General features: G+C 37.3%; 3 protein-coding genes across 3 annotated transcripts in view; all 3 read right to left on the bottom strand.

Moving 5' to 3' along the window:
• Window positions 1-27,901: 27,901 nt before the first annotated feature.
• LOC117411553 (potassium voltage-gated channel subfamily S member 3-like) lies at window positions 27,902-30,918 on the bottom strand. The gene is made up of 2 exons (XM_034019194.3): window positions 30,766-30,918; window positions 27,902-29,749 (listed from the first exon to the last, which is right to left on the bottom strand). Exon 2 carries the CDS (start codon window positions 29,712-29,714, stop codon window positions 28,206-28,208), a length of 1,509 nt encoding a protein of 502 aa, XP_033875085.1. The 5' UTR covers window positions 29,715-29,749; window positions 30,766-30,918; the 3' UTR covers window positions 27,902-28,205.
• A 9,669-nt stretch (window positions 30,919-40,587) lies between these two features.
• msgn1 (mesogenin 1) lies at window positions 40,588-41,258 on the bottom strand. The gene has a single exon (XM_034018003.3). The coding sequence runs from the start codon at window positions 41,092-41,094 to the stop codon at window positions 40,588-40,590; it is 507 nt and encodes a 168-aa protein (XP_033873894.3). The 5' UTR covers window positions 41,095-41,258.
• A 14,326-nt stretch (window positions 41,259-55,584) lies between these two features.
• The window catches only part of LOC117410568 (ammonium transporter Rh type A-like), a 19,572-nt gene continuing 3,067 nt past the window's right edge, over window positions 55,585-72,089 (bottom strand). Inside the window, exons 2-10 of the mRNA XM_034017194.3 lie at window positions 69,856-70,039; window positions 69,536-69,686; window positions 69,038-69,185; window positions 64,148-64,314; window positions 63,488-63,625; window positions 62,411-62,532; window positions 60,009-60,082; window positions 59,680-59,753; window positions 55,585-57,937 (exon numbers count right to left, since the gene is read on the bottom strand). Coding sequence (XP_033873085.1) covers window positions 57,863-57,937; window positions 59,680-59,753; window positions 60,009-60,082; window positions 62,411-62,532; window positions 63,488-63,625; window positions 64,148-64,314; window positions 69,038-69,185; window positions 69,536-69,686; window positions 69,856-70,039 — 1,133 coding nt within the window. The 3' untranslated portion in view covers window positions 55,585-57,862. The remainder of the gene's footprint in view (window positions 57,938-59,679; window positions 59,754-60,008; window positions 60,083-62,410; window positions 62,533-63,487; window positions 63,626-64,147; window positions 64,315-69,037; window positions 69,186-69,535; window positions 69,687-69,855; window positions 70,040-72,089) is intronic.

Consider the following 72,089-nt stretch of genomic DNA (forward strand, 5'->3'; position numbering starts at 1 on the left):
CCTCCCCCTCTCTATTTAGTGATAATGTCAGTTGATCAATAAATCCATCATAGGCAAACACCAATGTAACTAATACATTCAAAGGTTGGTTGTATTTAATTATGCCCCCTTTTTCACATTCATGCATCATTGTTGCGCCATTGTAAGTAATTGAAAGTTTAACACCTATGACAATCAAAGACCAAATTCATTCATCCACTCTTTCATATAATTGCTTGTTCATTCACGCTGTGCATTATGCAAACATTTATATTCACTACCAGTGTTACATAACTGTGACTGTGATATGAGCTTCTCATTTATTTAAATTTTAGAATAAAACATTTTATGTTGTTATTTTGTATGTTTAGACCAACGCTATAAAACTATATAAAACTCTAATCTATATATAAAACTCTAAATATATATAATAATATATATATATATATATATATATATATATATATATATATATATATATATATATATACATATATATATATACATATATATATATATACAGGCTAACTTCACTATAACGAACCCTTCTTATAACGAACACCCGTTTTTAACAATCCCAACTGCAAGAACCGATTTTTTTCAATGCAAATTAGCCCTATTAGAACTATCACGTACAGGATCGACCTGGATACAACGATCTCAGTACTGACTGACACTGAACTTTCTCCAGAGTCAAGTGTGTTATTCTCTCAGTGAAAACAAAGACCATGGTTGACTAATTCAAAGATGACCTATTGTAGTTCGAGTCATGCATGACAAATGCAATCGTTGCCTGTCCATCATCTTCACACAAACTGCAACCAGGCAACGGGCGTGAGGAGCAATCTACACTGGATAGGTTTTTCAAGAGAAAGGACATGTAATTACTGTATTCAGCATGTAAGTGTACATTCTTTCCTTTTTCATTTCTTTACTTTTTTCTTTAAAACATACCTGTAGCAGGGTGATTGCCCTGCACTGGGGGAAATTAGTGTTGGTGTAATTTATATGTGGAAATGGGTTTGTTTTGTGTGCTTTTTGGAGTTGTTATCTTTGATCAAATGATTGTTTACAGACTGCTACATGGTAATTATGAAGGTCGTATGAAGCAGCAGGAGTCCTCGTATGAATAACGGCTCATCAGTAGGTTAGTTTAGGGGATAGTGATCCCAAAAGTAATGTACAGTGAGGGTTACGTAGTGTAGCCGGTTCCTGGAGCGGGACGCCTAGTTTATAAGGCTAGCCCTGCAGGTGTCTGCTCTGAGCACACTGGGCATCTCACCAGCAAGGTTCGCTGTAACATGATGAGGAGAAGCAGTCCCTGCCGGTTTTGCCTCCGTAACCCAGAGGAGCGCAAGAGCCAATGCGACACTGCCTTCTAAATCCCCAGCAAAGTCCGCAGACTATGCACAGCCAAGACGCAAACCTTCACTGAATGAGGTGAGCCACTCAGCAATTCTCCTGTTAGCTGTATTAACATTATTACTAGCCCCATTTTTATTGTGCTGGTTGAGTAAATACAGTAGTAGGAAGCAGCAGCAACCTTTCATCTATAGTCGGAGGGGGGCTGAAGGAGCCTCAGGCATAGGCGCCAACTTTTTGTTTCTGCCAGTGGTTGCTGGTTTGTGGAGATGGGGGTTACAGCCTCTGATTAAATAACTATGAATGACTACAATAATGAATGTACTCACATACACACGGCCTTCACTAAAGTCCCCACTGTAGCCCTCTGGATGGAATTGTCAGCAATCTTATTTACATCTAGATCTCTGGTAAGGTCTTGGTGAACATGAAGGACAACATGATCCAGCCTTGTCTGTCCCATTGATGACCAAAGATCTTAAGTCTTCTGAGGCTGGAGAATGAGCGTTCTGCAACAGGATGAAACGGAAGCAGTCAGATTCTTAAAAGCAGTATTCAGGTAGCATATTCTGCAGGTATTAATTTCCTTTAGCATTTTGTCTCGCTCAACCCAGGTCAAAGCATGTCAACCCACATCCTGAGGTGGGTCGCTGGGACCTGGGTAGAAGTGCCAGTGTGAAAGGAGCTCAAGATTCAACTGATACTGACAGTTGGGCAAGTACACATTTGTCTGAATCTCTGATTAATAATTAATCAGAAAGTGAATACAATGACATGTAACTCTTAATTTATACCCTTGTCATCATAACGATCTGTTTAACCATATTTAATAGCCATTCATAACCATGTGTGAAATTAAAACGGAAAAGCCTGATATGATCTGTAATAAATTAAACCACAGTGAACACTTACGGTATTTCAATGATTTATAGTTGACACTTCATTTAAAAGACATTTTATCATTTAATAATCGAAATGCTAAATTGTAAATACTCATTTCACCGAGCTGCAAATGAGAGACTAGAGGTCAAAAAACTTAATTTGCTGCTTGCTCAAAACAAATTTAAAAGAGGTTAGAACTGCAAGCAGTCAATCAAACCTGAAGCTATTGAAAGCTTGTTGAAACTGTAGCTATGAAGGATGGTGTAAAGCAAATGAACTTGTTTGTGTATTGGGTGTCTCAGTAACGTATTGCATATGTTAACAAAACAGAATTTGTTTTGATGGTACATGATGTAGATTTCCTATTACTATTAATGGTATTTGAGGCATTAACCTTAAGCTCAACCTTTAGCTGCTGTGATTAAATTGCATAAATACAGTAACAGCAACAACACTAATTACATTTCAGTTGTCAGCCAAAAGTCTACTACAGTTTAAGATCAGTTACAGCGTTTTAAAGGGGATTTAAAAAGTAGCATCTGGTACATACCGCATTTTGACAGGTAAGTTGTTATCTAAGCATAACGGTACATTCAGACCATGTCTAGACACACTATACTGTAAAGCAGTGGTACTCAACTCTGGATCTAATCCAGTCCAGGTGTTTACCCCAAGCCGGTTCTAATGCAGTTAATTAAAGATGTTATTAGGCCATTAACTAATTCAGTACCAGGTTGGAATAAAGACCAGGACTGGAATAGATCTCGAGGGCCAGAGTTGAGTATCACTGCTGTAAAGTATCACATTTTGCCGAGTACCAGAAAATGAAAGCCGCCCACATCTCAGGCTGTCAACCAAGCCCTTCTCATTTTTTTCTTTTTTTTTAATAGGAACACTCCCTCACTAGATACTTTGTAAATAATCTATGTCATCTGTACATTACACCTATAATATGAAAAAAAACTCACACATTAGTAGTACACACTGAAAATGCATTACATACTGAGTAAACTTTTAAGACTTATGCCATTTGGTACAAGTCTACACATGTCCTTATGTCTGTAGGCTTATTTTATTCCAATGGATGCTACTTTTTTACAAAGTCATAAATATGTACACATAAGCCAGGGTACAGATGCATAAATGTGGATTATGCTAGTCTAACCAGTCTAATACAAGTTAGTCTGAATCATCCCGTTTTTAATTAACTCAGTATCTTAAAAAAATATATATACAGTAATACGCCTCAATATAGTATTGTGTAACAATTAGTTAAATAGCAGTAAATTATAATGATAGAATATGTTAGAATGAGTTTGAGAAAATAAATTGACACTTTTTAAAAATAATCTTGTCTTTCTGCAGACAGCAGTTTGATTTTGTAATACTGTTACTCATGGTTAATATTCTATACTGACATCTGTCTATCTCCTGTACATCTCAAAACCCAATCTTCTTACATTAGTAAATAAACCTTTGAGTGTAACATTCAAAGTCAGCTTGCCTCTGACAAAAAAAAAAGATCAATAATAATTGTAGGATTTAAAAAGCCGTCTTTTCAGTTTAGCATTACACTTGAACATGAATTCAGTGTCTGTGGTTTGTGCATTAAATTTCTTTGCTCGTTAGAGAGGGATGTGGAGAGGCAATTGGTGAAGCAAATGGACTATATATTTTGAGGAAAGCCAATGGGCCTTGAAATTGATTTTTTTTAAAAAACTGTTTGTCAGATACTGTATTTTTGATGACATATTCTCTATTTCACTGATAATGAAATTGGTAATTACCATAAACATGTGACAGAGATTATCTGTGATAAACTGGTCCTTCTAACTGAATATGTTTGTGATTGTTGCTGAAAGATTTGTTCTTTTCCTCCTCTACATGCATGTATTTGATCTGTTGCTCAAATTAAAGCTCATGCTTCATGGTACAATGTGTTTTATTAACATGGTTTTAATTACATGGTTGGTGGTTATCATTAAGCTTGCTACTATTTTGATTTTGATTTTTTTTCCAAATCGATGATTAATAGACGTTTATTTCAGAAAAAAAAATTACCGTTTATTTTTCAATTCAAGCAGAGAATGTGTGAAATCGACCTTTATGCTATAAAAAAACAGATATTTTATGCCATTGAGAAACGTCTCAGTTATCGAAACCTGTTTATCATATTCAACATGCAATAAAACATGGATTTATTATTTGGAGTCTGAGCTCCGCCCCTCTCCTGCTTCAGCACAGATGAACTTGAAGGCAAGGCAGATGGGCCTGCTTCATCCTGCTGTGGAGAATTCAGCAGTCAGTCAGGGTATTGTGCACAATACTCATTAAGTGTTTCCTCTTGCGTCCCATTTTCAAATCAAACTAGTAACTGTCATGTATACCTATACAACCTCCACACCTCACCCTCTCTTAACTGGAGTCCCCCAAGGCTCAGTCTTGGGTCCTCTCCTGTTCTCTCTCTACACCCGCTCCCTGGGCCCCCTCATCGCATCCTATGGTTTCTCATACCATTTCTATGCTGATGATGCTCAGATTTTCCTCTCCTTCCCCACCTCTGACTCCACCATCTCCTCCCGTATCTCTACCTGTCTGTCTGCTATTTCCTCCTGGATGCACTCGCATCACCTCAAACTCAACCTCTCTAAATCTGACCTCCTTTTCTTTCCCTCCTCCTCCCCCTCCTCTGATCTCTCTATCTCTGTTCCTCTGGAATCTACCACACTCTCTCCCTCTTCCTCCGCTAAGAACCTTGGAGTCACCCTGGACCCCTGCCTCTCTTATTCCCAGCACATCTCCACTCTGGCACGCACTTGCCGATTCTTCCTGAGCAACATCCGAAGAATCCGACCCTTCCTCACCAACTACGCTACCCAGCTCCTGGTCCAGGCCCTGGTACTCTCCCGCCTAGACTACTGCAACTCCCTCCTGGCTGGCCTCCCTGCGTCCGCCACCCGTCCGCTCCAGCTCATCCAGAACTCTGCTGCCCACCTGGTGTTCTCTCTGCCTCGCTACGCCCACGCTACTCCACTACTCCGCTCACTCCACTGGCTCCCGATCACCGCTCGCATCCACTTCAAGACTCTTGTACTAGCCTACAGATGCTTTGACCAGACTGCACCCAGCTACCTCCAGACCCTCATCTCTCCCTACACCCCCACTCGACTCTCCGCTCCGCCTGCACTAGGAGACTGGCTCTACCTCCGCTACGCTCCCCTGCCTCCAGAGCCCGCTCCTTCTCCACCCTTGCTCCGCAGTGGTGGAATGACCTTCCTACAGATGTCAGGACTGCCCAGTCCCTGACCACATTCCGGTGCCTCCTTAAGACTCACCTCTTCAAACAGCACCTGTAGAACTCCTCTGTTTGTATCCTGGGACACTATCACCCTTCATTTAAATGTGCTTTATTTTGCTCTTATCTGCCCCCTATTTTACTGCATTTAATCCTGTACTTCAGAATACTGTAATCTGCCAAGTGTTTAACCTGTAGTATTTTGTATTTAATCATATCCTGATGTAACTATCACTATTATTTGCTGTATTATTGAATTGTGGTTTGTATAATAATAATAATAATAATATAGCAGAAGCTTACCTACACCTTAACCCACTAATTTCAAAGTAGGCGCTTTGAATGACAGTCGCTGTAGCTGGCAAATGAAAGTGCACAGTCGGTGCAGGTCTTGATGATTGACAGTCATTTAAATGAATGAGAGCATTCTAGCACTGCTTGACTTAACGAAGCTTAAGCTTACATAGGGTGCAAAATAATTGTCTGGCCGCAATGTAATTTGAATTTAGCATCCACAATTATTAGCACTGCGCCTATACTTACATCACCCCCTAAATCTCTATATAATGCTTTTAAAAAGATAGCTGTGAGATTAAAATAAAGGGGGTAATATTTGGTATATTCTTTTAAAGGATTCTTTTTCTTTTTACTTGAAATTGTAAGAGGTCGTCAAATAGATTATTTTGTTTTAAGAGATATGTTTCTGCAGAAAATCTCAAACAATGTTGGTGAGGATTCATGTAGAAAACAGGGTTCTGTCACTTTGTCGTTACCTGAATTGAAAGGGAATTAATTTACTGCACTTTGGAACCATATCACTGAAGTAAAGTTAAGAGCCACTACATGAGAGATTCAAATTCAGTGAGTGGTGGTGATATTTGGCTTCAAAGCAAGAGTTTGGAGTTTTTTAATGGTCAAGGTGAACTAGGCCCAGATTGAAAACTGAATGATCACTATTTATTTCTTAGCAGATGCCCTTATCCAGAGCGACTTAGAATTATTACAAGATATCACCTTATTTTTACATACAATTACATTATTATTTTTTTCTGAACTATTTTTACATACAATTACCCATTTATACAGTTGGGTTTTTACTGGAGCAATCTAGGTAAAGTACCTTGCTCAAGGGTACAGCAGCAGTGTCCCCCACCAGGGAGTCCAGAGCCCTAACCACTACTCCACATTGCTGCCCTATAGGGTTATTTATGACTTTAAACGCAGAGTACCTCTGGCATGGGCTGCTGAAATGTGGATGTTTTTCTACAAATCAAAGTGCCTTTACTTAAACATCAAAGTGATGAAGAGTTCTGGTACTAGAACTACTTTCCTTACAACATGTGGTGGGGTACTTCTTCACATATGGTGTCAATAAGTGAGATACAGCGCCTCCACGTACGCAGGCCAGGGAAGTACTGTGGGTGAATTATTTTTTTAAAGAAATCTTTTTTTGTGTGTGTATGTGTTTTGGGGAGGAGAAAATGGACAAAAGACTGGATGTCTGCCTCATCTGCCTTAAAAGGGGAGAGTTGTGTTTTGCCTATGTCGAGGTCAGGCACATATCGACCAACTATTCCCCCCCCACCATGGCAGGAGGTGGAACTGGATGCCCGAACAGGACTGAGTGAGGCACCATGCAGCCGAAGAGAAAAAATGGACTGGGGAAAAGGACTGGTGAAGATGGAGAGAAAGAAAGAAAATGGGGCCGGATGAGAGCGTGGAGGAGCAGCAACGTCGGTTGGAGGCAGAAGGGGCTCCTGAGCAATGAGACTTTGGGCACATTTATGGATAGTGCCTATGGGCAAACCTCCTCTTCAAAGAGGCCTACTTTGGCCAAGAGGTGGAGTCTTGTGAAGAATGGCTCCGCCTCAAAGCTCTCCAGCCAACGAAGGCAGATTCCTCCACATTTGCAGTGTTTCCCCTCCTAGATTAAGACCTTAAGCTGGTGCTTTATCTGCGGGAAGCGGGGGAACTTTCCAGTCAACTGCCTCTTCCCAGAGGTAGAGGAGGGAGAGGGGAGGAGCGGCCATTCTCGGAAGAAAGCATAAAAGCTGGAGCAAGCTCCAACGCCCCCAATGGGGAAGCCCGAGCATCCAGCACCCACGAGGAGGAATCACAAGAGTCCAAGCCTGCACCGCCCAGGTTTGCCCCTGCCGGAGGAGCCAGCCTGTTTGCTGTCAGCATTGCCACTGCCAGTGTTGCCACAGCTGGCTACAAGTCCAGAGGAGGCAGCATTTCTGCTGCCGAAGTGTGCCGCACCATTGTCAGCCTTTACACTGCCAGCGTTGTTACTGGAGGAGGGCCTCCCACCATTACCGCCCATGAACGCATTAGTACCGCCGCTTATGTGCCAGGACCAGACCAAGACTTTTGGGCCTTTAAGTGGGGAGGTGACTGTTAAGGCCATGTGTGCTACACACAAGGGGGGAGATGTGTGGTGGGGTACACCCGCCCCTGTGCGTATTTTGTATTTGTTGTATTTAAATGTATGCATTTGTGCACTGTTTTAGGTTGGCAGGGAAGGGTTAATTGCTTTCCCTGCCAAATCAATTCACGTGTAGAATGTGCCTGAGCCTGATTGAATGATTAACAAGCAATCGAGCTCAAGCACAGCTGCATAAGAGAGACAGGAACCATCAGTCTATGTGGAGTGTTCAGGGAGAAAGAACGCAAGGGAGACGTGAGTGAAAAGAAATACAAACAATTGCTACTTGTGCTGGATTTGGACCAGCACGATACTTGTTTGTTCACAGTGTTTTTTATTGTGTGTTTGTTTTGGTCAGCGTGCCGTTTTCTTTTATAAAGTGTTTGTTTTGTGTTTAAACCTTTTATTTATAAATTAACGCAGATCAGTGCTTCATCCAGCAGTACTAAGACTGTGTATTTCTCCCTGGTCTGACGTCACCACCAAGCTATCTGTGACACCGCACACTTTTATGACTCATTGTGATCCAGCACTCTTTGATATCAGTCTCATTGATTACAACCAACATCAATGCCATCGAATTAACACGCACCACATTACATCAAAACTGTCATTTACCACACACCATACCAGAAAAGCTCGCTCTACTAGTAAGTGGTTGAAATGCATTGAATTACTATCTTTGCAGTCCACCCAGATAACAGAACTTGCTGTTTTAGTTCAGTTGAGAAGACGCCTATTGTGGGGATCTCAAGGTCCCTGGTTCGAGAAGACCAAACTCACTCAAGTTACTTACCTGGTACAACAAAATATGACTTCTGACATGCTTTGAGAAAATGCTAATACTAATGACTTTCTAATTGAAAACACTACAGTATTTACAAAACATTAAATGTTTGTTTTACTATGTTTTTATTACATATATAACCCATACCACAGATACTGATCCTGCATCCAGCTACCAACTTTTGTGTTTTTGTGTGTGGTGTGTGGTGTGTGGTGTATGGTGGGGGGTAGATGCAATGTAGTTAACTAATGCTGACCCAGTGCATACATGTATTAACAAGAGAGAAGCCTTCATCCACACTTTCTTTATTCTCTGTTTATGCTTCATGTATGATCAATTAACCGTTTTAACTGGTTTGTACTTCATGTAAGCTGCTTACACACACACACACACTGCAGTTGGCTCGACAATCGTATTTACAAATGGCACTCACTGCAGTTGTTTGTTGTACACACACACCTTTCATTACTGAAGTGAGTGCACTCCCTGTTTAAACAAACCACTGAACTCTGGCCATCATTACATGCCGATTGGCTGTGTTTTTGTTTATGCTTTTGGAAGAAAGTACTGTACGTAATCGATTGAGAGCTCGTCAAGCACAGCTCTGCTCTTTTCTGCAAAACCAGCAGAGATGCCGTTTAGTTTTTTCTGCACTGCTAAATACAGTGGCGACGATTTGCAGTAGCATGACGGTAGATTGAAACATTTGGGCAATCTTTCGACCAGAAGGCTGGTGGAAACGACTTGAGTGGTTTCCAAATAACTGGATTAAAAATGTACGCATGTCTAAGGAGTCGTATATGTGTCTGTCATTTCCTGGAGTGCCAAAACACACAGATAAGACGTTCGGTATCGGTAGAAAAAACGAGCTGCGGTCGAACTGTGGCGTTCGGGAATACGAATTGTCCCATGTTTTATTTAAGTTGCAAAACCAAAAATGCAAAAAAACATTTTTTTTTAAAATTTAAAACAAAATATTATACAATTGTACTTTGATTAAATAAAAAGAAAGTATATTTATATGTATGCACTATTTACCCTTGTTATGAATTTACTATTCATTAATATTACAAAATCAACTTGTCTCATCAGGCACCTATATATATATTTTTAGCCATGTTTATCACACGGAAATGTCTGATAACAGTTACATCATTAGTTGCGCAGAAATCCACTGAGCACCAACTGTGGTTGTGTTAGTGCGGTTGTTCTACACACACACACACAGTGCGCATTAACTAACCAAACTGAATTAATAACCGCATTCGATACTTGCTCTGAAGAGGATAAACTAGTGCGGTAAATGTAAATGTACCATAGTGAACTTTTTGGGAGGGATATGAGTATGCTTCTTAACTGTTTTAGGCCCTTGGTTTTGTTAAATCTTCATTGAAGATTAAGCAGGGCTTCCCCTACCACTTCCCCAATGGCTCGCATATCATTCATACATTAGGAAACTTTATATTTCATATTTAAAAAAAAAAAACTCATTTGGCTTTTGATCCCACTAGAAGGGAACATGTTACAGTATACTAGGCGTGGCACAACTGATGTATTTTGGACCTCTCCAGAGCCATTGATTAGGTCAAATGAAAGAATTTTTCATTCCAGGCTCCCGGATCTATGGGGGTCTGACAAGTTGGACAGTCGTTTATTATATCTGTGGCAAAGGGTGATTCTTCTAAACTAATTTCATAACAAATAATACATTGTATTTAGGTTCCCTACAGGTACTGTATACTCCAAAATAATAACATTATAGAAATGTTTCCTCCTTAAGTAGCTAGACATGATTTATGATTATTTATTTAACAATATTATACAACAGAACTCCAATGTGATTCATCGTCATCTTCACAAAAATGCACCATCATCAGTATTGGCAGCAGGAACAATGCTGGGCAGCAAAAACAAGGCGAAGCAAAACGCTACATTTATACATATTAAATCTTACAGCACGCATTTGTAGTGGTAAACAGATTGCCTTACTGAAAATAGATTTTTAATTTCACTTAATATACTTTGCATAAACATAATAGATACTATGCATTACAGGCCAATTATTTACTGCTGTAGTGAGACGATATTAAAGTAATTAATTTTAATCCAGTCTAAACTTATTCAATTTAAGTTGCTCATTAATGGCTTTTGGCTCTCCTAACTTTAAAAGCTAGGAAAAAAGTCTGTTATCAAAACTGTAAATTAATTGACACTGGAGGTTATAAATCAGTATTAATAGCTTGGGGTTTGGTCATCATATTTATACAAATGCTTAGGATTCCTGTACAGAAACTTTAACTATCAGACAAGACTGACAGCAGCTTAGAAAGTCATCACTCTCTCTTCACAGTCACTATTTATGTGAGGATCAGAATTGGCAGCACCAGGGCCGTAGCCAGCAATGAAAAAATCACTGAGGCACTTTAGTATTTCCTACATAAAATTACATAATATTCACAACCTGGGTCCTATTTTTTATTGCATAGAATTCTTAGAATTTGCATAAAATATGTCTGCTAACTGCAGTTTACAAGTGTCTTATACTAGCAGTTTAGAATTTGAAAATTAGGAGTTCGCTAAACTGCGGGCTACCAAGGTAATTTATTATTCCTTATTATTTGGCTGATATATACTTCTTTTTAATCAACATTATTACTTTGCCTCACCTAAAAATGTCGCGAATAATCCTTGGTTGTTTCGAAGCCATTCGAACACGTTTAACTAACGGCTTTGGTGCTATGGTGTTGCTGTAGTCTACAGTAACAGTAAAATATTTTGAAGAGCACGAGGCTATCAGCGGGACTTTTAATGCAGGCACATAACGCGGGATGAAATGTGTTTTAATTTGCGGCAAAGCAACGTATAAAAGAGTTTAAATAAATCATTATCAGTATGATTTTAACCGAGGCCCTTGCTGGCTACGGCCTTGATGAGTATTTTAAAATGTAATTCTTACCTGAATTCATGTATATTTTGTGTGTCCACTGACCACACTGACGCGGATGTGGTTTTTCTCAAAGGATGACTGACACCTCACAACTGCAGGGCATAGTTCCTTGCACTTGAACCCAGCACCCGACTGCATGGTTAACGTGCATATACTGTTTATATATGCACGTTAACCATTTCAACAGTTTCAAATTATACAGTGCCTTGCGAAAGTATTCGGCCCCCTTGAACTTTGCGACCTTTTGCCACATTTCAGGCTTCAAACATAAAGATATGAAACTGTAATTTTTTGTGAAGAATCAACAACAAGTGGGACACAATCATGAAGTGGAACGAAATTTATTGGATATTTCAAACTTTTTTAACAAATAAAAAACTGAAAAATTGGGCGTGCAAAATTATTCAGCCCCTTTACTTTCAGTGCAGCAAACTCTCTCCAGAAGTTCAGTGAGGATCTCTGAATGATCCAATGTTGACCTAAATGACTAATGATGATAAATAGAATCCACCTGTGTGTAATCAAGTCTCCGTATAAATGCACCTGCACTGTGATAGTCTCAGAGGTCCGTTTAAAGCGCAGAGAGCATCATGAACAACAAGGAACACACCAGGCAGGTCCGAGATACTGTTGTGGAGAAGTTTAAAGCCGGATTTGGATACAAAAAGATTTCCCAAGCTTTAAACATCCCAAGGAGCACTGTGCAAGCGATAATATTGAAATGGAAGGAGTATCAGAACCCTGCAAATCTACCAAGACCTGGCCGTCCCTCTAAACTTTCAGCTCATACAAGGAGAAGACTGATCAGAGATGCAGCCAAGAGGCCCATGATCACTCTGGATGAACTGCAGAGATCTACAGCTGAGGTGGGAGACTCTGTCCATAGGACAACAATCAGTCGTATACTGCACAAATCTGGCCTTTATGGAAGAGTGGCAAGAAGAAAGCCATTTCTTAAAGATATCCATAAAAAGTGTCGTTTACAGTTTGCCACAAGCCACCTGGGAGACACACCAAACATGTGGAAGAAGGTGCTCTGGTCAGATGAAACCAAAATCGAACTTTTTGGCAACAATGCAAAACGTTATGTTTGGCGTAAAAGCAACACAGCTCATCACCCTGAACACACCATCCCCACTGTCAAACATGGTGGTGGCAGCATCATGGTTTGGGCCTGCTTTTCTTCAGCAGGGACAGGGAAGATGGTTAAAATTGATGGGAAGATGGATGGAGCCAAATACAGGACCATTCTGGAAGAAAACCTGATGGAGTCTGCAAAAGACCTGAGACTGGGACAGAGATTTGTCTTCCAACAAGACAATGATCCAAAACATAAAGCAAAATCTACAATGGAATGGTTCACAAATAAACATATCCAGGTGTTAGAATGGCCAAGTCAAAGTCCAGACCTGAATCCAATCGAGAATCTGTGGAAAGAACTGAAAACTGCTGTTCTCAAATGCTCTCCATCCAACCTCACTGAGCTCGAGCTGTTTTGCAAGGAGGAATGGGCAAAAATTTCAGTCTCTCGATGTGCAAAACTGATAGAGACATACCCCAAGCGACTTACAGCTGTAATCGCAGCAAAAGGTGGCGCTACAAAGTATTAACTTAAGGGGGCTGAATAATTTTGCACGCCCAATTTTTCAGTTTTTTATTTGTTAAAAAAGTTTGAAATATCCAATAAATTTCGTTCCACTTCATGATTGTGTCCCACTTGTTGTTGATTCTTCACAAAAAATTACAGTTTCATATCTTTATGTTTGAAGCCTGAAATGTGGCAAAAGGTCGCAAAGTTCAAGGGGGCCGAATACTTTCGCAAGGCACTGTATATATATATATATATATATATATATATATATACATATATATATATATATATAATAAATGAATTAGCATTTAAGATAGGTCTGTATATTGGACGTAGACAGACACCCTGAAGGACCTTATTGCATTTATAATCCAGGTCAAAAAGTGGATTTAAAAAAAAAAGCAGAAATCATGTTTGAGGCAATTTTTTTTAAAATTAAATATCCTTACTCCAATAAAGGAAACAAAAGTAGTTCCATTTATAAGGTTGAACTAAACACTAAGTTAAGCTGAGTAAATTAATTTAATTGAAACATGAAAAGTAAGTACATATTTTTTTTTCGTATGTGTTGAATTGTACATTGCCATTGAAAAAATCCACCAGGAGGTGGAGTTGATCCGGCTCTGAATTCATTTTTTTTCTCTCCGTGCAAGACGATGTTCTTTCAGCAGAACGGAGGGACGGGAGAATAAAAAAAAATCAATGCCGTCTCGGATTTCAATAATTTAAGGTCTGTGTCGGAGACGGGTGGTTAATGTGCAGACGTGTCTTGTGTGTTTCTGTAGCGTTTACAAACTGCTAAAAAATACATTATTTTAAGTGACGAAGTTGGGGTGAGTGTGTATATTGACAGATTCCCCGGTTTTGTTTTCATTTAAACAGATGTTTATTCCAGCTCGGAGGCTAATGTAGCTTGAAATGTTATATTCAAGCTACATTAGTATGATAAGATGTACATTTTTCACAGTTGAGATGTATTTTAATTTGTTTCTGTTTAGCCAGTCCTGAAAGACGGCAATTGCCCACTTTGTCATTTTTTTCCGTTTTGCTGTCTTCCAGTTCATTTAGCTGTTCATCTAATTCGGCATGTCTATTTAATACTTTTGGGATGTTTTGGGGTGGTTCAGTATCTTTAGAGACATCCATATTTTCAGGTAGTTGGTCACTCAGTTTTATAGCTGTAACTTTGTAACTGTAAACAAGATGGCTGCTGGTACTGTCAATTCTATGAGTCAGCACCGAGATTTCTAATATGTGATAAGGCTCAAACTGTCCATATCCTTCCAATATACGGACAGCTGGAACCTTGCTCGACAAATCATATTGCTTGTTTCGCGTTCCATTGTCAGCCCTGGATTATAAATAATATTATAACCACATTCTACTTGCGAGAGCCTTGCACTGTCACTGCGGGATTCAGTCAGGTATTTCTTATTAGTATTATTACACTCTGTAACACAATTTTTGTTCCTGGGTAGTAAGTGTTATTTCCTAATTGCTTATGCCTCAAAAGTATAGAAAATAGCTATTATTCCCCACAAACTTTGCTTTTGTGACCAGGACAGTGATATTTTGAAATTTACATATTTCCAATGAGAAAACGGGCGAATTTGTGTCTTTTCGTTCACATAGTCAGAAAAAAACAACATATGAATCCAAATTAACATGTATTTATACTAAAGTAATACAAAAATGACTACAAAAGATTTAGAAGTGAGTAGTTTTTTGAGATTTACGATTATACTGTAAATCACTTTCACAAATCAGTCCCCAAATGTAGTCTCCCATCATGTTCTCGTTATACTGTCCTTGGTAGCGGCGTTCAAAGTCCAGTATATCCTGGTGGAAACGCTCGCTTTGCTCCTCCGAGTACGCTCCCATGTTCTCCTTGAATTTATCAAGATGAGCATCAAGGATATGGACTTTGAGGGACATCCTACAGCCCATTGTGCCGTAGTTCTTCACCAGAGTCTCAACCAGCTCCACATAGTTTTCGGCCTTGTGATTGCCCAGGAAGCCCCGAACCACTGCGACAAAGCTGTTCCAAGCCGCTTTCTCCTTACTAGTGAGCTTCTTGGGGAATTCATTGCACTCCAGGATCTTCTTTATCTGTGGTCCGACAAAGACACCGGCCTTGAACTTTGCCTCAGACAGCTTAGGGAAGTCTTGAAGGTACTTGAAGGCTGCCGACTCCTTATCTAGAGCTCTGACAAATTGTTTCATAAGGCCCAATTTGTTGTGCAGTGGTGGCATCAGCACCTTCCGGGGGTCCACCAGTGGCTCCCACTTGACGTTGTTCCTCCCCACAGAGAACTCGGTCCGCTGTGGCCAGTCCCGCCTGTGGTAGTGCGCCTTGGTGTCCCTGCTGTCCCAAAGGCAAAGATAGCAGGGAAACTTGGTAAAACCGCCTTGGAGACCCATCAGGAATGCCACCATTTTGAAGTCTCCTATGACCTCCCAGCCGTACTCATCATACTTCAAGACGTCCAGCAAGGTCTTGATGCTGTTGTAATCCTCTTTGAGATGCACCGAGTAAGCCAGGGGAAGAGACTGGTACTTGTTACCATTATGGAGCAGCACGGCTTTGAGGCTCCTGGATGAGCTATCAATGAAGAGGCGCCACTCATTCTGGTTACAGGCGATTCCGATTGCCTCAAACAGACTGGTCACATTGTGGCAGAAGCAGAGCCCATCTTGATGAGTGAAGAAGCTGGAAAAAGGTTGGTGACGCTTCCTCTGATCTGCGACTTGCACACTTTCATCCAACAAGTTCCACTGCTTGAGCCTTGACGTCAAAAGCTCGGCATTGGACTTGGTGAGACCAAGATCTCTAATCAAGTCGTTGAGGTCTTTTTGGTTGGGGTAGTATGGGTTTCTCTCCTCAGCTCCACCTATGAAATTGTCATCTGGGTCTACAACGTCTTCCTCGCTCTCTGACTTGCTGCTCTCTTCTAAAGACGGCTGCTTTCTCTCCGGAGGAGTGGGTACGGGGTGCTTATGGCAGTGTGGCACCGGGGCAATGGATGAAGGAAGGTCCGGATACGTGATAGCAGGTGTATTCTTGCCCGTCCGACGTCTGGAAGGGTCCACCATGCAGAAGTAGCAGTTGCTTGAGTGGTCAGTGGGTCCCTGCCAAATTCTTGGGATAGCGAACTTCATGGCTCTCTTTTCCCCTCTGTACCATCCTACAAAAATACATTTATTTCACCCATGACTAATGTGTAAGAGATTCTCGCAACATTTTTCATATATGATATATTTTTTCAATAACATTGAAAATTGTAAAACATTTTAAAATTAAAAACTTTTACAATTTAAAAAATTTTAACAAATTTTATAACTTAAATTCCGAGCAACAATTGTCCATCTTACCTTCCAGAGTTTTTTTGCAGTACTCGCAGGTGAAATGAGGTGCCCAGGGTTTGTCTTGATCCCCGACAGGCATGCCGAAATGTGCCTTGTAGGCCTCACACATCTTAGCAGATGCTTCCACAGAGTACTTTTTCGCTCTTGTCTTGATAAATTGGCCGCAGACATAGCAAAATGCGTCTGCCGGATGCTTGCAGCCTCTTGAAGCCATCTCAGAAAAATGCAGATATGTATCCACTTAGGCAGCTGGAACTAAACTGAACTGGTGGGCTTAAGGCCCCTGTATTTATACTACTATTTATATTACTGGAAAGTTCTAGAAGTTATTCCAAGTTTACTCAGCACTGAATCTATCTGGAATGTTCTGGAAAATAGGTAAATTTCAAAATATCACTGTCCTGGTCACAAAAGCAAAGTTTGTGGGGAATAATAGCCATTCTCTATACTTTTGAGGCATAAGCAATTAGGAAATAACACTTACTACCCAGGAACAAAAATAAAATAAAAATTTGTTACACGGTGTTATTATTAGGCTTCCAAGCCCATGGCTGGGAAGCCTGTTGTTGTTAAGATTATTATTATTCCTTCCGCCAACAAAACCTTAAGTTGCATAAAATGAAAGCCGTTACACGAAAACTCTTGAAATTTCACAGAGTTGTAGACTCCAATAGGAACTAATGTCCACAGCTGAATGAATGTAATTGGTCACATGGTTTGGCAGCCATATTGGATTTTATAACACATTTTGGACAATTTACAAACATCTTGTCGGAAACCACGTATCGCAGAGTTCTGAAACTTGGTATACATGGTTAGGGATTGTCCAAGGTGCACTGTGCTCGAAATGACCTTTGACCTCTCCTTAAGGTCAAATGTAAAACTAGCTCCGTAACTCCTTATAGGAACCCATATATGCTTTATTAAAAAATGACTTTAATTGTTACCTTTGATGTCTCCTTAAGGTATAATGTGTTGTTACTATTAATGTCAAGTTTGTAAAAAAAAAAAAAAAAAAAAAAAAAAGCCTATGTAAGTGATGTCTACATCTGACTAAATGCTTAAATTCCCTGGAAGCCATAAAGTTGCTTGCAACTTCTAGTTGTTGTTGTTGTTGTTGTTGTTGTTGTTGTTGTTGTTGTTATAAGAATAATATGTTGTGGGAAATGGTGCACACAATACTTGTGGAGTTTATTTTGGCCGAACTCGGATTGATGTTCAGGTCAACTGGATGAGCAGAAGCATCGGGATGCAATATATCACAACGAGCAAGTAAGAAAAAATTGTGAGGTTCTTAAACGCTTGATTGATTCTGTCATTTACCTTGGCAAGCAAGAACTGGTATTCAGAGGGCACAATGAAGGTACCAATTGCTCAAATAGAGGTAATTATGTAGAATTACTTCCTGTGATTTCTGACTACGGCAACATTTTAATCAATCGCTTGTCAATAGCCACAGTATTCTCTGGAACCTCTAACAAGATTCAGAATGACATAATCTCTGCTGTGTCTCAGCTTCTGCTAGATGCAGAAGTACAGCAAACCAAGTATGTAGCTGTAATGGTAGATTAAGACGACGGAAACACAGTTTGGCTTTCTTCTGTTTTCAGGTATGTGACTGACAGTGGCCCAAAAGAACGGTTGTTCTGTGAAAATGTGTTACATTTACTAAAATAAAATTATTAAGAAAAATGATTTTAAAAAAGACCAAATTCCCACTGGGCTTATTTTTTTTTTTTTTTTTAGATTCTATTGATTTTTTAGCATTACTATGCAGGACAGCCGCTATAAGATCATTACCTTTATTAAAAATGTGCACGGATTAATCTACCGATTTTAATTAACTAATGCCCATTAATTAACCCAGGGGTTTTCAACTGGGGATACCCGCACCCCTGGGGGTACTTCTAAGGGTGATAGGGGGTACGCAGGATGACTCAGAAATGCACAAATAAAAATCAAAGAATTAAATATTCTCTAAACAACTGTGTATAATTATTTAACCTTTGTTTAGCAGCTCAAAGTGAACCACAGAGGAAAAATAAAAACCCACACAGAATCTATCACGTCCACATTTTCCACCTGTAAGCATGTGTGATTTCGATTGCGTGGATTTCCACTCTGATATATAGGTGAAGCAGGGGCTTGTGCCTGGAGAGCAGTTTGTGCTGGTCATGGTCTTTGCTGTTTTCAGAAATGTTTCTGCATTTTTTAGAAGTACAAATGCTTGAATAAACATAATTCAGTATTGCCAACTCTCGCGAATTCATTGTGAGACGCATGATTTAAAGTAATCAGAGGGGTTACATTTGAGAGAGAATTCGTAAAAGTTCTTAGGATTGCATGTAGTTTCCTTTTAGCAAACTAAAAATGACTAGGTAATTTATTAAATCACATTTTCTTAAAACTCAAGTCACAGCCGTGCATATAACAGACATCAATGGACTGGTTAGGATATGGGGGGGGGGGGCTCATCTCTGAAGTCTGGGTCAACAGGTTTTAAAAGTTCTGCTTGATGTATATTCAGCTTTTTCCATTATTATTCATTTCTTAAACACTGACAGAAAGTAAACATAATTGTATACAATTATCAATTTCCATGGATGTCTTTTCTTTAAAATATTGATCTGTTTGACTCCGGTGGGATAGCCTGTGAAGCCCCAGGATAGTACTCGGCTTTGCCTCGTGAGTCACAGTGCATCTGAGACAACACTGCACACACTGTCAGGCCTAAATCAGAATATTGATTGAAATTTGAAACAGTTTTGAATAGAATTACCATATATTCACATTCCTTTGTGTAATGAATGATGAAAAGACTATACTAAACTCTTAAAAGTGACTCCCACCAGTGCTTTCATGGCCATTCTATTTTTTAATCACTCTTGTGCATTGGAAGAAGCATTGATGGTGATCTTCATTCATATTGCTTTTTTTATATATATATATGTTGAACCTGTCCATTGTACGAATGGGTTTCTGAATGATGTATTAATTAAATAAGACCGTTTCCACAGAATGGATTGTGAGGATTTGGAGGGAGCCATGAAGGACATTAAATACACATTCAATTCAGTATATAGCCGAGTAATTTCAATGGCAAGATATGTCTAAAAACATTGTCACTCCTGCTATCATTTTGAAGACAAATGGTTTTGCCAGTAAAAACGTACCGCGGCTGAAGGTTTTTTTTTTTGCATATTTTTTCGCATTACTTCTGGCATGTACTGTATAATACAAAGGTCAGCCCGTCTAACAGCCACAGCAAGCAATTGCACTCCAATAATGGATTCAGATGCATGCAATTTAAAAGTAGTTCTAATGGCTGTTGTGGTTCTGGTGGTTGTAACCAATTAAAACATATTTTGTTTTGCAAAAAGTTATATTTTTGATCTACAGTAAAATGTATTTGCATTTGTCTGTTAAACAAAATGTAGTTGCACAGTTTTAGCAGAAAGGTCATTTGAGGGTCTGTTTGAAGTATTCAGCTGGCAGGAGAGATCTGACAATGCCGTGAAGCTTTGTCACTTAATCAATCAAGAGAGATGCTGTTCATTCATCAAGATCTACTTTTTACCTTGATCTATTTTTACAAGAAAACCAAGGGTACTTTTTTTTTTTAATTTGGCTGTGCTGTGAAAAGTTGGTAGCCAGTACAGTACGTGCTATAAACATCTTATCATGGAAAATAAATAAATAAATAAATACTGACCATTTTAATGATACCTGGATTTACCAGTAATATAAGTGACTGAATACTGGTGCCTGCTTATAGAGGATAGCATTTAAGGTATCTTTCCATATCGACCTCATACAATAACAGAAGTAACTGAAATTTAAACAGGAACTGCAGTACCATTAGATCTTTTCTTTAACAATTACTACTAAATGTATACATATAAAAAGGCACTGTGGCAAGACAACCTTGAAGTTTTTCTTCACTGAGCAAAGGGTCATTAAGGGTTTATCGAGCAGTTTACTTTCATGAACAGTTTGGAGTGTTCTTTTTTCAATAACTTAAGTTAAATAATGTTAATACCAGATTTATGCAAAAATGTAAAGTGTGACCTACAAATGTTTGCCTTGCACGGGTGTAGGTATGACCACCTTCACTATATCCCTGAAAGCGGTTATACTAATGAAAGGTAAGAAAAGTCTGGCAGCATTGCTATTAAAAACATTTATTGTATATTACAAGAAGTCCTGTTTTATTACATGTTGCACCATCATAAACTAGTCTTGAGTAATCAGATTTGAAACATTTATGCTTTTTTTCAATGAGGTCTCTTTTAGACCATACAGCTTATGCTATTCAGTTATTATGTTCTCTTCTAAATGCTTTAGAGTAAAACATTCATCGAAGCCAGATTGCAGAAGAAATAACAATGTTTAAATTGCTAACATGGTTACTGGTGGCTAAAATTGCCATAGATGGTAAAACAGAAAGGTGGTAGTAATTACTCTGGTCTAATGTAAAATGTTCCCATTACCTCATTGCATTTTAAGAAGAAGCAAATATCGAAAATGTGAAACAATGTAGCAATTGGTAGATATCTAGTCAGTGCAAAACCGTATTCCACCTGAAACATACACCTGAAAAAGTGACCATATCAGCATCCTTGTGCAGTGTCTTTGAAATACATCCTCCTGCTTGTTCTACAAGCTTTAGGACAGCATTGTGACATTTCAGTGCTCATGCCAAACCTGGATTTCAGTGAAACAGCCCCTTGCCCTTAAATCGTGGTCCAATAAAACGCCCTGGTTTTTCTCACAAGATGGATCAATCCATGTTTTTTGCAGTTGCTGCCAAAGCTGGTGTGGCAGAGCGAGAGCTCTTCCTGTAAATATTGTTGTGTTTGTGTGTGTGTTTTGGTGGTGGTTGGCAAGGATGGGGTTAATTCCTGTCCCTGCCAAAAACATGAGAATGTGGCTGCTCCTTAATTGAACAATTGGTGATAATTGGGGGCAGCCACATCCTATAATAGGAGAGCTCAGGGCTTCATTTGGAGAGACTACCAGTGAGCTGGAGCCAGAGCAGAAAGGCATAATGTTTGTTATCCATGTAGTCGCAGTAGTCGTAGTAGTGGATGGGGGTTTGATTGGGAAACTGCTAAGCTGTCTGGTATAGCTTAGACTTGCAACAGTTTAGTTAGCACTCTGGGAAGGAGGTTTTTGGTTTTGTTTATTTTGTTTTGGAGTTTAAAATAAACATACAGGCCTGCCCTGTTGAAAACCTACCTGTGCTTGTGTGGTGTACTGTTCTTTTACACAAAAGACAAGTGAAGAAGGTCATGCATGTGGCAAGCGCACCCTGGGTTTGTCACAGCTGGTCTATAGTGAAAGCTTTGGTTTTGCATTCCAGTCAATCTAATCACATAAACTTAGTATTGGTAAGTCACAGGGAAGTCAGTAGTGTGAATTCAATTAAATGAAATTGCCTTTATTTGTTGTAAACTCAAACCCATCTGACGTGTGTTAATTACTGAGTCACTGTGCAGGGAGACAGACTTCATCTGCAGCACTGTTTCTTGATTCCTCCACTTATTATTATTGGATATGCACAAGGTGTACTTTATATTGACTCGTAGTGATATAAATATGTTATAAAATCCTATGATTTCAGTTGAATTTTTTCTTGAGATATCAACAAAATATTGTGATGGTGTGGGGTGTTTGTCATGAATTTTCATTGAGTCTGCCAAGCACATGTTGTCCCTCCCTGCACCCCGTACAGTCATCCTTTTAAGACCAATATGTTAATATTAGCTTTAATTTTCATACAATAGAATCAGGTCTCCTGTAGAGCAGGGGTGTCAATCTCAGTTCCTGGAGGGCCGCAGTGTCTTCTGGCTTTCGTTCCACCCGAGCTCTCAATTACTTAATTGGTCTAATGATTTGATTAACTGGACACATTTAACACTTCTCTTCAGGCCTCAAAATGTTTCATAGGTAGTGTACCTTGAATCAAGTGCATTTTTAAAACCATCAAGTGTAAAATACCTTGAAAAATATTAAACAGGTCAAATTCAACAAATAATTAGATCAAGTATGTTAATTGAGAGCTTAAGTTGGAATGAAAACCAGAAGACCCTCAAGGACTGTTGTTTGACACCCCTGCCTTAGAGCAAAGCCATAGATCAGACATAGCTCCCAATTGCTTTTTTGCTCTTTCCATCAACTTTAACTATGATCTACTGCCAGGTCTTTGAGTCCTGGGGGAATGCAATGTCTCCTTGTTACTGATGTAAGTAAATCAATCAAATTCCTATAGCACTGATGCACTGTTTTCTACTAAATAGTGAAGCTTTAAGGTACATAATCCAGTTTATATCTTCAAATACAACTGTTCACCCATTTTTCATTTGAATCCAGTGTCCATTTTCTGCCAATGGTTGCATCACAACTAGTGATATTGTTGCTTTCAGACAAGTGGCACTAAAAGTCACAACAATACAGCCATTTTATTGTATTTGTTTATTGTATTGTAATTGTGTAGATATTTGTATATCAGCTATTTTACATTTTGTGTGAGAGTTGGTTTGGCAGTAAAGGATAGGAGAATAGAAGCATAAAAAATGAAGTGTTATTTTTTCCCCCTCTAATTAGGTATGGAAATGCAATGTACAGGTTTCATCCACACCAATATCACAAATCTGCTGCAATTATGTCCTGATATGCTTTAATCCAGTTGATACAAATTTGTTTCTTGATTATTAAGTCCTACACTGTCAAATTGAAGAGAACTGTGTTGGGTCTTATGATGTGAACAACAGTCCCTTTAGTTTTAGCCAAGATGGACAAATGCATTTCACTTATTAACAAAGCTACACTTCAAACATGTCTCGCATGGTGATCAATGAGATTTGTTTGACCCCTGTCTTTTCATTGAGAGGTTTTTGTGTACTTGAAATGACACATTTTCAAGGTGCCAGTGCCTGCATTGTTTCACGAACATAACGAAGCAAAACAGAGCTTCCGGACACACCAGAGACCCAGTTTTAGACAACAATCCATGAACAGGGGATCTGTACTTTCAGTCACTCTGTCCTGGGTTACAGAATGGAAAAAGAGACTCATGGTCCCTGGCTCACTCCCTTCAGCACAGACAGGTTACTTTTACTTTTTGCTTTCGGTGCCAGTCATATTGTAATGTCCCTATATTGTTCTGACACTTGCTCCATCAGATCCTCCGCAGCTTATTAAAATATACTTGGTACTGCATGGACAATTAGGAATTGTTGGTGGTTGATTTCTCTAAAATCAACGACAAAAGACATTACATTTACAAAACAAAATGTCATTTAATGGCTTTTAAATTGTTTCTAACAGATTTATTATTTTTCATATTATCTTTTTTTTCTAGTTTCAGGAAATAAAAATGGTGCAATTTACACTTTGTAGTAAAAAGTTGAAAAAATGTATATCTTGAGTCCAAAAACAATTCCACTCAATGACCATTTCCCAAATCTACCTCAAATTATAGGAATGTGTATTTGGCAGCAGTTTGGCTGCCATTTCACTGTTCTAAGGGAAAGGGCTAATTGTTTCACCCTAATTTACAAACCAATTTGGAAAACTGATCCATTTCTGAGTGCCATCACTCGAGTGGCAAGCACTCTGTGCTGTGAATGCTAAATGTCATTTCTGGAAGCTTTCCAAATCCTCTTGATAAAAGCATTGCAGCCCTTGTTAAAACTGAGACAGTCAGCTGTTTTATGGTAATTGCAATGAAAATCATCCCTAAATGTGTCCAAAAGAAAGTTCTAGTAAGGTGTTTTTTTTGTTGTTTGTTTGTTTGTTGTTTTTAGATTTTTTAAAAACTAGATATTGGTGTTTTTGTGAACAAAGCATCCCAGAGTACATGTCAGGGGAATTGCACCATTGACATTGGTTTGTAAACATGTAATATGTATACATGAAAATATGAGTAGTGATTATACAGTGAAAAAAGTGTTTATGATGTACGTATCGTCAATATCAAGGTCAGTGACACAGTTACCCAGCAAGGTTTATATAAACTTCCATATATGAGGTCAGTACTTCACATGGTCTTGACAGACAAAAATTACTGCCATATGACTAATCTTTATTGGACAAAAACATTTTATTTGAACCAGAGAACCACAAAATGTGTTGTGTTATGAAAGTTATCTTACATAACACTGAAGGGTTATCTGTTACACTAAGCATAATTCACATATGGACTGGTTACAAATAAATACTAGAGCTTTTTTATTAGCTGCGGCACTTGTACTGTTAACCTTGATTTTACGTTATTTACATATGCTTATCTGTACCTTTTACTACACTGTGCTTTTACCATGGTACACCACAGTTAACTTGTTTAATGTGCAGGTTTTTGTTTTTATACAAAAGATTGGTAAAGCAATACAGAGATGAGGGATCCACAAGTTAACAAATGTTCATTTTTTTGTTTATGGCTAGTTATATAATATATAGTGACTTATTTGTAAACTACAGTAGTAACAAAGGGCCATCCAAAACTGTTCAGCAAACTTCAGAAGCCAACTCTGAGATTACCAACTCCAAATAGATCATTGAAATGTTGTTGCATCTGTTTAAAGGCACTTCTAAAGATGTTACTAATGTTTAGCAAGGGAGACTGGTTTTATAGTTTACCTTTTATATTCTTTTTTTTTTTTAATAGGTTGATATACATTATCTAACCATTAAGAACAATTAACCCCATTTGTTAACATGTTAGTAAGCTAGTTGTTAAAATTCAAAATGAATAACATTGTTTAAACCAACACATACAAAGGGGAGGGGACTGTAAATTGAAGACAGCACTTTAAACTGTCTTAAAAGTTACAGTTACAACCTTTTATTCTGATAAGGATAAAGACAAATGTTCATCCTATTACGGTCTTCAGTGACAGACATGTATATCCTTTATTGAATCAATCGGGAAACAAAACATTCCGACACAGGAATAAGTTAAAAACCAAATTTCAGCATTATCTCACAAATACTGTAAATACCGCTGATGCGGTTAAGGTTAAAGAGGGTATTATGCTAATCTGGGGAACTTGTTTGCAATACTACATTATGTATTATCAATGGAGTTCAGTGCTGTTTGCCATTGAATGTTATTCTGGCCAAGTTCCCAATAACTGTTGCAACTGAGACACAAAGCCAGAGACCCACCCAGTGCATTTATTGCAGTCAACATTGATGAGGTTGCGGAGACAGTCATTAGCATCAGAGTGCTTACAGGCTCATTAATGCATCCATGTACTGCTTTCTACTTCTTTGTCCCTCAAGACAGCCTTATTCACAAAACATAAGTGTGCCATAAAATGCAATGCAGTCTGTGCATTCATTTAATTTTCATAAACACAATGTAAGCTGACTACACTGTAGCTATAATTCAACAGCCTGCAGTTACGTCACATTGTTTCTACACTAGTCAAAAACAGGAGTGTTTCAGATAGATTACTGTTTAGATGCCTTCAAACCCTCGTTGAAGCTGTTTTCTGAGACTACAGCATTGATACTGGATCTACAAGTATTTCACTGATGATTCGGCTCTACTCACAACATTTTTAAAACACCATTGTTTGTTCTGTGATGGATGGCGCCTTTAAAATTAATCTCATTATTGGTAGTCTGTTAAGATTTTAATACTACATCTTCTGATTGACTTGTAATTGTTCCAGGATGGAATGGTGTAGCCTGAGCTCTCCATCGTGTATCGATTCGGCAGACATTTTCAGTTTGTTGATTCATTAAAATAATTACTGGAAGATAACAAGAGAAATGTTTTAGGTTTCACTGATACAAAACTATGCTGCATCATTCCACACAGCAGCAACACAATGTAGCCCAGCATCAGGTTTTCATGTTGGCTAGAACAAAAATTCAAAAGCTACAATAAATTGCTTTATGGTAACGGCACTTCAGCATCTCATACATTGGAATTTCACTCCTGTGCATCAAAACAACCTTCGGTCATCTTTACATGCAAAAAAAAAAAAATCATGTGCAAAATGGAATCAGCATCTGTCTCATTTTGAGGACAAATGACAAGTGAAAATAAACCAATTTCTGTACTTGCTTATTCAGACTGCCACTATTGCAATATTAATGGAAGCAATCAGCCTCCAGATGTGTCTGTCAGAAGTACTGGTACTACTTTTACAAGTCATTGTTCATTAATACAGTATATAATGATAAAAGTGCAGCAAAGAATGTTAAAGCCTTGTGTAGCAGTAACTACAACTATCCCATTAAATTCAAGTAACCAGCAAAGTGAGTGTAATGTTCAGGTGTGGTTTAGTACCTGTGCTTCAACAATGTGTCAAGTGAAAATAAACCCTTGGCATCTAACTGATCTACAGGAAAATCCCTAATCTTCTGAGCCATGGTTAAACCATGGTAAAACACATCATATAAATATTACATGGTAAGCATGGCAAACTGCAATGTTTGTGGCAATAGTAAATGAATTAAATGTTAAGGTTACCAGCTATAAACACATTCGAATAATCCATGATATTGTGCATAGTGCTGATTCCAGAAACCTGCAGTACTGCATGTTGCTCTGCAGAGCTCCCACTTTGAACATTATATATATATATATATATATATATATATATATATATATATATATATATATATATATATATATATATATGAGTATAGTGTGTGTGTGTGTGTGTGTGTGTATATATATATATATATATATATATATATATATATATATATATATATATATATATAAATAAATAAATGTATACAGTCACCTCCAAAATTATTGGCACACTTGATAAAGTATAAACCTAACAGATAGTGTGGATTATGGTGGGGTATCGCTGTGGGTTGAGACTATTTAGGAAGCATTTTTTACTCACAATGAAATGCTGTTTGCTGTTTCGAAATTGTTCAGAAAATGCACTGGTCTGTTTAAATATTACATTTCTGTTATAATCCCTTTATGTGTGAGTGATTGATCCATCTTGACCAAAAGAGGTTTATTTCCCTTCCATTTTAATAGCTTGACAGTGATTAACTGATTTGCTTTTTGCCAAGATAGATTCTTAGCTGTGGGGATAGAATTCTAGGAGAAATATACAATTGAAACTGGACAGGGCTACTCTCAGACACTTAAAAAGCAACAATCATTATATACTTTACTGTGCTTTAGTAGAATGCAGTTCCCCTTTAAGTGATTTATTTATAAATAAAGAAGCATCATTTCAAGATATTGTACAGCAAACTTTATTCAATCAATATTTTCCGTACTTTCTCCTTCTGTTAAAACATGCATGCATTCATCTTTCTCCCGATGACAAGTGAAAAATGTACTTGCATGCCACTGGAATTTTTTTTGTCTTATTCTATAAACCACATATCTTTGAAACAGGCAGTATATAAATATTCCATTTTATTAAACAAATTATGGATAATAAAGAAAATCAAGAGGCATGTGCAATATTATTGATGATATCTGGAAGTAATTTTGGGCGACATCAGTCAATAATAAAGCCCTGAGAAATGTAAAGTGCTTTAATTAAGGTTTTCTTAGAGTGCAAAATAAATACAACAAGCTTATTTTGCCGTACCATTTTCCAATGCAGTGGTATTACAAACATTGTTAGTCTCTTTGATGCTAGATGCATTTGTGTCGTCGTGATCACTGGCTACACTGCTTGCAGAAGAAATGCTAGTAATAAATGAATGCATCTTGCGGGCATATAAGTCTCTTACATTAAAGTATGGAAGATCAGGGTCTGGATCCTTAATTTCTGAATTGCACTGGTCCACGTCCATTTCCTTCTGCCTCTGATAGTATTTGGAAAACTTGTTAAAAATAATAGTGATCGGCAGGGCGACTACTAATATTCCACAAATAATGCATACACTGCCGATTAACTTTCCAAGTAATGTTACTGGATATGTGTCGCCATAACCCACTGTAGTCATGCTGATGGTTGCCCACCACCAACTAATAGGTATGTTTTTTAGTTCTGACTCATCTTCCTCTTTCTCCACAGCATGGACAAGCACTGAAAAGATGGATATCCCAACAGACAAAAACAAAATCAATAATCCTACCTCATGATAACTATGTCGCAAAGTAGCACCTAGAGAGCGGAGTCCTACAGAATGTCTAGCAAGCTTAAGAATGCGGAATATCCTCATGAGGCGCAAGATCTGAACCACTTTCCCCACATTCTCCAAATTCTCGCTCTCTTCATCCACAGTGTCAATGGCCAAGGTGGCATAAAATGGAATAATTGACACAAAGTCTATAGTGTTCAAAGGGTTACTAAAAAATTTCCTTCGACAAGGGGCCACAGTAAGCCTCACCATAAATTCTATGGAGAAGAAGATAATGCACACAATCTCCAATACTGCTAAAGCAGGGTCTTCAATTTCTTTATCACTGGCATCAAACTTTTGGAATTCAGGCATGCTATGAATACACATAGCAACAATAGATATCAGGATCACACTTAGAGAGGCTATGGCAATAAGTTTTGCAGATATAGAATAGCCAGGGTTTTCAAGTCTGACCCATATACTCTTTCTGATCTCTGCACACCATAGGCCTTCGAATTTCTCTAGTTCTGTATCCAGGACAGATAGAGCATCAAAAGAAGAATCAAAACTCTGCTTGTCATCACTCTTTTGTTCCCAGTTGTTGTCTATTCCATCATCTTTTAGCTCCTGGTATATACTGCTGCAACAGGATCCAAGGGAAAGCTCAGTGATTCCCCAATACTCAATCTCTTGGCTGAATGAAAAAACACACAGCTCCTCCATTATATGAAGTTTCCCAGTGTAGTAAAAGTTCAAGACATATCTGAACAAGCAAGGGTTTCTATCAAAGTAATATTCCTGGTCTGCAACATTGTAATCATCACACAGTCCCAAAATAGCCTCTTCAGATTCACAGTTCAGCAATTTACCCAGTCTGGTTTGTGGGAACCTCAGAAGAGTGCTTTGCTTTACTTTCTGCTTGAATCCTCCAACATTGAGGTTAATAAGTTCCTCCTCTGTCCCACTTCTATGCAGGATCTGTCCATAAACCATGTTGAAGCAGAGACTTGTCATCTTACAAGACTCGATTCGGATTAAGGTTCCATCACCTATAAGATTTGTATTAACATTTTAGAACAAAGTATTAATTACAGCAATTTCTTGCATCAGGCTGCTGCAACACAGTACATTTTCCTTAAAGGGTTTTTTATAACATTTGTTAAATATCTTCATTAATTAATATTGTATGCAATAGACACCAGAATCTAATAAATTGACATTTGGAAAACTTGAACAAATTAGGCATTGTTCTAGATGATTTCATTTTAAAATTGCATTTTTAAAAACAAATCCATATTTTCTATTGATAGTATATGTATATTCAAGAATAGACTTGGAAGAAAAAAAAAACATAGTACTGTATGTAATTAACAATTGGATTTGATTTACAAGAGTTTTGGCAACTTTTAAATGTCCCTGCTATTGCAGGTGATTCTTATTGGTAAAAAGAACAACTCACTATGTGTTTAAATGGCTTATCTAACCAGTTCAATTGAGTAATTTGCAAAAATAAAACGCTCTCTTGTAAGTACTGTACTATGTCAGTGGGTTTTACTGAATACAAATCGAATAAGGAGGATGCAAATAAATTTGGTAGGACCCCGAGGAAAAATGATTTCATTTCTGGCGTACTAACATTAAAACATACTTTTGGAGTTGCGAAAATGCTAGTGACCACGGCTGGCTTTTTAGTGTATAAACACGATACTGTACGTCTCCGTTAATTGGGTGTTCTTATAGTATGGACAACGTGTACTCTGAACATGCCAACAAGAAAGTAAACGTATACTATTATATTGCTTTATAAACAATGCAAACTTGAAAAAAAACGCATACAATGTAATAAAATACGTTGACCATGATCTACGGGTGCAATTTATTTTTGATTTTGGAATGTTTAATTTATTTTAATTAACGTCTTTAAACTTCCTAAACTAGAGCGGAACAAAAAGATAATCTTTAAAAGTGATATCCACGTTGAAATGTAGCCAGTGCCGTTTGTAAAGTACCGATGCAACAAAATTAACATCAACAACAAAATAGTCTGCTTTAAATAGTAAAATACCTGCATCATTCTGCCTTGCTTCCAGAAACAATCAGCGAATGCCGACAATCCTGCAAAACTTCTTCAAATATGACTTCAACTGCACTTGGTGCACCACTGTCGTTTTCTGTAACATTGAGTCAGCACGTCTTTGACTCCAAGGGTTCTGCTGCAGCAACAGCTGTACTGTACAATGCAATGGTCGGTGCAGCTGCTGAGGGAGGCAGTATGCTTCAGCACTCCCATCATTGGTTTAACTGCTTACCCTCTTTTGCTGGTTACCACTACTGGTTTGGTGGTCCCATTGGATAGAAACGCATTTACGTGAATAATTAAATGACTCAATACTTGTATTTTCGTTATGTTAAACATGCTGTACTGTTTTAATTCAGATCTTCACAGGTAAAACAAACAAACAGAAAGTGTTGTCTTGTATTCATGTACGTTTAAAATAAGTTTAAATTAAAGTTAATACAGATGTCTTCAAATAATATACCAGTATTATTATTATTAATACTACTACTACAGTTGCCAGTTTTGTTCGCAATCGCACCCCCTTTTGTTTAGGGGGTGCTAAACCGATTTTTCTTTTCACCGGCTGCCACTGGGCAGCTGGTGTAGTCCCCCTACTGGCACTAAATAGGACTACTGCATTTCTTCTACCTTCCTTATTTTCGGGCACCCTGTTCGTGGCTCCACTAAGGCAAGACCAGGAAACTTAAGATCACAGGGGAGGGTCTTTTTGACTGCAGAGCCATGTTCTGGGCTGTGGTCCGCTCCCGGATTTCTTTAGTATAAGCCTACGTGGAGTCCGCTGGTGACATGATGGCCTTTGTCGACCAGTGGGCTCTAAGTGGTTTATTTTTATTTATTTTTTAAATTCAATTTAAAAATTTAATTTACAGTCCTTATTAAAAATCGGTCTTTTGTTAAATTAGTTCGTTGCCAGTTTTTGTTAGCACGCCCTTAGTGGGTGCTAAACCGATTTTTTTCACCGGCTGCCAGAGTTCATACAAACCACAGGTACAGACAACCATTAACTTGGACTAGAACAAAGTAAATACATACATACATAAATAAATAAATACATAAATAAATAAATAAATAATAATAATAATAAAATTGGTAACTAGTGTCTCAAATATATTCGGAATACTGTACCTGTTTATTCATTTGAGAAAGCATATATACCTAATATAGATGTGTAGCTCCCTCTAGAGTATTTCAACTGCAAACAAGGGGAACATGTGATTTGAAAAGGTTTGAATGCATGCCTGTCAGCTATGATAAACCTGCAGTATATTTATTGTTCTCAGTAGTTAAATGATTCACTCTTAGAACAAATGTGTTAAATGTAGCACAGTTCTGAGTTTATGCAGAGACAACACAATTTTGTGTTGAAATTAGCAAACCACAACACAGTAGTAATGTGCCTTTTAAACAAGTCTGGCTAAATACAGTATTGTGTAAGAAAAGCACATTATTGTGTTGTGGTTTGTTAATTTTAACACAAAATTATGTTGTTCCTGTATGAACTCAGAACTGTGTTACATTTAACACATTTGTTCTAAGAGTGTTGGGTCAATTGCAGCGTACCAAATTTAGTCCACTTGATGTGTCTAACTAGTGGATTAAGCAGGTTTAGTCCACTTGATTATCGAAGTTAATCATCATTGGTGGATCATCTGTTAAATCACACAAGATCCCGTTTGCAACGTACCAGATCAGATTCGTGATGATCCCGTTCATGTGGATAACTTAGTACTGTAAAGGATAAGACAAATTCAGTACACTTGCTCGATAAGCATTTACTGTGGTTTTTGTTTGTTTGTTTTTGTGCAGAGACAGATGCATTTGTTCCTTTGAAATTATCTGAAAACTTTATTCCTTAAATTTCATTATGTCCGTCACATTCAGGCAGTCAAATCAGTGTCAATAAAGCTATATATATGGAGAGAGAGAGAAGCAACTGAGGCTGCCTAAATCCACAGAAGAACTGTGGTTAGTTCTCCAAGATGTTTGGGCCAACCTACCTGCCGAGTTCCTTCAAAAACTGTGTGCAAGTGTACCTAGAAGAACTGATGCTGTTTTGAAGGCAAAGGGTGGTCACACCAAATATTGATTTGATGTAGATTTTTCTTCTGTTCACTCACTTTGCATTTTGTTAATTGATAAATATAAACTATTAACATGTCTATTTTTGAAAGCATTCTTTCTTTACAGCATTTTTTCACACCTGCCTACAACTTTTGCACAGTACTGTATATATATATATATATATATATATAGTACGATACTTTTATTTTAAGTAGGGCATATATATAGGTCTTACTTTAAAAAAAACTTAAAATAAACGTTTTACTCATGTACCTTTAATACAATTTTTACAATTTTCAGTTTAACGCAATAGAAATAATGTAAATAATCTGACAATTAATCTGCCCCCCCCCCCCCCATGTAAAGTTGACAAATATTTTTTTTAATAGAGACATTTGGAAGGCAACATTGACCATTTTGTGTGCCCTGGAAAACAAAAAAAATGCCATTAGGAGTATGGCATTGGCCCTTACCTATAGTATCTAGAGACTCTACTTAGCAGTTGGTGCAATAAAATAAGTTAGAGCTGTCATCTAGAGCAAGTGTTGAGCTGTTCCAAGTGTATTGCTGGTCATGATTTGGTATTTCAGTTTAGACACAAGAATAACATTGGTACACAAGTAGGTGGCAGCAAAGAACAAAGATTAGCTGAAGCATCGACTTAGTGAAGATATGTTTTGATTCATTATGTCTCTGGTGGTTAACAAAGGTCAGGCCTTAGACAGATATCTGTACAAAAAAGGGCATCCCTACATGTGATAAAGGTTGAATAACATGGCTATTTTGGTGGGTATTAATTATGTTGCAGGGTAAACACTGGATTTCACAGCATTTATTTTGTTTAATTGTAATTAAATATAAAGTTGTTGCTTAAAAGTAGTCACAGTATTTGTTTGAATTGATTCAGGCAAGATATTACAGTATGTTACAGGCTAAGCGGCTCTCTAAATACATGTACAGATATAAGAGTGACATAGAGACATGAAACCCCAGACAAGGGATTATTTTGGGAGAGCTGCTTGTAAACAGTTGACTGTATGTATAAGGACCTTTTCTATTTTTCTACCAGTTTAACCAGGCAGCTCCGTACGGAAGCGTCCTAATGCCAATGAAAAAAAAAATTGAACAAAAAAAATCTCCTAGCTAGGAGAAAAAAAAGTCATAGCTAGGAGATAAAAGTCATAGCTAGGAGATAAAAGTCATAGCTAGGAGATAAAAGTCATAGCTAGGAGATAAAAGTCCTACGTAGGACTTTTCTTCTCCTAGCTACGAGATAAAAAGTCCTAGCTAGGAGATAAAAAGTCCTACGTTGGACTTTTTGTCTCCTAGCTAGGAGGTTTTTTTTTTCATTTTTTTCTTCATTGGCACTAGGACGCTTCTGTAGCTCCGACAGCATGAGCGCGCGGTGACAGCGTCAAGATAAATAACCAGTGGGAGAGTTCAAAGGAATGTTTCCCATGCTGCAGCATTCCTTTTGTTTTTGCAGAAGGGTTCCAATGCACAACAATACATACACTGTAAAGGGTATGCATTGTTGCACTGTACATGATTGATATAATTAATTGATCCCTCATATAGCATAAGACTCCTCCGTCATTTATTATGTTTTCCTTCATACATTTTTGCATTCGACGAGAGTAACTATCTGTTCAGAAACATTAAATTGGTATAATTCCAGCAATTTGAATTGTCATAGTAATACCGAAGATTCCCCCATTAACTGTGGCGATATGTACACTTACTATTCAAACTAAATATAATGATCATTTAAACGATGCAGATTGTCAACGACAGCATTTAGGAGCGGGTGCATATGTACTCTACATGTGTAAGTGTTGATTATTATTCATTAGTCATTTAGCAGACTTACAGAGACTAGGGGGTGAGCTATGCATATTATTATTATTATTATTATTATTATTATTATTATTATTATTATTATTATTTATTTCTTAGCAGACGCCCTTATCCAGGGCGACTTACAATCATATATTAGGCTATGTGCATACAGACGTCTGAAGATGAGAGTGTGCACTGTACATACAGTGTGGGGGGAGTCTGACAACATTACAAACACAGTATAGGTTACCTTCATTGTAAATAAAAAAAAAACTGATTTGGTATAATTTAATGATGACGCTATTAAAAATAAACGAATCATGATTATAGCAGCAGTTTTTAAGTATTCTGTAAATATTTCGTCTAATAGTTAGAAAGTACAATGTGGGGCTGTCAGGTCTTGTTTTCAAAAAATATCGGCACGGACATTATATACAAACCAATGGAATACCTTTAATAGGCTGCTTGTGTGTGTGTGTGTGTGTGACCGTGCGCGCATTTTCTCCGCCATTGCTGTGCTTATGAAAACTGTAGCAATGTTACTCAACTACCCGAGCTACTTCCGAGTCTTATTTCACGATGTATTTATTTTATTTATTTTACTGCGGTTTGTTTTAATAATGCAAACGTACAATTCAAAACACAAACTAGCACATAGTGTACACAGCATCATTTTATATTTTTCACAGCACCAGGAAAGCTGAAATATTTTGTATACCCTTGCCTTGAAGATTGTCTGTAATAGGATTCCCATACTATACCATTTGTATTCTCTAGGGGTACCCCCATATTTTATTACAGGGGGGCTACCACATTTTTCAGCTGAAATATTTTGTATCCCCCGTCTTGAAGACTTTCTAAATGCAACAGGATTCCAAGTTTGTACCTGATGTGTTCAAGGCTTCTAGCCATGCTCATACAGGTAATTTCTATTCTCTAGGGGCACCCCTATATTTTTTGTACAGGGGGATACCACATTTTACAGCTGAGATATTCTGTATCCCCTGCCTTAAAGACTTTCTAATAGGATTCCAGTATTCGATTACATATGTTTAGAGGATGCCAAATTTAAGCATATGGCATAATACATTTAGTCTACCAGAAAGCTTTTTGTAAACAATACACAAAAAATAACTTCTCAATCTGACAGCTGGGAAATCTAAGTGTGTGTGTGTGTGCGCGCACACACACACACACACACACACACACACACACACACACATATATATATATATATATGAAGTAAATCATAGTTAATGTGCAGAAAATAAAGCATACTAGTAGGGGTGAAACCTTAATATCGGGGTGAGTTAATTAGTTGCGTATCAAAAATATCACAAGTAGACACTTGCTTAATGTGTACTTTTTTATCTATAATTTAATGGGGGGACCAAATTCTACAGCACAAATGTTGTCATATTTTACACACCTTTAATTTTCTTTTTTACTGAAAAGTTCTAAAAACTTCATAATTTATTATTTGACGTGGCTGAAGTTGGCTTCTTATTCGCTTTGTATTCAGTCTAAGTGTGAAATGCAATTCTCAAAATATAAAATATGGGGATACGAAATATTTCAGCTTCTCTGGTGCTGTGAAAAAAAAAACATGATTTAATACCCTATCTCAGCATTTCTTTATTTCTTACTGCTTTACAATTTGTATTTTTCCCAAATAATTAATTTCTTAACATTTACGGTACTGCAGCTTTTTTTAAAAGTTTGATTCCCTTTTAATTTCTATGGTCGATTCCTTTTTCTTTTATAACCTGGTGATAAAATATTATTATATGCTACCGTGTGTGTTTTGAATTGTACGTTTGCATTATTAAAACAAACCGCAGTAAAATAAATAAAACAAATACATCGTGAAATAAGACTCGAAGTAGCTCAGGTAGCAACATTACTACTGTTTTCGTAAGCACAGCAATAGCGGAGAAAATGCGCGTGTATGGTCACACACACATACACACACACACACACACACACACACACACACAGAGAGATTTATATTAAAGAAATGTGCGCATGCTCAAAATCAATCTAAAGAGATCTGCGCAACCGCGAAATCTAGACCGATTGCTAGGGGATAGACGATATCAAAGGGGTACAGGATTCATCATAACAACTTGTGTAAGACTGCCAGCACGATTACTTTAGTTTGATTTCAGTTCGTTTAGTTTGATTTCAGTTCGCCCAATGAAAGCCCTTTCGCTTGTTCAGATAAAATATATTACACAAACGTTGTGTTTAGCTGGAGGACAGAGGTTCTAATTAGAAACAGTCAGCGGACAGCGCTGCTTGAAAAAAAAGATATATTAAAAAAAAAAAAAAAAATGGCATCCAAACGGAAACATTCTTGACATGTTTAAAAAAAGGGAGGTGAAGCAGTCATGGTTTCAAACATACCCTCTGGTCCCGAAAGAACATTTTCACAGACGGCAAGCCAGAAACACGCAGCTTCACAAGATCACAAGTTGGGTTTTTTTCCGTTGTTTGCTACCTCTTTAAAATGTGTTGAAATATATTTTGGAAATAGTAACAGAGTGGATTTGAAAGAGGAACAATGTAATATAAAAATAAACACATTTCTATTATTTTAAAAAGAAGGATTTGTCTCACTATGATATATTGAGTTTTAATGTCAGAATCGGTGCAATATTACTGTCAGTAGTCCCAGGTGAAAGAACACAGTAAGTATTTATTTTTTTTTTTAACACAGTAGTGGCTGTACAATCCTACTAATATTATTAATCACACTAGTACAAGCTTTTGTAACTAGAGCTGCGGTTGGTCAGGTAGGCATTAATATTAACATACACTAATAGCACTGTCCTGCAGTGGAAAGAAAATCGCGTCAGAGTCAAAATAACAAAATAATGTAAAGTATTATGCAGTAGGCTACATGAATCTCTCTGCAAACCTATTCAGAATTTAGGAAATATGTATTGACGTTTTTTCACGTGGGACTAAGTTTGGCATTTATTAAATGGGAATCAGAGTTATAGTGCAATTTAAATATAGCCTAGTTTATGTGTATCGTAAAGGGTAGGGTCTGGCATTTAAATAGCTACGTGTTTTCAAATAAAATACCTTGTGAAACAATAGGCTATGTTTAACTTGTTTACAGTACTGTTAAGTGGCTTAAGTTTTCCAGTGTGGCTAAAAACTGTTGTTACTATAGCCACAGTGGCTAACTAAATGAAAGTCTCAGAGGGAACGTAGAAACAAAAGAAGCCCTGCCCTGTTAACGATATTTCGTAAATCAACATAATTTCGCAAATCACGTTTGCATGATTATTTAATAAGGAAATAGGCATAACAACCTGTTGAAAATGCCAAAATCAATGCCACATAACGAGTCGTTGATTAACGAACTTTTGAAAATCCTGCCCGTGGTTAGCTGCCAGCATAATGAGAGAATACTTTATTATTATTATTATTATTATTTATTTCTTAGCAGACGCCCTTATCCAGGGCGACTTACAATCGCAAGCAAATACAAATACATTCAAGTGTTACAATATAAATCATACAATAAGAACAAGAAATACAATAATTCTCAAGTGTGACAAACCACAATTCAATAATACAGCAGATAATAGTGAAAGTTACATCAGGATATGATTAAGTAGTGATAGTTACATCAGGATATGATTAAGTACAAAATACTACAGATTAAACACTTGGGAGATTACAATATTCTGAGGTACAGGATTAAATGCAGTAAAATAGGGGGCAGATAAGAGCAAAATAAAGCATATTTAAATGAAGGGTGATAGTGTCCCAGGATACAACAGAGGAGTTCTACAGGTGCTGTTTGAAGAGGTGAGTCTTAAGGAGGCGCCGGAATGTGGTCAGGGACTGGGCAGTCCTGACATCTGTAGGAAGGTCGTTCCACCACTGCGGAGCAAGGGTGGAGAAGGAGCGGGCTCGGGAGGCAGGGGAGCGTAGCGGAGGTAGAGCCAGTCTTCTAGTGCAGGCGGAGCGGAGAGGTCGAGTGGGGGTGTAGGGAGAGATGAGGGTCTGGAGGTAGCTGGGTGCAGTCTGATCAAGGCATCTGTAGGCTAGTACAAGAGTCTTGAACTGGATGCGAGCGGTGATCGGGAGCCAGTGGAGCGAGCGGAGTAGTGGAGTAGCGTGGGCGAAGCGAGGTAGAGAGAACACCAGGCGAGCAGCAGAGTTCTGGATGACATTGATGCTTCTTTTTTTATTATTCACGGGTGTTTGCTTACTACATTCCTCCATAGTTGACAATCTTATATGGCTTTTATTTTTTAGATCATTACCATGTTTGCTCACAACATCCCCAAAATTACACTACATTGTGGAAACGTTAGATTAATGGCATCTTAATATGGTCTAGTACCCGTTTTGAATTGGATGCTTTTGTGGAGTATCTCAATGATTTAATTCCTTCTATGGAATTTAATCTGGAATGCGATCCTTTTTTTAGGGGGGGGGGGGGGGGGGGTATACAGAAGCAGTTACTTCAGAAGCAAGCTAGAGTGCCATCACTCACTCGACACATGCTCAGTTCAGGTCTCTCTGTCTGCCTGTGGAAGAGAAGCTGTCTTTGCCAAAGCACTGAGATGTAATCTTAAAAAATCGATTTTCGACCTAATAGAGTACATTTTCCCCCAATTTTCTTTTGTGATATATACCTGTGTTATCCAGTTTATGGAGCCAGGCTTTTAGCAGTCGCATCCCTGATCTCTGTACTTATAATTGACACAATTGATTGCTCTTAGTTGTGTTGTTTCTTGCTGGAACATGAGGTTTAATAATGACTCCCTGGGTTGGGGCCAGTTGTAACACGTGTTACAATTGACCCCACACACCATTAGCGTAACTATATTTGTGCACATGAATCTTGCACTGAAGGCAACAAAAAGTTCATAACAATTGTGACTGAGCTTGCTTGATAAGGCCTATAATTTTAGGGATTCAATGTATGACAAAAAAAAGCCTGATGTGAACATTTTTATTTCTCAATAAAGATATTCCGTTTTTGAGTTAAATCAAAACAAACATATTTGCTTCATGTGAAAATCTTATTCAATAGTCTCGTATCTTATAAAGCGCTTTGTGATAGTGGTCCACTAAAGGCGCTATATAAAAATAAAGATTATTATTATTATTATTATTATTAATAATAATAATAATAATAATAATAATAATAAAACATTCAATTCTTCAGTTAAATTAAATGTGTTGTTGTTTATTTAATTATTCTTCACAGAATGTTACATCTGACCCCACCCCCCGTTACAACTGATCCTGGCCATGGGGTCAATTGTAACATCGGACTCTTTACATTTCAAGCCCTCTTTCCATATGTATATCAGCTCTTAAAACAGGGTAAGTATGGGGCAGATGTATATTGTTCGAATCAATGTCTGGTCAAACTAGAATCAAATCATCTGTGCATAAAAAAAAACCTTACAACTGTCCCGGTCTCCCCTGCTGAACTTGGATAATAAATCAATGTACATGTTAAACTGTGCTTTTGTTATTATATAGAAAGCTCAGGAAACTTTTTTCCCCTCAGTTTAGTTTTGTTTGCCAAGCAAAATGTGTACTGACTTAAAAAAGAGAGATTTTCAATATAACAAATAATGGATTTTATTATGTCCACAATTAATAAGCATTCCAAAATTTACAAAATATTATGTAAGCAAAAAAGTGCCGTTACAAGCAAATATCCAATATTAAATAACAACAATTAAAAGAAACAAAACTGGAACGAACTGTCTGGGTAGATAGAAAAAAAAGTCATTTAAGTCCACTGTTAGACGATGAATGTTTGCAAAAAAGCTATAAAAAGCAGCTCCAAAGTTTTTGAGAGTTCATCACAGTCCATCATCACAGTCCACAACGCAGCCATTTTTTATGATCCATAGAAATGTCTTACGCAAACCCTTCCCCATTTTTTCTAAGGAGGTCGGAAAGTTCATTTATATATTGGATGGTGTATTTAAGGGTCTGGATTTTGGTGAGGGGTTGTCCTCTTTGGCTGTAGTCAGGAGGCAAATAATCTCGAAGGTGATGCAAGGCATCCGCCAGATTCCGCATTCTCATTTTCTCTCGCTCGCTGGCTTTCATCCGACGTTTGGTCGACATCTTCGGTTTGTTTGTTTGTTTGTGGTTTGCAGCGGCGGCCACTACGTCGTTATTATAGCTTTGAAAAGCAGAATGCGAAAGACTGGTCAAGGGGTTTCCTGCGATATTCATCATCTCTGGAGAAGAACAGACAGAATCAAAAGAGGATGCTGGAGACGTACTTCGAGGAGACAGCTCGTGTCCCATTTCGAAGGCCTTGTCTTTAGTCTTCCAGTCCCAGGCAGCGAGAAGCTTAGAGGTGAGGATGCTTAAACCATCATCCAAGTCCATTAGACCTTCGTGCAGATGCTCCATTTTCCAAAGTGTAAGCTTAAAAGTATATCTGGCACACACAAGCGGTTCCAAAAGCAAAGACCTTACCCCGATTGTGAAGACGTTGCTTTATAAGATGAGCGAAGGATAGTGACAGTTTATGAGTTCACAGCTGAGGAGAGTTCAAAGAAACTAAAAGTGCCAAAATGCAACCGAGCCCAAACAGCTCTTGTAAAACGACAGCTTTCTTTATCACCACTCTGTGAAATAGCCTTAAACAGACTTAATGTGAAGAAGCAAGAAAAACAATTAGATTATCTTGTGTGGAAGTGGCCGTTTAAATCGACATTACTACAATTATCAACTTGGTGTGACCAAACCATGGTGTGTAATGAAGAAATCAAAGAATACTAATACACGTGTGCATGTTAGACCGGTTAAAAATGAGAGGAGAGTTCAAAGAAAATAATACTAGTTACCAGTCAATTAATACCAAACCAAAATATAAACTGAAGAGCAGTAAAATGTCGTGCGCACGTTCAAAAGACTGACTATTTGTATTCGCTTGGTTTAAAAGACTTAAAATCCAATATTAAACAGGCTATGTGATTTTTAAAGTGAGCTAGAAATAAGGACTGCAAACAATAAAATAAAATAAAGCACTGTTGACTGTACACACGAGGTGTCGCAAGCAAATGTTATCTTGCTTAATCATGTCATAGTGCATGTCAACAAAAGCAATGTATCAAGTATCCAATTATATATATATAATCATTCCCTGTATCTGCGCAGTCGAAAGGAAAGCCAATTTAGTTTCAGTTGCAATATTCGATTTGTATCTGCCACACAACAAACAGTGACTTAAAAAAAAGCAGTCTTGAACTATAGTTTATCGGATATAATATTACATATTGCCTCAATTTCACAGTACAGGTTAGTCATTAAAATTTGGGACAAATAACACCACGATATAATGCAGATCGGAATTCGATCGATAATCCATTAACATTGTTTATTTTTCGTGTTCAAGAAAAGAGACAAAAACATGAGTAAATATAATTTTCAAAAAAGTATAAATGTTTATAGCCAACAGTTAGTATACGCGGACACATTTTTGTTTATTTAATATTATGTATTCGTGTTTTTATATATCATTTCATGTTCGAAATTAAAGAACTACGTTAAACAAAAGCAATAAAAGCAATCGTGCATTATTAGAAATGTCTTTATAGCGTACACTATAGGGGTCCGATTTATTTATGGAGGCCTATTTATTCATATAAAACAAATATCCAGTTAGTTAGACTTCTGAATTTGGGTTGATAAAATACAAACGGTAGCCTATTACAAATTAAATTATAGCTGTATCCGCGATATGGATTTTCAAAGAAGAACCCGACCTACATGTTAAATTTAAAGTGATAACCAGTGGGGCATTGCACCATCAAACATGGGAAGGAAATGATGCTGCGCTTTGCACCTACCCTGAGATCAAGGAAACTTTTAGTGCCAAAGTATCATTAAGAGAAAGCCGCTACTTTACCACTTGTTTGTTTTCTCGCTATTCTTAGGTGCGGTCAACGCTTAAAGATCACAAGAAATAGGCTACATCTTGAAGTAAAATATCCGTACGTAGTTATTTGATGAGATGTATAGTAGGCATAATGGAAAATATATATATTAGTTCCAATCATTTATCTTAATAATTAGCCCTGTAATTATTATTTGTTTTATTTTGACGTTACAGAACCCCACACTGAAAATGCATACTGTTACCACTTTAACAGAAACTAACAAATTAAATAAATGAAGGAATGTTTGCCCCATTACAATAGCTATTGTCCAAACTTTAATATATAGATCAATATTAAATTAGATCTGGTTTATTTGACATGTATTTTAAACTCTTTTAACTTTTTGCTATATTGCTCAAGGTGCTTAGTCGGCCGTTACGAGATTAATACCCTAGTCAGTCCCATTGTTGTATTTTTCATTTAGAAATCCATCTTTGTTTGGTGATGGAAAATACAAGTGCTTTCTAGGTTCCCTGCACTAAATATCCACCGTTTATGATTTATAATAAAACATAAAAAATCTGTTTAAATGGGTGCCTGAGAAGGATAGAGAATGGTTATTTCCATAGATGCAGGCAGGACAGCAGCATAAGGTAATACTAGAAACATGGTTGAAAAAACATAGTGTTGAGGCTATTATAAACCCGTTATTTGCTGGTTATGAGTGGTAGAACTATTTGTTTCATAATTTAGAAACAGCATTCTTGATAGAATTTGATGTTTTGTAAGCAAAGCTTTTAAACACAATGCAATGCAGAAACTGGTCGAGAATATTCAAATGATAACACCAACATTTGCAGCGGGAGAATCGTCAGCGCAGCAAGATTAGGATTTAAAGAAAGATTTAGAAGCATGAGACATAATAGTGCACGAAAGAACTGGACAAAGTCAAGAGAAGAGATGTATGACGTGGACCTCACTGCAAACCACCTTGAAAGCAAATTCATAAAACAAATATTCTTAAATAAGACCATAAATACCAACAGGAATCTGAAGCATTCTTCAACCAAATTCTCTGGTCTGATGAGTCTAAAATAGAACTTTCCCCCAAAATGGACCATAGTATGTTTGGAGAACAAAAAGGGTAAGCCTTCAATGAAGAAAACCTTGTATCTACAGTTCAACCTGGCGGTAGCACAATCATGATATGGGGGTGTTTTAGCAATTCATGGACTGGAGACATTGATGTTATTGAAGATCGAAATAATACAGCCCGTATCACTTTGTATTCGAGAAGGTACATTGAAACCATCTGCTCATAGGCTGATTGTCACACGGTTTATTTTCCAACATGACAACGACAAAGCATACGTCTATGTCAACTCTGGAATTCTTGAAGAAAAGGAAGATACAAGTTCTGGAATGGCCCTAAATCCAATAGAAATGCTTTGGGCTGATCCGAAGAAAAAAAGGTGTAGACATGCATTGAGTATCCAATGCTGTAGACATGCATTGTGTATCCAATCCGTCTGAGCTGAAGGAAATATGCAAGACAGAATGGGCTCAGATTTCACCAACAAGATGTAACATAGTGGATAAGAATTATCATAAACGTCTGAAAGCCATAATAAAAGCAAAAAAGGAGGACACACGCAACACTAAAGCAGGGGTGCCATACTGTTGTCATGAACAAATACTGAAATTGCTTCAGTGTTTTTGTTTTGTTTATAAAAATGGTATAATTGTATAAAAACTACCAGAAATTGTGTATTTTGGTCTTTGTCATATTAATTAGTTGGTAATGCTCACTAAATACTTGTATTTAACATGTTTTCTTGAATGTATTAAGTGTAGGGTACCAATACTTTTGTCTGCGACTGTATATAATGGGTCTCACTGTTAACTTAAATTTAAGAACGTGCACTATCATTACAGCTGCCAGTTACAGAAGGCAAATGCTGTGAGGGGTTTTCCCTGTAATGTGCAGTTCATTAGCAATTATTGTGATTCTACTGGTGAACAGCTACTAATGTGTAGAAAAATATAAACAACAATGTAAGCATTTTTCATATAAACTAAATAGAACAAATATTAGAAATATGCTCTTTAAATTTCCTAAAACATTAGGAGTCTCAGATCATTTTTAAGATTTTAGTTTAAAATGATCCCATCAGAAAAAATATATATATGAATAGAAAACAGATAGCCATGATGCATGGGTTCATCTTTGATATTTTGAGGTTTAGAATACTATATTTTCTCTAAGAAGCATTAAAAAAAGGTTTGATAGCTCTTTCATGTCTGTGGAGGTGTGCATCACATCACCACATATAAAAAAAGGAACTCCGGCAGACTGATCACAGCACTCGTTTTAACCTAAGCGCTACTGGTAGATTAACACGATAGTGGTGGAGATCCTGACACTACTCCTGGAAACAAACACCTTGACATCATGATCCCATGTTATACATATGTACTTATAAGGATTGCTTTGGCAACAAAGCTTAGGTGAGGAATTTATTTTCTATCCCCTCCCCCCAGATTATGCACAAAGAAAGATGGACAAATTCAACTTCTTGTCAATGTAAATATGTAAAATAACGTCAGGCACTTTATCAATATTGTTTACCAAGTATGAACCATTTGTGCTGTTATTTAATAATAATACGTCACAATTCTTACAACCTCAAAATGTAAGCTTGTATATGGTAAGCACAGTAAGACCATCAATAGTAAATTCAGATACTGCCATTTAATTACCAGTATTCCCGTTTATGATTTGCAGAGGAAAGAAATATTAATAAGAAAGAAACACAGCAGGTTTATGTAAACATATTCACTATATAACTATTACAGGGTTGAATGAGATACAGGGTAACCACAATCCACAGAATTCTCAACCTGTTTGCATTGCTGTTATAAACAAGTCATAAATATGTTTAATGGACCTTTTCTGCACTGAAATAAGGGCAATTTCCCCCCCCCCCCCCCCCAATACAATAATTAATAATAATAATTCAAGGTTATATCATCCTTTTCTGAGGTTATAGATCTGCATATGACTAAAGTTATTACACTGATGCAACAAGATTATTGCTTGCATCTGGCATGAAATCTCTAGATGTTAATAATGTATTTAGGTTCTGACTAAAATGTGACTTCACAAATACACTGATGTTGAGTTATAGCAAATCAAAACCCTCAAGGATTATTATTATTATTATTATTATTATTATTATTATTATTATTATTATTATTATAGCATGGTACTGAATATTTGAATGCATATTTGCAAATAGTACTAGCATTTATACAATGTGTGCCAGAATAAACATGACAATAAACCGTGTTATTTTTGATAGTTACAACAATAACATTATTTGAGAGTTTGAGGGTCAGTAGAAATGTATTACCTGAGGATGCTGGGGACATCACAACAGTACGTATAGGCGTGGAACAGAGACATTTTTAGCAGGAAGTTGAATCCAAATTCAACCTTTATTTTGTAAAAAAACAATCAGGAAAGCATCCATAATCTATACAGTGGTTTGCAGAAGCATTCACCCCCCTGCAAAATTTCACATTTTGTTGGCACCTGAGCGTACTCCACGATGCTTTCAAATTAAACTTTACATGTAGAATCTACGCAAACTACTCCACATTGATGAAGTTAAAAAATGCATATAGAATATAAATAAGTAAGATTTACAGAGAAAAAACAGATTAACCTCAGTTGCATAAGTATTCAATCCCTTTGCTACATTTTCTTTGCAAGTTTTGCTGACATTTAACCTCCTCCTCATATATATATATACAAATATATATATATATATAAATATATATATATATTTGTAACAAACGTGGGAAGAAATATGAGCATCAGTGCCAGCAAAAATGTAGAAAATGCACATCATGTTCTGTAACATGATCCTATAATTAAAAAAAAAACAACATTATGTTTGTGAACCCCTTAGGATTTTCACATATTTCACATATTTCAAACCTAAAATGTTATTAGATCTTAATCTAAGTCCTAATAATAGATCAAGATAACCTGATTAAACAAATGACACAAAAACATGATACTTTTTTTATTTATCCACAAATGCTTCAACATTCAATATCCATGTGTGAAAAAGTATGTGAACCTTTAGATTCAGTAACTGGTGGCACCCCCTTGAGCAGCAATGACTTCAACTAAGCGTTTCCTGTAACTGTTGGTCAGTCTCTAACATCGGTTTTGAGGAATTTTGGCCCATTCCTCCTTACAGAACTGCTTCAACTTGGTGACATTTTAGGGCTTCCTTGCATGGACAGCTCGCTTCAGGTCCTGCCACAACATTTCGATGGGGTTTAGGTCCGGACTTTGACTAGGCCATTCTAAAACGCAGAATTTCTTCTTCTGCAGCCATTCTTTTGTAAATCTGCTTGTATGTTTAGGATCATTGTCTTGCTGCATGACCCACTTTTGGTTCAGCTTTAGCTCACGGACAGATGGCCTGAAATTCTCCTCTAGAATCTTCTGATACAATGCAGAATTCATGGTTGAGTCAATGATGGCAAGCCGTCCAGGTCCTGAGGCAGCAAAGCAGCCCCAAACCATCACGCTCCCACCACCATGCTTGACGGCTGGGATGAGGTTCTTCTGTTCGAATGCAGTGTTTGGTTTTCGCCAAACATAACGTTTCTCATTGAGGCTAAAAAGTTCTACCTTTGACTCGTCTGTCGAGAGAACATTGATCCAGAAGTCTTGTGGATCATCTATGTGCTATTTGGCGAACTTCAGATGGGCAACAATGTTCTTTTTAGAGAGCAGTGGTTTCCTCCTGGCTATCCTTCCATGAACACTATTCTTGTTCAGTCTTTTTCTGATAGTTGAGTCATGAACACTCACATTAGCCAAGGTGAGAGTGGCCTGCAGATCCTTGGATGTTACTCTGGGGTTCTTTGTGACTTCCTTGATGATTTTCCGGTTTGTTCTTGGAGAGATTTTGGTAGAACGACCGCTCCTGGGTAGAGTGACTGTGGTCTTGAACTTTCTCCATTTGCAGACTATCTGTCTGACAGTGGATTTGTGGAGCCCCAAATCCTTAGAAATAGTTTTGTAACCCTTTCTAGACTGATGAGCATCAATAATTGTTTTTCTGAGGTCCTCAGAGATTTCTTTTGATCGTGACATGACGTGTTTCCACACACCTGTGTGGTGAAGACCAAACTCACAAAGTTGATTTTTATATAGGGTGGGGCCTCCCAAACTTACCCCTGAAGATCTACCTAATTATTTAAACACCTGATTCTAATTATCCCCTTAATTGAGCTGATAAAACCAGGGGTTCACTTACTTTTTCACATACCCTGAATATTAATTACTCATTGTTTGTCTAATTCATACATCATTTTGTTTCAAAAGACATGGAATTGTTTAATATAAACCCTATTGGATATTTAAGAAAAGACTGGTTTTGATTTAAGAAGGCTATCATGGTAAAACTATTTTTCCATAATTATCATTGGGGTTCACAAACTTTTTCTCGGCACTGTATGTACTAAACTGTGTCATTAAAATGACCATGCATCTTCAGCTTATAAATCATTAACATTTAGTCAAATTAGTCACAGACAAAAATATTGGCACCTATGATTAAAAGCTTTAAGTGAACATTAGCCACCAATTACTATGCCAAAAACCAAAATACACAATTTCTAGTAGTTTAACAATCTTTGTGTAATATATACAGTATATATATATATATATATATATATATATATATATATATATATATATATATATATATATATATATACATAAAAGGATTTTTACAAAAGTAATTTCAAATATTTGTACATGACAAAAGTATTGGCACCTTTACATTAAAAATCTGTAAAAATGTGTGGCAAAGTGGCTGAGTGGAAACAGGTGCAGGAGTGATGCAGTGTGGTAATTAAACAGACAGAACCTTGTAATCCGGTTTGGAAAGTAATTATTTTATTTATATTCAAGGTCTGGCGACCAAACAATAATCCCCCGGCAATACACACCAATGTGTACTGCACAGGGTAAATAACAAGGTGTTTGCAGTCCCAAATAATAAACAATATCCGCCCCAAAATACCAATCTGGCTTCCACTCTGCTCACTCCACTGAAACCGCCCTCCTGTCTGTCACCAACTCACTTAAGTGTGCCCGAGCTTCCTCTCTCTCCTCTGTCCTAATTCTCCTCGACCTCTCTGCTGCCTTTGACACTGTTGATCACTCTATTCTACTATCATCTCTCGCTGACCTGGGGATCTCTGGCACTGCTCTGGCCTGTTTCTCCTCCTACCTCTCCAACCACACTTACCAGGTAACCTGGCGTGGAGCAACCTCCACACCTCACCCTCTCTTAACTGGAGTCCTCCAAGGGTCAGTCTTGGGTCCTCTCTTGTTCTCACTCTACACCCGCTCCCTGGGCCCCCTCATCGCATCCTATGGTTTCTCATACCATTTCTATGCTGATGATGCTCAGATTTTCCTCTCCTTCCCCACCTCTGACTCCACCATCTCCTCCCGTATCTCTACCTGTCTGTCTGCTATTTCCTCCTGGATGCACTCGCATCACCTCAAACTCAACCTCTCTAAATCTGACCTCCTTTTCTTTCCCTCCTCCTCCTCCCCCTCCTCTGATCTCTCTATCTCTGTTCCTCTGGAATCTACCACACTCTCTCCCTCTTCCTCCGCTAAGAACATCGGAGTCACCCTGGACCCCTGCCTCTCTTATTCCCAGCACATCTCCACTCTGGCACGGACTTGCCGATTCTTCCTGAGCAACATCCGAAGAATCTGACCCTTCCTCACCAACTTATACAAGATTTTCAAAAACCTGAGTTGCTACACCATAATTGATTTTGAAATCTGTTTTATCCTTTCAGTCAGAGGTAACGAATTGTCTAATGAAATGAAAGGGTCATCTCCTTCACTGTCTTGAGCTCCAGAACTATGCACAGGGCTCTGGGAACAGCTGCTTCTACCACAGTGGTTAACCCCAGAGGAAAACCTTTGCCTCTCCTTTTCAATTTCCAGGTTCAACATTTGTAGTTGGCAGCTTTTAATTTTTCTGAGTGGGGCTGTTGGCACTTTGCCCTAAAAACTTTTTGGGTGAAAGTGGGGCCCCAATGTGTGAAAATGCTTTTTTGGCACAAGGTTTACTTGCCATCTTGGTTGGCTTTATTTTTTCACCAGAAGAGGACACACACCTTTGTTTGACTTTGGATCGGGCCTAGTGTTTCTGCACTATACTTGTGTTCTCTGCGTCACTGTCTTCGCTAGAGAAACACAAATTGTGGCAGATGCTCTTTTAATGACAGTTTTCTTAATGTGTGGTTAACTTGTGAATCAGTGGCAGGGAACTGATTTTCGATTGGTTGGTAGACTTAACATGGTGTTGGTTGTCTACAGCCTTTACATTGACAGACTTTTTGATGTTGCTCTTTCTCACCTCTTGTGTGTTTTATGAGATGCGTGCTAGTTTTTACAGAGGCATGCTTTTCAACCTGTTTATGACAGGATTTCTGACTTGGTAGTTTTTCTTTTACACTCTTTAACATTGTAACATTCAACAACTAAAGGTTTACTAAGTGATGATTTTTCAACTGCAGGGCACTCATTTTTCTGCTCCACTGGGGTCAGATATTTTATTGGCTTCAAGCTAACAGACACAATATCATTATTCTGAGGATGTGATGTACTGTAGTGATTAAAGATATTCAACATAATTCTATCTCTTAAGGAGAACTGTGAATCAGGCAGCAGGTTTTGATTAATTTTCGTTCAAATCTATACACAGAGGATTATGCTCCATTGTTCCATTGCAGAATGCCAATTTCTCTCTTTTTCAGTGCTGTGGACTAATATTTTGTGCACTCACTGTCTTTAGAACTTTACAAAGGTGTTTGTCTAGATGTTGCTCTCCAGTCAATGCCACCCAGCTGCTACTCCTCAGTCAGAGCAGATGGAGAGGATGCAGTAAAACAATGTTGTTTCTTAGACAATACAAGAGACAGAGAATGTGTAGCTTCTTTATTTTCAGTTGTTTTTTTGTTGCTACAATAACTATTGTGGGGTTTTCGCACAAGGTTTCCTTCAAGTATATATATATATATATATATATATATATATATATATATATATATATATATATATATATATATATTGCAGTGATTGCCTCTAAAGGTTGTGCAACAGAATATTAGGTTAGGGGTCCCATCATTTTTGTCCATGCCATTTTCATTTGTTTTATTATTTACAAAATTATGTTGAATAAAAAATCAAAAGCAAAGTCTGATTTCTATTAAATATGGAATAAACAATGGTGGATGCCAATTACTTTTGTCAGTTTCAAGTTATTTCAGAGAAAATTGTGCATTCTTCGTTTTTTGTGGAGGGGTACCAACAAATTTGAGCACGTCTGTATATATATATATAGTTGAAAACTTACAAAACCAGTAACCAGTATAAAGAAAGACACAAATCAAAAATGATTCTTTCCAATAAACATATTTGCATGTCCAAGAGAGATTAACTTCATTAATAAGCCAGCAGTAAAACAAATGCTTTAAAGCAATATATATAGATTTTTCTTTCTTTCTTTTTTTTTACACATAAAATAAAGTAAGGGTTTCCACTCACCGTTGGTAGATAATCACAACCACGCAGAATTGCTAAGCCTACCTGTGTTTCTCTCTTCAAACCCAGTTCAGATTTGATTCTTGAAACCCTATAGCAGTCCAATTCTGGATTCTGAAATAAATATTAAAAATATGATTGGTACACTGGTATATTTATCTTACAAATACTGTAACACCGCAATATTGGAATCAAGTACCCTCTATGGACAATATGCAAATATTGGAAAATCAGATATTAAAGTAAGACAAATATAGTATAGAAGGCTGCTTTCTTTAACAAGGTCAATAACTATTTAGTTATCTCAACTAGTAAAGGCAAGTTCTGTTTTTCTCAAGCATACCAATACTTTGGATGGATTTGTCTGCATAATATTTACATGGAAATAATGCAATATGCCTATTCCTAAAAAAAGAAAAGGAGATTTGTATGGTTTGCCAAACTAAAAGAAAGCCCAGCTATATAAAAAATAAAAGTATCAGAATGTTACCTTCACATTCACATTGAGGTTTCTATACACTGTTTTGACCTGCATAAAGGAAAACATCACCATCATTGGTGATGCACCTATCCACATGGCCATGAGCTTTCAGGTAGGCACACATTTCTTCTGCCTCTCCAGCAGCAGTGACCCAAGGGACACCCGAGACAATCCAGCACTAAAGCGCACTAGAGAATGAGAATAAACACCATCAACCCTCATTTACTTTAATGCACTTTATCCCCTCTGTAGTAAACACTAAAGAGAATTTATGCACTACTGATCGGTTGGTGCTGCAACCTTACTGGCTTTATGATTATATTACTGGATATTACTGGGTGTTTTGTCCTTTTGTCCTTTTTGACAAAGCCTATAAAGTGACTTTTAATGTGGCTCCCCTTTTAGCACATGGCAAGGAGAAAAGTATGCACTAATGTATTTTAGAATGAATTTGGAATGAGATCTTCCAGATTCCCCAGGTCTAGCAGTGGGCTTGCATGATGTGTCATATCATTCATATGATGATCCATATCTCATTCCTCTTGCTCATTGTGCCAGCTTTTAATTTTGGCTCCTCGCCTTCCATTACAAAGATCAGAGATGGGACTTGGAAAAACAAATTACTGTAAAAGTAACAGTCGGCAGTTATTATTATTATTATTATTATTATTATTATTATTATTATTATTATTATTAGTAGTAGTAGTCGTAGTAGTCATAGTAGTCATAGTAGTCGTAGTAGTATTTATTTTTATCTAAGGCGACTTACAGGTGATACAGGACAGTACAGGGTTAAATACAGTACAGTAAGTGCAATAGGGGAGTTGGTTCCAGACCCTCACAATTCTCTGTGTAAAAAAAGTGCCTTGTATTTTCTGTTCTGTTCTGAATGCCCCTTTATCTAATCTCCATTTTTGACCCCTGGTCCTTATTTCTTTTTTTGGGTCAAAAGTCCCCTGGGTCGACATTGTCAATACCTTTTAGAATTTTGAATGCTTGTAACATAGCCTAGTAGTCTTCTTTGTTCAAGACTGAATAGATTCAGTTATTTAAGCCTGTCTGCATACGACATGCCTTTTAAACCCAGAATAATTCTGGTCGCTTTCTTTGCATGCTTTCTAGAGCAGCAATATCCTTTTTGTAGTGAGGTGACCAGAACTGAACAAAATATTCTAGATGAGGTCTTACTAATGCATTGTAAAGTTTTAACATTTCTTCCCTTGATTTAATTTCACCACATTTCACGCATTCAACATAAACTCCTAGGTCTTTTTCATAGATTCCTTCTTCAATTTCAGTATCTCCCATATGATATTTATAATGCACATTTGTATTGCCTGCATGCAGTACCTTAAACTTTTCTCTATTAAATGTCATTTGCCATGTGTCTGCCCAGTTGTGAATGCTGTCTAGATCATTTTGAACGACCTTTGCTGCTGCAACGGTGTTTGCCACTCCTCCTATTTTTGTGTCCTCTGCAAATTTAACAAGTTTGCTTACTATACCGTTATCTAAATCATTCATGTTGATTAGGAATAGCAGAGGACCTAATACAGATCCCTGTGGTACACCACTGGTTACCTCGCTCCATTTTGAGGTTTCTCCTCTAATCAGTACTTTCTGTTTTCTACATGTTACCCACTCCCTAATCCATGTGCATGCATTTCCTTGAATCCCTACTGCATTCAGTTTGAGGATTCATCTATTATACAGGACTTTGTCAAAACTTTCTGGAAATCTAAATAAACCATGTCGTATGCTTTGCAATTATCCATTGTCGATGTTGCATCCTCAAAAAAATCAGCTGAACAATATCCCCACAGGAAAATGGGACAGGAGCATCCCTTTGGGTAGCATGGCTTCTTGCAAAAAAAACAAAAAAACATAAAAACCTTTCACTGAAGTGAATCTTGTTAAGGCCTGTAGAAATGCTGCATGGAGTGTTCGGTAATGATGAGAAAACGACTTGATGAGAAATCAACAATAGATCTGGTTAAACAGATTCCGTTGTCTGACAATAGCGCCGTAAGACGCGTGGAAGTGCTTGGGGAGGACTCTTGGTTCTGAAAAAGGCTGAGTTGATGTCTATTGCAGTTGATGAATCCTGCGACATAAACGATCTTGCCCAGTCCGCTTTTGCTCTGCGCAAAATTGTCCGGGGAACTGGAGAACACAATGGCTTCAGTCATGAAACTTGTTAATTCTATTCGAGGGAGCTCTAGACTTCAGCATTGACTCTTCAGAGCCATCTTGGAGGACATGTTGGCTAAGTACGACGACTTGTTGCTACACAGTGATGTGCGTTGGTTAAGCAAAGGTAAAGTACTGGCGAGGGTAGGCACTCTTCAGAATGAGGTTTGTGTTTTTTTAACACAGTAGCCAAAAGGCTCATGTCTTGCTTGAGTTTGTTTAAACCAGCTTAAACTTCAAGGCTGTGATCATACTGTCGGTGACCTTTATTAGGCTGTAGTCGCCTTTCGAGACAAACTGACTGTGTTTCAAGCTGACTTGCAGTCTGAAGGATGGTCCATTTCCCTAAACTTCGTGAACACTAAAGCTGTTGCAGATAATGTCATGCACACAGTTCATCATAAAGCTAACTGAAGACTTTACTGCATGTTTCGAAGACTTCAAACTCTCCAGTGAGCTACTTTTATTCCTCCGTCACCCATTTTCATTTTCTGCAAATGGACCTTGGATTGCAGAAGCAAAGCATCTGCTTTCTACACTGGATGAGGGATCTCTCCAACTAGAAATGGTCAAGCTTCACAATGCAGAAGTACTGAAAGCCAGGCTCAAGATGTTAATCCCTGTGAATTCAGAGTGATCCCCGAGACAAGTTTAAATCAACCAGAAAACTTGCCATTTTCTTGTTAACCATGTTTGGCTCAACATATCATTGTGAATCTGGCTTCTTTGTATTGAATCTCATCCAAAATCAGCAAAAAAATCGTAGCACAGATGATCCCCTCCACCAGTGCCTGCGTATTGCCACCACGTCCTACCAACTGGACTTCAGAAGGCTTGCATCTGGTCGCTGCTGTCACTTTTTTCAATGAACTGTAAAACTGCAATTGGCATGCTAGATTGTGTGATATTTGCAGCACAGATATTTACAATTATATAAACCCCATGTAGAGTTTATTTTTAAAACATAATGCAATTAAAATTTGTTTAAATGTTTATCACTATATATTTCCTGATAGAGACAGAGCTGCTTCTGCGTAACTTATTGACTAAGTATTTGTAGTGTTTTGCCTATTTTTCAGTGATAAACTTTGACTGGTTATTTTTTAAAACTACTGTTTTCATAAAACAGTGTTTCTATTCATTATAATACTCTGAGTAAACATAACTATATTTGGGGAATGATGTATTCCACAGCAAGCTCAGGTCCGGCCCTTGGCTTTATAGTCATCATCTGAAGTGGCCCAGTGTGGAAAATAATTGGGGACCACTGATTTGTAGTATGCAAGCACCAGGCTCCCTCTAGTGGTTAGATGTAGTAAATAATACTTAAAGAGAATGTTAATTTCAACCTCTTGCTTCAGCTATGTTTGCAGGAAACCAAGTCAGACAAACAAGTACAGTACTAATGATAAGTTTGTTGATCTTTGTATTTTTTTTCTTGCTTAAATCTTCAAACAATGTGTTTAAAAGGTCATGTGGTGTCTATGAAAAAGGAGGACCATTTCAACATTCAGGTATTTTTAAAATTCCTTTTGAAATTGTTGTTATTACTTTGACATCTGAAACTGCTAAGCATTATACAATTATACATTTTGCGAGTGCATTCTGAAAAAAAAATGAAAAACATTAAATGGAGATAACTTTAAAATATGCAGTCCACGCCTCACAAATTATTAGGATACATCTTAATCTTCATGAAATGTGTTTAATTGTTTACAGGTGGATAATCCAGTGTCCATATTAAGCCAAGAAATGAGCAAACATTTTCTACAGTCAAAAGATGAAGGTGACAAATACAATGTATGTTGTCTCACACTTTAAACTTGTTAATGGCTAATCTGGATCTATGAAAACTGCTAATTAAATCAAATATTTTTGTAGTTGGAATTTGTGTACAGTTCAATATACAGTGCCTATAGAAAGTCTACACCCCCTTGAACATTTTTCACATTTTGTTGTGTCAGTGACTCAGAGTTTCATGCACTTAAATTAGGATTTTTTTCCACTTATCTACACACCATACTCCACACTGTTATATTTTAATTATATTAAAAATACAAAACTGAAAGATCATAATTGGATACGTCTCCACCCACCTGAGTTAATACTTGGTGGAAGCACCTTTGGCAGCAATTACAGCTGTGAGTCTGTTGGGATAGGTCTCTACAAACTTTGCACACCTAGATTTGGCAATATTTGACCATTTCTTTAGACCATATCTTTAGAAAACTGTTCAAGCTCTGTCAAGTTCCTTGGGGAGCATTGATGGACAGCAATCTTCAAGTCATGCCACAAATTTTCGATTGGATTTAGGTCTCTGGTATGGTCTTTGGTATGAGTTGAAGAAGGCACAAGAGAAGTACTCGGAATTTGAATGAATTGGAACAATTTTGTGTTAAAGAATGGTCAAAGAATCATGCCAAAAGCTCACTGACAAATATCCCAATCATTTAAAATAACATATTATTGCTAAAGGTGCCACAGCTAGCTATTAATTTTCCTTGTCAGGGTTTGAATACTTTTGAATTAGTATTTTTGGAGTTTTGCAAATAAATTGCTGAAATAAATCAATATTTCTTGTAACTTTTTTTTCCTTATCCACAAAAGCAAAACTTTTGCTACAATTATTTGTTTTCGAGAAATTTCTAGAAATTATAAATTTCCATTGGGGTATGTAAACTTTTGACTACAACTGTATATATAAAACTTTCTGCTATGCAACCCAAATACCATAATTCTTATTGTGGTAAGCAAAGGGTTAAATATGGCTTCATTTTCTGTTGTATCAAAAGCAATAAACAAAGAAATGCAACTATATAATTTTAAAATTTAAGAATGTTTTATCAAGGTTTAAGATTTGACATTTAAAACATGTAAAAACATAACATTTGCTAAGTTGGAACATTTGTAGTTGGAACTACAATAAAGACCAGATTTTGTGTTAAAATGTAGAAATATATACTAGAAAAATGCAATGTAATAATTCTGCATATTTATATTACAACTTTTGTACACCTTTGTTTGTTTATTTTCCATATAAAAAAATGGCATATCTTAATATGATGTCTAGTATATAAAACATTGTAATAGTCTAGTCCTGCTATGAAAAATGCTTAAAATATTGGTTCTAACATGTAATGTATATATGTTCCACTCTGAGTCAGGATTCTGTCAATCACTGATTTAACAATAAACATTTCACGATTTGAGCATTTACACATTTTCAAAGAACGAAATGAAAGGTTATTTCGGTCTCTGAGCAAAGCATTTTGCTCAAATTGCGAAATGGAAAATACCAAACAAGCAAAGAACGAAACAGAAAAGAACAGACAGCTGAGTAAAGAGTAAATATGGAATACATTCTAATACTTTAAATGGGTATAATAATATGCCAACTAAGAAATATGCTTACTTACATATTTTACATAAACGTCAATTAAATTTTATTTTTATTGAAATGTCCATTTTCAGAAGCTTTTTTTTTTCACAATTTGTCCATCTTACCCTGTAGGACCTTTTTTTCCACCTGCCTACAGAGGAAAATCTGGCCAAAGTGATTTTCTTAAGACAACAAACAACTAAAAACCAAGAATAAGAAATAATAAAAATAAATCTGAGCATATGTTCTTTCAATAGATGTACAATGTAAAAAGATATTTGTCATAGAACATTATTTCGGCTCATAAGAAGAAGTCACAATATTTTATGTCAAGACAAACAAACACACAGCAAAAAGTCATGTTAAAATTCCAATGGACAATTAGCAGACAGCCAAATAAAAAAAACTCTAAGTTCGCTGCTAGAAATACCAATAAGTAACTTACTCGTATAAAACGATGTTGAACCATACTATAGAAAAAGGAAATATTCTAGTTGACATAGTTGTGTATGTATTTCCTGATCACTTTGTACTCTTTATCCCCATATCCATGCCATTCATCACAACCTTCAGAGCTCTTTGCTCTATGGCTCTGCCTTATTATTGGAATGCTCTCCATGAGCCAGACCCTCCTCATTCTCTTCCTCCTCTTCTGGTACCTGGACAAGATTAACTCCAGCAGGTTAGTAACCATAGCCACCATTACGATACAAGCACATTACAAGCTGCACATGTATGTCAGTTGCTTTATAGTTTAAAAAGAACTAAACCACTTGAAAACCTTTCCTAGACATAATATACTGATGCACAATGAAAACACAACAGTCTTAAGTTTACATCAATAGCTCATTGGGAACATACATAATGTTATTTACATTTGAAGTAGTGAGCAAATAGGTTTATTGATTGTTTGAGTAGTATTGTTCCTTGGGATAACAAAATACTGAGCTCAAGTCATGTGATTTCATAAAAACGCCAGGTGCTCAGTGTTTGATATTTGAGTTGAGTTAAAATTGCCAAAACGTGTTGATTAAGAATCTGTATAAATAGCCATTTGAAAAGGTTTTAATTAATGCAAGAACAGCAAAAGATGTGACCATGCCCTGCTTGAGTAATGAAGATCGCCTGGTTGCTATCGGCATTATTAAAGGCGGTCTATCTGTGAGAGAAGTTGCCCGTAGAATGAGATGTTCTGCTTCAACAATCAGCAGACTAGTCAAGAGAAACCAGGAAACCATTCTGTGAGGAACAGGCCACGTCCTGGAAGGCAGAGGGTCACCACACCGGCCCAAGACCGTCACATCCAACTGATCCATCTGCATAATCTTTTTCAGAATGCAGTGGCTACAGCACAAGAAATTCCAGGAAGAAATAACCTGCGCATCAGCAGAATGACTGTAGCCCGCCCTCTGCATGAAAATGATTTGCATGCTCGGAGGCCGTTCAGGGGTAACATGTTGACAGCTGAGAGACGAGATCGCTGTCTTCTGTGGGCCAGAGAACATCTGAGGTGGCGGCAGAGAAAGTGGTGGGGTGTTTTATTCACCGATGAATGGCATTTTGCCCTTGACAAACCTGATGGAAGACAGTGTGTGTGGAGACGTTGTGGTGAACATTATGCTGACTGTTGCGTTGTTCAAGCCAACCAGTGGGGCGGTGGAAGTATGATGATGTGGGGAGGAATCTTCTTTAACACAAGAATGCCTTTGGTGCAGATTGAGGGCAACCTTACTGCTCAGCTATACATTGATGAAGTCCTTGAGGCAACATTTCTTCCGTTCCTACAAGCCAATCCGGAAGTGTCCATTTTCCAGCAGGACAAAGCAAGACCACACAGTACTAGGATTACAATTGCACGACTTCAAGAAAACAATGTTGAGGTCTTGCCGTGGTCAGCTTTTTCTCCTAACCTGAGTCCAATAGGACATCTGTGGGACCAAATCGCCAGTGTCATCCACAGTAGACAACCGCGACATAGCCAACCTTCGCCAGCTGGCTGCAGCTGCACAGGAAGAGCAGCAGAACATCCCACAGCAGTCTATCCAGAGGCTGATCAGGTCTATGCGTCAACGCTGCCAGGATTGTGTTAATGCTCAGGGAGGTCATACCCAAAACTAACTTTGTAATGTTTTCATTTTGACAGTGTGTCACGTTTCATACTGAAAACTTATCATGATTCTGTGATTTTTTTTTATATCTATATATAATATAATATATAATTATTCAACAGAAAGTCCAAGACAGGAGACTGAAAAACGACTAAGCTAAACATATCTATAAGCTCAGCATATACTAGATCATGTTGATATGTACAGTTTTGTTTCTATAAAATATAATATTTATATTTTCACAGTAGCACAACATGGTGAACTGGCTCAATGAGCATTGTGAGATTACATACCTCCCAGTAAATGGAATCATCATAACAGTTTTGATCAGGTGGCAGTCCCCAGAATGGCAGCCTCAAAATGAAACCTGTGAACAGTGACCAAGAACATTTTATCCCCACGTGAACCTGGTTTAAGGTGTTGGTACAAACATTAGTTCAATGGACTGGACTGGAATAGATTGAAAAACATCACAAATAAGGACTACTGCACTACTACAGCAAGCATGTTTTTTTTTTTTTTTTTTTTTTTTTTTTTAAGACATCCCCATGCTTTAAAGCAGCAATTCTTCCAACTACTTGGCCAGTTTACTAAAATGTTTTTAAAACACTGGATTGCATACCTGTGATAGTTCCTCCCACAATGGCAATCGACACAGATGATGTCAAGGCAGCTGCCTGCATGACATATGACCCCCTGTTGGGGAGGAATGAAACAAATAGCATATGACATAAAATAATCTTTAATACACACGGGTATATCATTTTTCGTCATTCTTTGACATTCTTGCTTTTACTTGTTTTAAGGGCCAGTTTAGTTTATTTTACCCCAAGGGAACAGCAGGTCGTTTAGGAGAGACTGCACTGGTCAGACCTAACGGGTCTCGAATGCTAGTTTACTTCCCTGCAGCACTTTGGAATTTTTGTTCAGCTTTTTAACAGTACAGTCATTATATTATTGCATGCTTTTTAGTTTTGTTTTATTTAACATGGTTAAACTGGGCAGTTAAATGAAGTGACAGCATGTAAAACGTGAAACTGAGTTCCTAAACACACCTTTTTTTATCTGCAATTGAATCCATTCTGTCCTGCTAAGAGCTATATTTACTGTTTTAAACCCATAATAAAATGTGCATTAATCAGTTTCCATCAGTAGCGTTCAATTGGTAGCAGCATGTGAATGACACAAGCCAGAGGTCTGTCGGTTAATAGTGGGTATCGTGTCTTACAGGATCGCATATGACGGGGTCTACAACATTAGAAGGATGTAAAACCACCCTTTAATTTGAAAACACAGCCTCTGTAAATTAGGACAGACCTCCATGGAAACAAAAGTTGTCTTTATTTCGGTTAACAAACTGGATATATACAGTGCCTTGCAAAAGTATTCAGACCACTGACCAATTCTCTCATATTACTGAATTACAAATGGTACATTGAAATTTCGTTCTGTTTGATATTTTATTTTAAAACACTGAAACTCAAAATCAATTATTGTAAGGTGACATTGGTTTTATGTTGGGAAATATTTTTAAGAAAAATAAAAAACTGAAATATCTTGCTTGCATAAGTATTCAACCCCCACACATTAATATTTGGTAGAGCCACCTTTCGCTGCAAGAACAGCTTTAAGTCTTTTGGGGTAAGTATGTACCAGCTTTGCACACAGTGTCGGAGTGATTTTGGCCCATTCTTCTTGGCAGATTTGCTCCAGGTTGTTCAGGTTGGTTGGACGACGCTTGTGGACCGCAATTTTCAAATAGTGCCACAGATTCTCAATGGGATTGAGATCAGGACTTTGACTGTAGGACATTCACCTTTTTGTTCTTGAGCCACTCCAATGTTGCTTTGGCCTTGTGCTTGGGAACATTGTCCTGCTGAAAGGTGAATTTCCTCCCAAGCTTCAGTTTTTTAGCGGACTGAAGCAGGTTCTCTTGCACTATTTCCCTGTATTTTGCTCCATCCATTCTTCCTTCAATTTTAACAAGATGCCCAGTCCCTGCTGATGAGAAGCATCCCCACAGCATGATGCTGCCACCACCATACTTCACTGTAGGGATGGTGTGTCTTGAGGCATGGGCAGTGTTAGGTTTGCGCCACACATAGCGCTTTGAGTATTGGCCAAAAAGCTCTATCTTGGTCTCATCTGACCACAAAACCTTTTCCCACATCGCAGCTGGGTCACTCTCATGCTTTCTGGCAAACTGGTAACAGCTTCTTTCTTGCCACCCTCCCATACAGGCCAGTGTTATGCAGAGCTCTTGATATGGTTGACTGGTGCACCATTACTCCACTCCCAGCCACTGAACTCTGTAGCTCCTTCTAAGTGATTGTTGGCCTCTCTGTGGCTTCTCTCACAAGTCTCCTTCTTGTTTGAGCACTGAGTTTTGAGGGACGGCCTTTTCTTGGCAGTGCCTGGGTGATGTGATGCAGCTTCCTCTTCCTGATTATTGATCCAACTGTGCTCACTGGGATATCCAAACACTTGGATATTATTTTGTACCCTTTCCCTAATCTATGCATTTGTATTACTTTATCTCTAACTTCTGTAGAATGCTCTTTGGTCTTCATTTTCCTTCAGATTCACAGCCTGACCAATGATCCTTCAACAGTGGGGTTTTTATCCAGAAAATGTGACAGCAACTTTAACGGTTCACAGGTGGAGGCCAATGGTAAGGTAATTGTGTCCTCGTTAGGGCAATTTCTTTCATAGGTGTAAACTGGGAGCTTCCACAGCACAGGGGTTGAATACTTATGTAAGCAAGATATTTCAGTTTTTTATTTTTCTTAAAAATATTTCCCAACATAAAACCAATGTCACCTTACAATAATTGATTTTGAGTTTCAGTGTTTTAAAATAAAATATCAAACACAACGAAATTTCAATGTACCATTTGTAATTCAGTAATATAAGGGAATTGGTCAGGGGTCTGAATACTTTTGCAAGGCACTGTATATATATATATATATATATATATATTAGTGACCTTACAATAAAAATAAAAAAAAATAAAAAAAGACTCACCCTGTTTTTGCTCCCATTGCAACAGCCACAATGCCAGCAATCCCTCCTAAAATACCAGGCATGCCGTGAAGATTGTGAACACCACATGTGTCTTGGATACACAGCTTGGATGCAAGGATTGGCTAAAAAAAGAAAAATACATTCATAAGTAAAACACAGAAAACGGTGCAGTAGGTCTTCAGATTTATAAAAGAAAAATCCATTGTAACCAATGTGCAGCTTGACTTCACACTTCTCTCGCACAAACTGCTCGATACCTGTCGTACATTAAGAAGCACCCTACCCACAATGTATATCCGTATACATTACAAAATGAACATCAGGAAATTCTTTTAACATAAGTAGTGTGCTTACTTGATTTCCATTAATCATTGGATGGACTTTGTACTGATAATACTCAAATTGTGAGTTATAGTAATGCTGTGTATTTGTTATTAGGCTGATCCTCCATTATACAATAACAGAAATTCCTTGAATCTTGATTGGCTGTTAACATCCCAATGTCATATGGGTAGAGTAAAATCATTGGTTCTGCATTCTTGCAAGTACAATCACAGTTCTTAAATAATAATGAGACATTTTATAAAGGCAATAACACACTTGAAGGCGTGGCTTGTACTGATACTTCTCAGGTGGTTGGTACACAGTACAACGTATGCCTTCTTTTGTGCTGTTGCTTCAGCTGCAAAACATGAACTAAATATAAGCAGGGTAGAGCAGCTGGCAGATAGAAATGAAGAGCTAGAGCCCTAATGAAAATAAAGGCACTATAGTTACACATTTGTTAGATTATTTATTTCATGCATTGATTTGTTATTAATGTTTTTACTATCCTTTGGATATTCCCATACAACGAGCTTAATGCTAAGTGTGTGGAGTAAGAAATAGAAAACGGTGACTGCAGCACAACGACAAAGTAGATGAAGTCCCTGTATTTTGAGATAGTTCCACTACTATAACATAATAATACTCCTGGAAACCATATTTCATTATAAATGCTGAATTGCAGAGGGCAATATCTATCTATCTTATCTCCAGAAGAAGCAGAAGTCCTCTTCAGAATCACAAAATACTTACAGTCAAAAACTTGAATCCAACGGTTGAAATGATGCCAGCTACCAAACCAATAAGCATAGCTCCAAAGGGGCCGATGTTCATGTCAGCACAGGTTCCTACTGCCACGCCTCCTGCTAGAGTGGCATTCTGAATGTGAACCTGTATAGACAAACCAGGGGGTATCATCTGCCTTCATATGATGGTTTTGGTGCTAACTTGTCAGAACTGTGGACTGGATTCTTTCTCTGATTTATCTACAGAGTAATACAAACTGTAGCAGTGTGAGCCTCCCTCCTTGGCCCCATTTTCAGACAAGGTGCCTAGTGCCAATTGCACCATATTGTCACAACTGAGGATTGAGTCAAATATCCCAACAGTCCAGGTTTTTGTTTCAACCAGGTATTAATAACGGTTTTAAACATGTATCGTTTTCCATGAACTTTTTAAACATTTTACATTAAAAAATATAGTTTTTCTGCTCATGATATATTGCAACCAATGAGAAAAAAAACAAAACTGTATGATTTCAGGAACTATCTGACCACCCATGTTTATCAGGTCTCATTTAATTGCAATTGCATGAAATGGGGCAGTAAAACATTGGTTAAAAAAAAAAAGAAAGAAAAGTAACGAAACTATTCTTTAATCAATATAATGTTTTATTTAATACATAACCCTTACCATGTCAAGTTTGCCTTTGTGTTCCACAAAGCTGGAGATTGCATATGCAGCAACGACACAAGCAGCCAATGAGAAGTAAGTGTTTACAACAGCTCTGTACTGATCTTCACCTTCATCAGCAATAGCAGAGTTAAAGCTGGGCCAAAACATCCACAGGAAAATGGTACCTATAATGAAATAAATGGGCAAGAATGTATGTCTAGCATTACATGTAATTTGCAATCTGTTTGTTACAGTCTGTAAGAAACTCATTCTGTGAATATTACAGAAAAGATTAATCCGACAAACGTGATTCACTCCCTCAGTTCTTTCATTCCTGTTCTGAGTGACAGGTAGACAGCCCTTCGATCTAAGACTTTGGAGAGCGTCCTCAGCGGAGTGATTGAAAGTGTATGTTAAGTACGTAATACATATCTAGAGTTTAATATTTAAAAAAAAAAAAAAATTAGTCTTATATGGCTCATTAAATATGTTACATAGTCATGTCGTCAATAAAAAACACATTTTTAAATACATTTTTTAATATATGCCTAGTTTCTGAAACCGGACTTCCTGTGTAGTTTTTATGAATGAGATGAGTGAGTGAATGACGCTACTGGGGTGGGCGGGTCAAACAAGCTCCTCAATCGATTAGTAGCTGTCTGTCCGCTGAAAACATAAAATGAAAGGTCTTTGAGATTCATTTCAGACGTTGACTGTGCATTGTTTGCTCAAGACAGACAGCACTTCCCGGGCAGCAGTGTGAGGTGCCTCCTTTACATTTTAATTGCTGATATCTCAGCCTCTGTTCAAGTTAGAAATATTACAAGAGGTACCTCATTTTGTTCCTCTGCTCTCTCAAAAATAAATAAATAAATAAATAAATAAATAAATAAATAAATAAATAAAACATTACCCGTTGCCGGATCCTTGGAAAATAATACAAATGAACTGAGGTGATTGACTTGGGGAGGGAATGTTTTAACATCTCTGTTTAAAAACAGTTATTAATGTTAAATGCACATCATGCTGCAGGATTCTTTGTGACATATATTGGCCATATTCCGCTGTTGTTGTGTTTGTTAACATGGCTGTTATGCTCACTTTTAAAAGTAACAGTGGTACAGGACCGCTAGTATTACGTTATGGACTGTCGCCATAGCTACCGTAAATTGAGCCAGCTGTGTTTTGAAGGCAAATGTGCCTCTGTTTGGTTTAACAATGAAGTTATGGAGGGAGATCACTGTCAAAAATATTTGTATGCATAAAAAGAATTTGTAAGAACATAAGAAAGTTTACAAATGAGAGGAGGCCATTCGGCCCATCTTGCTCGTATTGTTGGTAGCTTATTGATCCCAGAATCTCATCAAGCAGCTTCTTGAAGGATCCCAGGGATTCAGCTTCAACAACATTACTGGGGTTGGTTCCAGACCCTCATAATTCTCTGTAAAAAAGTGCCTCCTATTTTCTGTTCTGAATGCCCCTTTATCTTCTCTCCATTTGTAACCCCTGGTCCTTGTTTCTTTTACTGGTACAATTACAGGTACAAATCAAAAAGTTACGAGTACCAATAAAAAAATATGAGTACGACTCAAGAAAAGCTATGGGTACAAAAAATCAAAAAGTTACGAGTTGGATAGAGCGTGAAATCACTGTCAAAACTACGTCATAGAGGTCACAGGACAGGCTGTTGATTGGGAGAACAATCGATGAGTATTTAACAGTGCATGCGTCCAGAACCTTGCATTACTGATAGAAGGGAAGGAGTGGCTGCATGTTGGTGAAATGGGTAAGTGGAATTTTCAAAGCTGGAATATGGCACAAAGTTGCCCAACAGATGGACAGTCTCAGCAAAGATCTGTATACACAAGATAGCCATCTCCCCCTTTTTTCCATCCCCGCCGATGCGGTGCATCATGGGAATCCAAAGAGTTCCGGTTGCGACTTTTCTCCTATCTCTATAATGTAAAGTCTGCTTCATTTCCTATTCAAAGCTTTCTCTTTTGAAAACGATTGCATTTTTTAGCAAAATTCCTCTAGAATTGTTTAGACACCCCTCCTTAACACATACGTGTTATTATTTCTATGATCAATGTTTTCACTTGACCTGATAAGGGATCTTCGCTGCAGTGCTGTCTGTCTGATTTGTACTTGTAATTACAGGTACAAATAAAAAATACAAGTACACATTCTTTTTACGGATACAAATATTTTTGACAGTGATCTCCCTCCATATAAAGTGCCGTTCCTGATCACTAAATTGTGAATGCATAAGAATGGCACCCAAGCAAAGCATTGAGTGGAACTTCTTTACCAAGCAGGAGAAAATGGAATTTGCAAACTCTGCCAAGGAAGTATTTCATTCAAAGGAGGAAGCACACTTACTTAATGTGCTCCACATTATTTATTTTTTATTTTATTTATTTGCTTATTTATTTTTAAATAAAGGCTACTTATTTTACCTTTTTGATAAGAAACTATATCAGTGCAATAACTGTAGATAAAGCATTCCTATTGGAAGCTACACGGTTATTATTAATGGATCACAGAGTTATCACTGACATAAACCAACAGGATGATGTTGTTTTCGATTATATATGTAAGGAAAAGGTCATGTGTGCACTCCAATGCTTAGTAATTAATGAGGTGCTGGCCAAAGCAAGACAATAATATCATATCAAAAATGTGTATTATCGGTCGCACACTCACCATGTCATATATATATATATATATATATATATATATATATATATACACAGACACACACACAGTGCACTCTGTTTATAAAAATTACTGCTATAAGAATCAGCTGCATATAGCGATCAAAACCACTGGGACACCAAATCATTCCTAGAAATAGATGCTCAGTAAAAATTTTATTGGAATAAACAGTTACACTGGAAGAAATCAATCAACTCTGGATAATTAATTTACCACGCTTACTTTAATTGTCCACCTTTGTTAAATAATTGTATCATTGGGAGAGTTTCCATGTGTGTTCTAATTTTGCTCGAGCCAAATTAAAAATAACCCTATACATTTCGGGTTTCCATTGGCTCAGTTTATTTTTACTCAAGAAGACCCTCTTTTCACCTGACGTCATGCAAATGAAGGGGAAAGGAGGAGGTCGATATGCAGATTAGCCATGCGTAGAGTTCTTGTGCTATTTTCGCAAACAGCTCGGGAAAATGTGGTTTCCATTCACAGAGAACAGGTACACAAGAGAATCTCAAATGGAAATCCATGGGTGTCAGGTGACATCTTGTTTGAGTGAAACCTTAAAGCACAGTGTTAAGCTTGTGTAGTAAAGCTGTGATTTGTAAATGCCTCATGTCTGATTGTTTAACTATATGTTTTACTGCTCTTGCCCAAATTGTTTTTCAAATGTCCTTTGGTGGGATGGCATGTGGTTAGTAGTGAATACTATTTAAACTCATTTATCACACGACTTATTAAATTGCAGAAAAAAGAAAATAATTAACCTGAGGTATATAATGAAACTGTCCAACCCAGCTATTGCAGATCACCATGGCTGAAAACCAGCGGAGGCGTAGGATTATAGAGATCTGTGCCAGACACCTTCCATGTGTGCTCCCAAGGCTGTCTAGATTGGGAGCCGTGGACGTTGTCATGTGAAATGCGGGTTTCCATGTGAAAATGGGCATGGATTTCCCGTGTTTTACATCATGCTCACGATTAAATGAGATTTACCCAATCACTCTCTGTGGCTGTTATTTTTGGCCACAAACCTTATCCTCTCGAGCTGTCCTCCTAAACATGCACTTGCATCGCCACTTCACGTGTAGATAACCACACATGGAAACTCCCCTGTTTACTGTGATAAATGATAACTATGTACAAATGTATTTTCGGATTCAAACAAAAATCATAAGATAATAAAAAAAATGAAATAAACATATGCCTTGTGGAAATTGATACAGGTGAAAAGGCAGTTGGATGGTTTAATAATTATTTTATAAATGGAACCCAAAGTATACAAGCAGATGATCTATCTTTGAACTGGTCTTGTTACGCTTTGTAGTAACAACCTGGGCATTAGTATTGAAACTTTTAAATGACATTTGTATGCAGATGATACTGTATTGTATTATAATGGCTCTTTGCTTGATCAGGTTAATAAAAACTTGCAGGAAGCTTTCAATATCATTGAGCAAGTTTATTGGATTTGAAACTTATCTTAAACTCCAAAAAAACTAAAGCAACGGTTTTCACCAAAAATAAACATCTTGATATGTCAAACTTTAAATGGATGACTCTGCAAGGTTCCTGCATGTTGGAATAGACTGGAATGCTGTAACTGAATAACTGTTTGTTGATTTGCTGCCTGTTTCTCATTGCAATCAATAACTGCATTAATGAGAATACCACGTTAAGATGACAGGCAACAGCAAATTGTTAAAATTGTAATTATAGCAGGAAACAAGCCCATTTCCATTGAACTACCTACTTATTTTAACAGTAGTTACAATGAAAGAATAGAAAACAATTGGTATTTACCCAGTAAAACTGGATTACTACCATAAAATGACAATAATTACATGGATATTTGTGCATTATAATCTAAAGTGCTACCCTAATCTTCGGTCTTACACTGTTCTAAGTTCCTAGGTTTGTACAGAATTTTGGGAAAAAAAAAAACATTTCGTTTTCTAGCTCCATGGTGTGGGAATAAATATCAAGAAGAACTGAAACTTACTGTTTTGATACTTTTAAAGGAGTTCAAACAAAAAATGGAACACTATGTAGCTGAGACATGTTGTTGTTTTGACCAGTGCTCCTAAATTGTTTCTTATAATTTGACTAGCTTGTTTGTATTAGTTGTGCTCATTTGAATTTGTGTGTGTGTGGTTTTTTTTTTTTGTATTATATGCCACTTTCTTGCACACTTACCGATCATCGCAAATAAGTCGGAGTGGTAGACAGACCCCTCGTTGTCGTGGCCATTTTTCAACCCTGGCCTGTAGAGGATGCGGGCTACAGCCAAACCAAAGTAAGCCCCAAAAGCATGAATTATCATTGAGGCCCCAACATCCTTAGCCTGTTTGAATACAAGGTTAGTCCTTTAACAATGTACAGGAAGAGTATTACACAGAGGGGCTCCACACATTAAACTTACTCACAAGAATTTATCTTCGAGTGACAATGTCCCACGAACATATGTTAAATTTAATATTAAAATGTGATTGCTGTGTGACTGTCTGTAATTTACCCTTACTTCCTTAAAAAGCTGAGACAATTTCCTCCCTCTCTTTTGCTTGTAACTATGTAAAGTGAACAGTCATGCTTCTGTCATCTGAATGCTCTGGTGCAGCTTGACGTGTGCTTTAATGTACCAGTCGTCTTTAATATGTCAAATATACTGACTGAAAACAAAAGATTCACACTTACTTCTAGCACTTCAACGACCAGATGCTCATTCATTGCAAACACAGTGATCTCCAGGATTGTCATTATAAGTAACTGGACAGGACTAGTTTTTCCCAAAACAGCGCCAAATGAAATGAGAACAGTAGCTGTGCTAAAATCTGCATTAATCATTCTGTGAAAGAGACAACAAAAACATACATTTAGTTTGGTTTAGTACTTATTTTAGGCTATTTGAATGTAAAAAACTTTTTAGAAATAAAACTGATCAGGACTAAGAGTGCATTTGAACCATGAATTGATACTCCTGTGTTTGGGGAGGATGGTTAAATAAATATAATTACTTTAGAATGTCAATTTCGATTTTCCCATTGTGGAGGTGCCAGAAGCCTTGCACCAGTATGCCCCACTGAAGACCCAAGGCAGCGAGGAGCATATTGATTCCAACACTGCTGAAGCCATATCTCTTCAAGAAGGTCATCAGGAAACCAAATCCGATGAAGATCATCACATGTACATCCTGGAACACTGGAAAACAAAGTATTAGTATTAGTAAAATAATGCAACGTAACAAGTAAGTAAAATGACATTTTCAGCATTTTTGCGTTTTTACTATCCCCTTATGATTTTGTCATAGATTTTTTTCACATTCCCCTGCTATGTCATGAGTTTGCAATTATTCTGAATGGTTTGGGGTTCTGTTTTCAATAAAAATAAAACAAAATGTAATTTATTTATTTTTAAGTAAATGCTCGAAATCTCCCAGAGACAATATTAGATGTTTGGAAACCCCATAAAAGGTAAGCAAAAAAGAAAAAAGTAATTTCAAGAATCGTATTCTTTAATAGTGGGAATAAACAATTTGATAAATGCCTTGTTCGTGCTTTAATGAGGCTTCCCCCCGCTTTATAGAGTTGTACCTACAGTGAATCTAAGAACCTAGTTATTAAGGGCAGATATTTTTTATTTTACACTTCACCCTCAACTCTTAAGTCTCTATAACATTTCTGTACGTATTGAACAATGTATAGAAAAATTATAGTTTCCTATCATTATTTTCTTGAATAAGGCTGCCACAGGCACTTTGGAGACTAGTTCAAGTTGCACTGTACAATATCTCTTATGGAATCTTTCAGTTGGCAGATAATTACTTGCAGAGTCTACACATTTTTTGTATATATTTTTTAACTTTCATGTGAGTTTCATTCAAGACTTTTTTCAGCTTCACATGCTAACATTGCTTCTGCTGTTAGCAGTTTGTTTTTTTAACATAAGGCTTCAACCCATTTAGAAAAAATCTAATTTTGTTTAAATAAAATTTAAACCCCAAAACACGTGCTTTGTTTGTAACCTTCCACTCTCATTTACACACAAGGTTTGCATTACTTAGAAATACTAGGGACACATTTATCATTGCATAATAATTGGTTTCAACAAATTAAGCTTATATCTTATAAATTTGCATTTTGCAGACTTATTATATAGTTGTGTGCTAACTCCATATAGTACAGTACTTGATAGAAGCTTCTATTCACTGCAAAACTGGGAAATACATTATTTGCACTGATTTTCACCCAGTCCAATTTTATTTTTATTTTTATTTTTCTTAAACATTACTAAATTTCTGTGGTATATTTATTAAAAGGCCTTGAGTATGCCACCGGAACAACGTTTGTGCTGAGGATGTTGTCTGGGAGTGCTCACTAATGGTACAATGGAAGTTTCCTGTCAACACAATGTCCACTGATTGCTTTGGGGAAGTATGCAGTTTATAACACTAATTAGAAAAGTGAACTGTGCTGTATTAATAAAGCATCAATGGCTGTATTGGACTGCAATGCATTTCCTAGCACTTTAGGGTTAGCTGTCATGCTGTATGCAGAGAGGCTCAGAAAACATATATTTTTAATATGATGGGATAAGTGGATGTAACTGCTAATTGTTCTCAAACAACTCAATTAACACCAAGCTGTAAAATATTGAATGGGCCATTCCAATGGCTCCCAGTTTAAAATCTGTTTTGAACATTTTGCATTTGACATGTAATACTTCCCGTTTGCAGGTTTTGAGGCAGGATTATAATCTACAGCCAGAGAATAGAAGTATTTTCTCTTCTGAGTGTACAGTCAGTATTAAGAGACCACTCAAGGCACAGTCTAGTGGTCTCTTAACACAGATGGTTTCTTAAAAGACGGCCCATAACTTATGAATTTTCTATTTGTCTCTGGCATGCTTTCCTGTAATTATTTATGTATGTCTTACATACACTGTAAAAGCCAGCAGATGTAATATGAACAAAAGGAAGTATGTCATTTAATAACATTCATTTAGATAAAGCATTTACAAAACGCATTATTTGGTGAAAGTAATGAACGCTTGCCTGTCTCAGGTCACACCAAATGTTTTAAATCCTTTGCAAATTGAAATGCCTGTGTCTGCCTTTCAGGTAGGCTACCTTAAGTTACCTGTTGATTCATTGCATCTTGCATCCTGAAGCCAAGGCTATAAGCATAAGATCTTTTTCGATTACCGCGCACATTGTTTTCATACTCTTATAAGTACGACTTGAATTTTTCAG

Source organism: Acipenser ruthenus, chromosome 6 (genome assembly GCF_902713425.1).
Source record: "Acipenser ruthenus chromosome 6, fAciRut3.2 maternal haplotype, whole genome shotgun sequence".
Classification (NCBI taxonomy): Eukaryota; Metazoa; Chordata; class Actinopteri; order Acipenseriformes; family Acipenseridae; genus Acipenser; species Acipenser ruthenus.

Excerpts from the sequence above, each read along its gene's own strand:
- LOC117411553 (XM_034019194.3), bottom strand. The coding sequence starts at position 29,714 with ATGACAAGTCTCTGCTTCAACATGGTTTATGGACAGATCCTGCATAGA.
- msgn1 (XM_034018003.3), bottom strand. The coding sequence starts at position 41,094 with ATGGAGCATCTGCACGAAGGTCTAATGGACTTGGATGATGGTTTAAGC.